Source organism: Narcine bancroftii, chromosome 5 (genome assembly GCF_036971445.1).
Source record: "Narcine bancroftii isolate sNarBan1 chromosome 5, sNarBan1.hap1, whole genome shotgun sequence".
Classification (NCBI taxonomy): Eukaryota; Metazoa; Chordata; class Chondrichthyes; order Torpediniformes; family Narcinidae; genus Narcine; species Narcine bancroftii.
The window spans coordinates 221628289-221699554 of record NC_091473.1 but is presented as its reverse complement, the minus strand read 5'-3'; the positions used below and the strand labels follow the sequence as shown (position 1 = coordinate 221699554).

General features: G+C 45.8%; 2 protein-coding genes, 1 long non-coding RNA gene and 4 other non-coding genes across 8 annotated transcripts; 5 read left to right on the top strand and 2 right to left on the bottom strand.

Moving 5' to 3' along the window:
- Positions 1-11495: 11495 nt before the first annotated feature.
- LOC138764919 (uncharacterized) lies at positions 11496-13766 on the bottom strand. Of its 2 annotated transcripts, none has more exons than XR_011358364.1 (3): positions 13449-13766; positions 12129-12198; positions 11496-12037 (listed from the first exon to the last, which is right to left on the bottom strand). It is a non-coding gene; the product is annotated as an uncharacterized lncRNA (long non-coding RNA). The 2 variants fall into 2 exon arrangements; XR_011358365.1 differs by lacking the exon at positions 13449-13766 and adding an exon at positions 13344-13423.
- On the top strand, positions 13757-24463 carry LOC138764918 (ETS domain-containing transcription factor ERF-like). The gene is made up of 5 exons (XM_069941363.1): positions 13757-13870; positions 13980-14102; positions 17965-18199; positions 21946-22061; positions 22441-24463. Exons 2-5 carry the CDS (start codon positions 14045-14047, stop codon positions 23094-23096), a joined length of 1065 nt encoding a protein of 354 aa, XP_069797464.1. The 5' UTR covers positions 13757-13870; positions 13980-14044; the 3' UTR covers positions 23097-24463.
- A 20955-nt stretch (positions 24464-45418) lies between these two features.
- trnae-cuc (transfer RNA glutamic acid (anticodon CUC)) lies at positions 45419-45490 on the top strand. Its single transcript has one exon. It is a non-coding gene; the product is annotated as a tRNA-Glu (tRNA).
- A 242-nt stretch (positions 45491-45732) lies between these two features.
- Positions 45733-45804, top strand: trnae-cuc (transfer RNA glutamic acid (anticodon CUC)). The gene has a single exon. It is a non-coding gene; the product is annotated as a tRNA-Glu (tRNA).
- Positions 45805-53931: 8127 nt separating this feature from the next.
- On the top strand, positions 53932-54003 carry trnae-uuc (transfer RNA glutamic acid (anticodon UUC)). The gene has a single exon. It is a non-coding gene; the product is annotated as a tRNA-Glu (tRNA).
- Positions 54004-57067: 3064 nt separating this feature from the next.
- trnal-aag (transfer RNA leucine (anticodon AAG)) lies at positions 57068-57149 on the bottom strand. The gene has a single exon. It is a non-coding gene; the product is annotated as a tRNA-Leu (tRNA).
- An 8145-nt stretch (positions 57150-65294) lies between these two features.
- LOC138765536 (probable G-protein coupled receptor 139) lies at positions 65295-67473 on the top strand. The gene is made up of 2 exons (XM_069942566.1): positions 65295-65448; positions 66509-67473. Exons 1-2 carry the CDS (start codon positions 65295-65297, stop codon positions 67471-67473), a joined length of 1119 nt encoding a protein of 372 aa, XP_069798667.1.
- The last annotated feature ends 3793 nt before the right edge of the window (positions 67474-71266 follow it).

The following is a 71266-nucleotide window of genomic DNA, read 5'->3' as shown; positions in this document are numbered from 1 at the left end:
TGTACTGTTCTCCCTCTCCACTTGCCCATTCCCACGGGGGTTGTGGCTAGTAGTTCTGCTCGTGGCTATCCCAGTCGCCTGTAGGTACTGACGCAGCTCCTGACTGATTGCATTCAGCAAAGACCAAGCAGTTGCGGCAAAATTCCCGAAGTGATAAAGCCTTGTGACCCTGGGGTGGCAGGAACTTCAGATGATCCGCTTGTGCGCTGGCATGTGTTCCCTGGGCCAGAAAACTTCCCGGGCCGGTATAGGATCTCATAATTGTACGTGGAGAGTTCGATTCTCCACTGCATGACCTTATCATTTTTTTATTTTACCCTGCCTTTTGTTGTTAAACATAAATGTGACGGCCCTCTGATCCATCAGCAGGGTAAGTGGTCAACCAGCCAAATAATGCCTCCAGTGGTGCACAGCTTCCACTCTAGCCTGGGCCTCTTTCTCAATTGCCGAGTGCCTGAGTTCCGGGCCCTGGAGTGTTCCAGAGAAAAATGCCACTGGCCTGTCTGATTCAGCAGATTCAGAGGTATCACTTTCCACTTGGAATGGGATGGATTCATCAATGGCCTGCATCGCCATCTTGGCAATCTCATCCTTGATGCCCTCGAAGGCTTTACGAGCCTCCGCTGATGGGGGAAAATCCCTTGTCTTCACGAATGGCTGGGCCTTGTCCGCATAATTGGGGACCCATAAGAAAAGAACTCGAGGCACCTTTTCAGGGCTTTCATGTTCTGGGGCAATGGTACTTCCCTAAGTGGGTGCATTCTCTCAGGGTCCAGGGCTACAATCCCTCCCTCCACCACGTACCCTAGTATCACCAGCCATGAAATGCGGAACACGCACTTCTTCTGATTATACATCAGGTTTAGGGTTTTTGCTGTGGCGAGGAATTCCCTTAGATTCGCATCATGGCCACATATGGTGACGCTATCCAAATATGGGAATGTTGCCTTTAGCTTGTGATCATCCACCAGGCAGACTATCTCCGTTTGGAACACTGATACCCCATTCGTCAGGCTGAATGGCACTCTGTGGAACTGATACAGTTAGCCATCGGCTTCAAAAACCTTGTGGGGCCTATCCTCTGAGTGGGTTGGGATCTGATGGTATGCTAACTTAAGGTCTATGGTGGCGATTTGGGGAAGGGGGTAGGCATCCAGTAACATAAATTTATTTACAGTCTGGCTGTAGTCTATTACCATCCTATTCTTCTCCCTCCCCCCTCCTCCCCTTTTACCACCAACACCTGAGCTCGCCAGGGGCTGTGGCTGGGCTCAATGATGCCTTCGGCCAACAGCCTCTGGACTTCGGTTTTAATGAGACGTCTGTCCTCCAGGCTATTTCTCCTGTTTTTGGCAGCTATAGGTCTGCAATTCTCTAATAAGAGCTGAAATAGCGGGGGCGGAGGGACTCGAAGGGTGGACAGCCCACATATATTGCTGAGCTTACTCTCATTGGCTGAGCTGAATTCCTTGTTCTGCACCTGTGATCGGGGGGTGGGGTGCGAACTGCCAAACTGCATCGTTACACTTTCTAGCTGGCACTGGAAGTCTAACTCCAGGATAACCGGCATGCAGAAGTTTGGGTATTATCATGATTTTAAAATCCTTGTAGTCCCACGCCCCACACCCTTAAGTCTACCCAACAGTACCCACACGTCTCTGTGGACTGGGCTTTAGATGCCAGGGATATATGACACTTTTCCGGAGACACCTTGTGCACAGTGCTTTATTAATCTGGGTAGATAAAACTTTTGGTGCTCCTTGTGTCAAGCAAACAACCTATGACATGACCGTTTACCTAATCAAGAACCTGGAAAATTCAATGCTTCTTGTCATTCCTCAAGATTAGGTTGGGCCTGTCCCTGGGAGTGGATGAGGCAGAGTACAGTTATGTATGTATGACAATGGCAGTGAAGAGAATTAAAATGGGAGTTCCAGTCTCAGACCCATAGGGGAGACCACGCGAGGTGCACTGAATGCAGTATATCATGTTGTTCAAGGTGCAATGTGAAGCTCTGATGCAGTTGGAAGGTCTGTTCTTGCCCCTAGATGGAGGTGAGGGGAAGATACGGAGGGGAAACTTTCCATTTGCTGTGGCTGCGGTGATGCAGTGGGTAGTTCCCAAGATGGTGGAAGGGTGGGTGGTGAATTGGGAAGATCATGGAGAGAATGATGACCCCCCCTCCCCCACACCACTGCTCCCCTCAGGAAAAGTAAGTGGGGGGTGGAGAGGGAAAGTGTCTGGTAGTGGAATCACACTGAATCTGGCAGAAATGTCGAATAATTTTGTTGCCTGTTAGAAAACCTCAGTCAAATTCGTGGAGACTCTGGGAGTCGAGTGAAATTTACAAATGTGCTGGAGAAACTCAGCAGGTCACGCAGCATCTATAGAAAGTAAAGGGGGACCCCAAATGTTTCAGGCCTGGGCCCTTAGTCAGTATAAGCAAAAGGAGACAGGCACCTGAATAAAAAGGTGGGTGAAGGAGGAGAAGAGGGTGGAAGAGACCGGAGAGGAGTACAGGCTAACAGGTAAGAAGTGATAGATGGATAGAATAAATTAATGGGACAGGATTTTCTTCTCATGAAGCTATTCTGATTATTCCTGATTTAAACCCTGTCTTTCCAAGTGTAAACTATTCTGTTCCTTGGGATATATTTCCAACATCTTCCCTCTCACTGATGTAAGACAGACTGGCCTGTAATAAGCTGGCTTATCCTTGTTCTCCTTCTTGGCTACAATAATCTCACACCTCACCTGTGGCCAACATTCATTTATAAATCTGTTCAAACCCCAGCAATCACCTTCCTTTGACTCCCATAAAGCAGCCTGGGCTACATCTCATCGGACCTTGGGGGATTTATCAACCTTTAAGCCTGCTTGGAAATCTAATACCGCCTCTTTTTCAGTATAAACAGTGCTCTAGAATTTCAACATCCCCTCCCTGAATTCTCAAGCTACAATGTCTTTCTCCAAAGTGAATACAGATGAGAACTCTGTAATTTGAAACTTAGCCTACATCCTTCGAATCCACCCACAAATCGGTCCCTGGGGCCTTATACCTTCCCTGGTAATTTACTCTCACCCTTTACATGCTCATAACTAGGTTTGGGATTTTCCTTAACTCTGCCCGACACTAGATTTCATGCACTCCCCCCCACCCCATTTTGAAGTACTCCTCTACATTTTCTTTGCACTCCTGAGGGAGCTGAAAGGTCATGGACTGAGAGGGCAGAGGGTTGAGGTGAAATGGGAGAGATTTAAAAGGGATCTGAAGGGGCGACATTTTCCCCACAGAGGCGGTAGGTGAGTGAAACAAGCTGCTAGAGGAATGATGGAGGAAGAGACAATTTACTTAGAAGGCATTTAGTTAGGAACCGGTGGACAGGAAACATTGACAGGGATATGGGCCAAACACAGCCAAATGGGGCTAGCTGAGTTGCATTAAATTGGCTGGTTTCTCTGCCGCAGAACTCAGACCTCCTCTCCCTCTATTCAGTGCTGGAGAAACTCAGCAGCTCACACAGCACAGAAAATAAAGGCTGACCAACATTTCGGGTCTGCTTAACTTCTCTTTGTCTACATCTGCTTTCTTTATTTTTATCCTCCTATCGATATTCCCTGAGATCTGAAGTTCTCTGGGACAATGGGAACACCTTGGTCCTGAATTCTCACAGGGAATTTCACATCTAAGTTGATGTGTGCAACTTGCCTGCAGATACCTGCTTCCAGTAAATAATAAATCCAATAGATGAATGTAGGATGAGAGTTAATGGGTAGTTGATGGTAGACCTGTACCCTAGTTACTGATTTAAACCAAGGAAGCTGACTTGAGGAAGGGAAAACCAGAGATTTACGATCCAGTGACCACTGGGGGATCAGATGGTGAGCAAATTTAAGTTTCAGGGAGCCACTATCTCGGAGGATCTTTCCTGAACCCAACACACTAATGGCACAGTGAAGAAAGCACATTAGCACCTCTACTTCCTCAGGAGTTTGCAGAGAGGTTTTGTACGACATCGGAAACCCTGGAAAATTTCTACAGATCTGTGGTGGAAAGTGTGCTGACCGGTGCTTCACATTCTGCAATGGGGACACCAATGTCACTGAGTGTAAAGACCTCCAAAAGGTAGTGGGCACAGCTCAAGACATCACAGGCAAAGCCCTCCCCACTATTGAGAACATCTACAGGGAATGCTGCCATTGGAGAGCAGCAGCAGTCATTAAAGACCCTCACCATCCAGCTCATGCTCTGTTCTCACTGCTGGAAAGAGGTGTCAGTGCCACAAGACTCGCACCACCAGGTTTAGGAACATCTGCTACCCCTCCACCATCAGACTCCTCAGCGACAAACTCAGAGACTCTTGTACACTTTATTAATTTTTTTCCTCTCTCTGCATTGCACAGTTTGTTTACATTTCTTTATTTGTTTACGTGTGTTTGTTGAGTAGTATTTTTGCACAACCAATAGGTGGTGATTCTGCGTGTAGAATGACTCAAACACTTATTGACTCAAACCAAGGCTTTTATTACCAAAAGACTGGAGCGTAGTACATCGAGGTCAATCTGACTTTAATCTGATGTCTCTTTATGATTCTATGACAGTGTAATTTGCTATTTTGGAATCTTCCTTCCACTGATCCAGGACCTTAATTATCAAACTATATCTCTTTCCAAAACCACCTCGAAACTTCTGAATTATGGGCACTGCTATATCTTCAGGTTATAGAACTGGAGAGCGTGGAAATTGGCTCTTCTGCTCAACTTGTCATGTCTACAAAATTCTTCACCTGACTCACTATATGAGGGCACATACAGAAAAATATTAAGGAGTCAAGGACCAAACAATATGAAACCCAGCAGTTTTCAACCAGTTACACTACAAGAAAAAGTGTTTTTAGACCAGAAACCCCTGTGCCATCGAAAATTAATTTTCTATCAAAATAACTATACAACACTACTGAACAATTTACCTGTTGACATTACAGTAGTTTATGGATTTGCTCATTTCTGCTTCTGCTGCTTTTAAATTTAATTTAAATAAATACAATAAAACTCTTTATAATTCTCATTCAAAAAGCTGTTCAAAATAAAAAGTTGGGTACAAAACAAGAAAAGGAGAAAAGATCAAGAAAGGGACAAGACCGTCTCCAACATTCCTCCACAACTCTCATGGGCCAAGTATCCATCTTATGATGCAATGTGTAAATCTGTAAATAGGCAATTGAAGGTATCAACCAAACACACTTTCCCTTGACTTCTGTGAAAGAGTATTAATTTTCCCACGGTGTCTGAAATTTTCAGCACTCCCTTGCTATTTTCCATCTCTTCAGTCCTGCCATGTTTAATTAACTGAGGTAAACATTTTCATTGATGAGTAAAATTGCAATAGTTAGTCTCGTACAGTGGTTTTCAGACATTTTCTTTCCACTCACATACCACCTTAAGTAATTCCTATTGCCATCAGTGATTAGTAAGGGATTGCTTAAGGTGGGGCAAAAAAGTTGGGGACCACTACTCTAGATCTAATTGATACTGAAATATTTTGCTTGAGAAAAATTGTCATTGGCCCATTTATGTTGGAGTTATGAAACTGTACACATAATGAGTCAATTAAGTACTATTAAAACAGTGGTTTTCAAAATTTTTCTTTCTACTCACATGCCACCTTAAGCAATCCCTTACTAATCACAGAGCACCTATGGCATAGGTACAAGGACTGCCTAAAGAAATCTCTTGGTGCCTGCCACATTGACCACCGCCAGTGGGCTGATATCGCCTCAAACCGTGCATCTTGGCGCCTCACAGTTTGGCGGGCAGCAACCTCCTTTGAAGAAGACCGCAGAGCCCACCTCACTGACAAAAGGCAAAGGAGGAAAAACCCAACACCCAACCCCAACCAACCAATTTTCCCCTGCAGCCGCTGCAACCGTGTCTGCCTGTCCCGCATCGGACTTGTCAGCCACAAACGAGCCTGCAGCTGACGTGGACTTTTACCCCCTCCATAAATCTTCGTCCGCGAAGCCAAGCCAAAGTATGGCATAGGGAATACTTAAGATGGTATGTGAGTGAAAAGAAAAAGTTTGAAAAACCACTGGGTTGTTCAAAATGGCAGTGACATCTAGTGTTGAAACTAAGAAGTGCAATGTACATACAGTGGAATTTATTGGTAGAGACTTTTCTAATGGGCTACATTCCATTTTATTTTAAAAATTTACCCTGGGCCATTTAAAAATGGGCAATGGGCCACAGTTGGCCCAAGGACCATAGTTTGGCCACCCCCGGGCTAGAGGCATTCATATCAGGAGACCTAGCCCTCGACAAGATAACCAAGTACGGGCTCCCCAAGGCATCAGAGAGGAGAGGAGATGGTACCAATGCCAGGAGAATGACACGGTTAGATGCCGATGATGGCAGTACATGTACGGTGTCATGGAGCACACAGCAAAGCTCAGTGGCCCTGAATGCAGCAACGCAACACTTCCCGATGAGTTAAAATGGCCCAGAAGATCATGGGGTGCTCCTTGACCCCTTTGGAGGATTTATTTTGATCTCGCTGCATCAGGAAAGCAGCCAATATCCTTGTGATAGTTTGGGATCCTATCACCAATGTATATATTTGTATATAGTGATAATGATTGGCTGAGAGCCATAGCCACACCTACTGGTCAGGTAATAAAGGGCTGCACCTAACCAGATCCAGGTCAGTCTAAAGTGGTTGACCTTGATGTACTACGCTCCAGTCTTTTGGTAATAAAAGCCTTGGTTTGAGTCAATAAGTCTTTGAGTCATTCTACGCGCTACAATCCTTAAGGATTCTACTCACCCGGGCTATCATTTGTGTGACCTATTGCCCTCAAGTAGATGATACAAGGGAGTCATGTGATGGAGTAGTGGCTGGTCGAGTGGAACCAGCCCTCTCCAGAGAAAAGAAAAAAAAGTGTGAAAACGTAGAGCTCAATAAATATAAAATACAGGAACAGAAAGGTAAAGTTAAAGAGAAGAGACAGAAGATGGCACCCAAAAGAGAAAAAGTAAGAATAACAGAGAAAAAGAAAAATCACTGGAGAAGAAAGAAGAAGGCCTTACCTACACGTCGGAGCAGTGAGCCACTGTGGAGAGGAGCGGCCGATCTCCAATGTTGGTGAGTCCCCAGAGGAGTGGTGTCCTCCCGACCAGCGGACTTCAAAAATGGCTCTCAGAGCCAAGAAGAGGTGCGCAACTGCACATGCACGAAGAGTTGCGCATGCGCAGTACGCAAGTAAAAGAAAAGGTTAACACTGGCAGGAGGGGGACTCAGCTGAGGAGTGGCCAGCTGCGGAGCGGCCAGCTGAGAGACGCCCAGTATCAGGGCGTTCGGCTGGGGGAAGTAAGCAAGAAAGAAGAAAAGAAGAGTGTGGTGGTACACCAGCGGCCTACAGAAGGGGGAAACCTCTGTATCTGCAGGAGTGTAAGGGGACAGGACAACACCTGGCCAGCTGCCAATCAGTCGGCCTGAATGGATCAAGCCCCACCCGGTCGGGTGTCAATCACCTTCCGGGATATAAGCCTGCGCCAGCCTCCCAAGACCTCACACAGAGTTGCTGCAGCCACAGTCAGCCTGGATCTGTGGAAGTCTTTGTGGATTAAAGCCTGTTGTACAGTCTTTACCTTGTGTGTGTCTGATTCTGGCTAACAGTGCACCACAAAGAGTGGTGAGAAAGAGAAGGAAGGGCTGGAAGAGGGTGAGCAGCAACGCGGCGTCCGGCAGGGAGATGACCTGCATCAGGGGGCCCATCGGCGGGTCGACCTGCAGCGGGAGGCCCAACAACGGGTCGACCTGCAGCAGGAGGCCCAACAGCAGGAGACACAGCAGCTGGAGGCCCAGCAAGGATACAGAGGCAGCTCACCAGAGAAGGACGAAGATACACAGATACAAAGAGAAGACGACACAGATACAGACACAGAAGAAGAGGAGGAAGAAGACCAAGAATTTCAAAGGAAAGAAGAAGGTAAAATAGAAGGACAAAGTTTAGATAAAACCTTTTTCGAAGAATAAATGAGGTCATTAAAAGAATGGCTATCATTAGAATTTAGTTAAATCAAAAGAAAAATAAAAAGAGCTGAAGACAGAATGTTTCAGTCATGACTGAAATAGGGAAAATGGGTACGAGGACTCCATGGCCTGAGAATGGGAAGACGAGCAGATCCGGGAACGCTCTTGTCGGTGGCCTGAAGTCCAAGTACATAAGACAGCGGTTGCTGGAGCAAGGCAGCGTGGCGCTGCCTTACAATGTAATGCTGGCCAAGTCGGTGAGATGGCCCAACTGGGAGCTGATAACTCTGAAGGCAGTGGCAGCAATCTCCAGGAGGATCTGGTCCCTGGAGAGGCTCCACACACTGCATCAGCCTTGATGGCAACAGCCTCTGGCGCTAAGGGATGCTTCTTCTGCAGTCAGCAGCAGCACCCAAGAACTCAATGTCCTGCTCAAGAGTCTACCTGCTCCGGTTGTGGTAAGAAGGGGTACTGGGTGAAGCTCTGCAGGGTGAGGGAGAGTGCTGAGAGGTCCAATGTGTGCGCAACCCCCAACAGACCGAATGAAGTGAGCCAAAAACACAAACCCATAGACTCCCAGTCCCAGTGTTGCATGCATGGCCTTCCTGCGGGGCTGCGAGGTGAGAGCTGCGACGCGGGAACCCCCAGCGGCCATCCTGCCATGTTTTGAAACTGGCACCATCTTCATCAGATGAGGAGGGAGGGCAGCCATCTTGATGTACTGCGTGGTGTCTGGCACCTTGCCGGATTTCAAAATTGGCACCATCTACTGCGGAAGAAGAAGGAGGAGGTGGGCGGCCATCTTGCCACTCCTCGTGGTCCCCGCCACCTTACCTGTATGAGGATCTGAAAGGGGGAAACGACTCCAGTAAGGGTCCACCACCCCAAAGGAGTCAGGACCTACTCAGGGTACCCTGGGGATCACCAAGGGGCTCAGGTGAGACGTCTCAGAAAGTGGTTCCAGCCACCTCTCAACCAGAGCCGGATCACCCACGTCCCGAGGTCTCAAAACCATAGGAAGTCCAGAGCTCGCCTACACTACGGAGATCTGCCCGCACCTCCAGACCTCCTGACAGGTTGAATTTATAAATATTGCTTAAACTATTCTATGTTCTCTGTTTCGCCCGCAGGCTTTATTCTGAAGGAAGGGGTGAATGTAGTGAACTGGGAATTCACTACTGGTGTGATGTTCTAAGGACTGGCTCCTCCCCCGACTCCGCCCCCACATATCCCGATATAAATCCTGGATCTCTGCCAAGACCATTCTTACTGAATAAAAGTGTATTGTACTCTCTCTGGTCTTGAGTGCTCTCAGTCGCGCTCCGGTGTGTGAAGTCAGGAAAATTAGATTGTTGTTGGATCAGTGCAACCTAAAGGGCTTCTACTATAATGTTCTATGTTCCATATTCGATGGAATTAAGCTGTGTTTAATATTGGATCGGATGTGATCAAATGGCAGAGTATCCTGAGGTGGGCACACCCTTCTCCCAATTTTATCCCCCAACTTCCATTTGGCCTATCGAGCCTATTCTGACCCTCAAGTGCAACAGATGTAAGGTGATGCACTTTGGAATCTCAAATGACTACAAACAGCTCAGGAGTGTTGATGTTAAGGGGGGATGCAGGTGGATCGGGCCATGAAGAAGGCATTCGGCACACTTCATGGGCCAAGGCACTGAATCTAAGAGCTGGGACATCATGTTGTAGCTGCACAAAAGATTGGTCAGACTGCGCTTGGGGTATTGTGTACAGTTCTGATCGCCATACTGTAGGGTGTGGTCACAACAGATGCGTGTGCGCAGAAGATACTCACCAGGATGCTGGTTGCAATTATGATTAGATCAGCTGGATTTATTCTGACTGAAACACATGAAACTGAGGGGTGATCGCACGGATCTTAAGAAGTTATGATGGGCATGGATTTTTTTCCAAAGATGAAGGAGTCTAGAATGAAAGATCCCAGGTTTAAGTTGAAAAATGATCTGAGGGGCAGGTTTTTCACACAGAGGGCAGAGGTTATATGGAACAAGCTGCCAGAGCATGTGGTGGAATTACAACATTTAAGACATTTGGGCAGGTAGATGGAAGTTTAAAGGAGCAATAGTTTAATGCAGGCAAACAGGATTATTGTTATTAGTTATCACAGTCAGCATAGATACATTGGGCTGAAGGTCTGCTTCTGTGCTGTATACCTTGATGACTCTAACTCAGACCCTTCTGTTGCATTCCCTGCATTCTCCTGCTGGCCCTATGCATCATTCCCCACCAAGGTGTCCAATCTGTTCCCTCTTGAAGGCATTGCTCTCTTCCACAGTGGCTCAGCTGCTAGAACCATTGTCTCACAGAGCCGGAGACCCAAGTTCGATCCTGGTCTTGGGTGCTGTCTATGTGACTATGTGTGTCTCCTCTGATTTTCTCACATATTCCAAAGACATGTGGGCCAGTAGGTTAAATGGCTGCTGTCGTGTGTAGGTGAAGGTGGGGGGGTGGTGGTGGAAGTTGATGAGAATAAAAATGGGGTTAATGTAGAATCAGTGTGAATGAGTGGGTGATGATTTGCAGGGATTCTTTGAGCAGATGGGGAGGTTTCTCTACCTCCCTGTGCTTCCTTCCCCGGCAGACACAACCATTGGGCATTTGAAAGGAAGGATGGCCAATCAGGCCATCTCTCTGTTATCTTCCTTCTGTGCCATCCCACCTTAAATACATCATTGCTGTTGGTCTCAGCTCCTCAGTAGGGTCCACTACTTAGGTGGATGTTTCCCTTGAACTTCCAAAGGATTATCTGATGTCAATGGAGAGAGTGGGGGAAGTTCTCATCTTTGCTCTGAGTTCTAAACTGCAGCACCTCTGCTGATGGCACCACCTTACCTCTGTCTCCTTTCTCTAAATCAGCCCCATCTTGTCCAACATTGACCTCTCTCTCTCTTTCCCCCCTTCTCTGGTCCATACAGAACCACTTCAGCACTTCTTGGGAAGTGTGATATCAACAATATTAGACATCAACGTGGATTTGGCAATTCTCTAGGAACTTTGTGAAGAGCAACCAGTATAATAGGTGGAGGAGAACAAGTGGATTTGGTGAATATGGATTTTTCTTTTCTCTTTCAATATTTTTATTAAGTTTTCAATAATAATAATTTTAATCAAGTAAAAGCCATTAAACGGAGGAAGCACATAAAAAGGTGTAGTAATTATATGTAGAAAAAAACTATTCTATGTAAACAAAGTGCTTTAACATTCAGACTAAAAGAAAGACAAAATAAGCACCTAAACAAATATAAAATGGCTAAGAGAAAAAGACAAAAAAAAATTACTATTCTACAAAATCTATCCCTTCTTTGATGAGGTTGTTGGTAGTTGCATATAATTTACCACTATATAGAGAAAACTAAAACAACAAAACAAGATCTAAATAATCTTATAAATTATGAAAATAGTTGATAAAAGGACCCCATAAATTTTAAAAAAATCAAACCCATTACATTGGAGAACATCTGATTTTTTTTTCCCCAAAGTTAAACATACCATGCAGCGTTTCCTGTAGATGTTCTCAATGGCCCTGCTATTGGCCCATTCCTTCTGTTGGCACATCTTTCTTTTGTTTGCATTTCTTTCTTCTCAATTAAAGTTTACAGTTGCTAGTAGTAAGAAATTCTGCCTGGCCCTTGGTGGCTGGGTTGGGGGGTGGGGGGGAGGTGGCGGAGGTCTCAGTGATGTCTGTGGCATCATGTGTGTACTCTAACAATTAGAACTTTGAAGTGAATCTTGCAGGTTATTACTGCAGCTAGGACAAACATACTTTGGGAAAATAAATATGCAGCCCTCAGAAATTTTTCTGTTGTTGGGGTTTATTGAACATTAGGAGATTTATCCACTTGGTGATTGCATGCAGTAATTTCAGATTTATTGTCGGAGCGCGTGCATGGCGTTGCATACAGTCCCGGGATTCTTTTTCCTGCAGGTGAGGCAGAGTTGCCACTTATTGGTAGTGCAAAAAAAAACCTGTACACAGTAAACAAATAAAGAAATGTAAACAAACTGACTGTGTAATAACAAGAAAGTGCAAAGAGTCCTCAAAAAAAATTAAAGATACCATCATATCGGAGAGCCATTGAGTATGAGTAGGAGGGACAGCATCTTTCCATCTCATCATTATTGAATGCCTAGCAATAAAGGAAGCAAAGGAGATTACATGGGATTAAGAGACTGTTAAATTCAAATCAGTTATCTTAGTTAATACAAATAGGGCAATTAAGGGATTTGGTCTCAAATTTACATTAAGGGCTAAAGATAAGATATGAACAATTTGGATTTTTAGAAGGCTTTGATATGAAATCAATTTGCAAGATGAAAGCACATGATATGGGGAGCCATGGTATGGATTGAATTTAAGTAACAGGATGGTGATTAGTGCGCAGATACAATCATCTTACTTGCTGCAGCCACACAGGTTGATTAGATGCACCAATGACAATAGTATAAATCACCACAATATCTCAAGACAGAAAAAGAGATAAGTATGAAAGGTTAGACAAAGAAATATCTTGCAGTTGGTGCAGCAAAATGTGATAAAATGAGAAAATAAATGGTATCTTTTTGGGTTTAGTAGGTGAACACAGAATGGTAGAGCCTCTGAGTTCCAAGGGCTCAGGTTCGATTCCAGTCTTGGGTGTTCTCTTTGTGGAGTTTGCACGTTCTCCCAGTGTCAGTGTGGATTTCCTGAGTGCTCTGGTTTTTTTCCACATCCCAAAAGTGTGCAGGTTGGCAAGCTGCTCTAAGTTGCCACCAGCATGTAGGTAAGGAGAGAAATTTGGGAAGAGTTTATGGAGATGTGGGGAGAATATAGGATTCATGTAAATGATGGTTGTGGGTCAGAATGGATACAATGGGCAGAAGGGTGTTTACCATTGTCTTATGAGCCTGTGACTGAACAGGCTCCTGATGTGATACATTTGTGTCACTTTTAAATCCAGACAAGCAGTGGTTCTCAACATTTTTCTTTCAATTCACATATCACTTTAAATACTCCCTGTGCTATAGGTGCTCTGTGATTAGCAAGGAATTGCTTAAGGTGATTTGTGAATGGAAATTAAAAAGTTTGAAAACCACTGTTTTAATCATAACTAATTGACTCGTTATGTGCATGGTTTCATAACTCCAAAGGAAATGGCCAATGACAATTATTTTCAAACAAAATATTTCAGTAACCATTGGGTCTAGAGCAGTGATTCTCAACCTTCTCACTCACATCCCACCTTAAGCAATCCCTTACTCATCACAGAGGACCGATGGCACAAGGATTACTTACAGTGGGATGTGGGTGGAAAGAAAAAGGTTGAGAACCACTGATCCAGAGCCATGTGAGTGATTCCCTCTGGTATGTCCGGGACACACAGAGGTCATTGGACTGTACCTTCAAAAAAGTTGGTCGGGTTCCCTTTAAGCGATGACTAGTACGCATGCGTACTGCGCAATCGGACAAACAGCGTGCGAGCTGCCATTTTAGTGAGGGGCAAAAACCAAAGACAAAAGTAAACAAAAATCCCATCTTTTTATTTCTTCAAAATTGCACTGCTACTAAAATCGAACGATCAACATTTTTCTGTCCGCTGATATAATGTTGACTTTCGCCATCGTCGAGGGTGTGGTTAAGGAAGCTGGACGAGCGCAAGACTTCAGCGGGTTCTTGGAGCCGTCCCCCTAACTCCGTCATTTCCGATTCGACGCGAGACTTCCGGTCCCCAGTGAAGAGGGAATCTTCAGCGGTGGGGCGACGGTCGCTCCGGGGCACGATGGGCGCCCCAGAGCAGGGCGGGGTGTTAACTCAATGGGGAGGTCAGCCACTCCACTCGTAGAGGCAGCAGGCCCCACCGCCCGGTATATTTTGCCAACAAAAATAAGGCATATGGTTTTCTCATTTTTAAAACCAATTTATTGCTTTAAGGGTGGGCGAAGTGAAGAAAAGCCGACCCCAGCCCTCCCCGGACCAAAGACCCAAACCCCAGTCGGATGCCGACCATGAAAATTGGCGGGGTGAAGGAAGAGGACGAGGAGGAGAATGGAGGAGGTGAGAGAGGGTGGGATCATGGGGTCGGAGGAGGTGAGGGGGGGGGAGTGGGACCGGGGTATGAGAGGGAGGGTGTGGGACTGGGGACGGAGGAGGTGAGGGGTTATGGGGCTGTGAGATGGATTGGGTGAGGCTGGGGATGAGACCAGGAGAGGTTAGGGGGTAGGGGATGGGGGTCGGGGGACAAAGGAGGTGAGGGGGGATGGGGGTCGGGGCAGAGGAGGTGAGGGGGAAGGGGTCGGGAGACGGAGGAGGTGATGGGGGACAGAGGAGACAAAAGCTCCCTTATTGTCTTGTAATTCGACATTTAGAATGAAACATACATTAAATTCTTTCACTTTGTCTACCATGAGGAAGACAGAGTCGCCACTTTGTCTAGCACCCCTCACAGAAAGGAGGCCCCAGTGAGGAACAAACTTGCGACCCATGGTTTACAAGACCTGTGCTCTAACCTCTGAGCTATCGGACTCATTGGAGTCAGGGAACAGAGGAGGTGAGGGGGATGGGGCTAGCATGGAGATGATGAGTGGGGATTGCGAGTGAAGGAGCTGAGGGGGGTAGATCCAGGGGATGGCAGAGTGAGGGGCTTGTGGATGAAGAAGCCAGTGTGGAGATGGGGGTGCAGGGCGTTAGGGCCAGGGGCGGAAGGAGGCGAGGGGGTAGGGCCAGATGATGAGATAAGCTGGGTTCTGGGGCCAGGAAATGGAGGCAGGGAGGGTGGTTGTGAGTCTGGGAGATGGTGAGAGGTAATATTTAGAATATGGGGATCTGTAGACTATTGGGTAGTTGGTTAAGCAGCACTGCCCCATCTGCCCGCAATGTCGCACTTCCTTGGCACATCTGGGTTATGGTACAGCCTTTCTTGGTGCGTCGCCTTCCTTTGTGCGTTTCCTCGCCACTGCTCGACGTGTGATGCTCCCTCAGCACTACCTGTCCCACGTGTGATACTCACTTGATGCCTCCCATGTTATGCTGTAAAACTCCCTCCTCGCAGAACTCCCTCAGTTTCATGGAGTGTGCGTCTGACCCTCCCAGGTATTTGTAAAATCTCAGGCCTTACCTGAAGATTTTTGTTCCCCCTCCACATTTCAGGCCTGGCCACTGGTGTACATGCCAAATCTCATTACCTTGCCTTGTTTTATACGCACCTGCATTGTGTTTTTTATTTCATCCTCTTTCTCGACTTGACATTTTTCTTGCCCTGTGGCTCCCCTATTTATACTTCTTTCCACTTCATTGTGCTTGGTCAAACCTTAGCCTTTTTTTCCTGGTATGCTACCAATTCTTGCTGTGAAACAGGGGAGTCTGCAGGCAGTTGTGATTGTAGTAAAACGCACTCTTCTTTCACAGCCAAAATCAATTCTCCCATTTCCTCTTGTTTAATTAACACTTTTTGTTTGTTGGTCTGGGCTTCACCCCTCTCATTCTTTCACTTTTCTCTGTCTTTATTGAGATGTCTGCCTGCTTTTTGCATATACCTTGAAGAAGGACTCAGACTCAAAATGTAGGGAATATATCTTTACCTTCTCTGGACACTCCAAGACAGCTGAGATCCTCCAACAATTACTGTGTGTTTTTAATACCAACTACTGCTGTTAGGGCTATTGTCTTGGCATGTCATACTCCTTTCTTTCTGCTCTCAAGAATTCAAGTCTGGACTTCGTCACTTGTATCTGATCCTTCCCTGTTTTGATCCACTTTCTCATGCTTGGTTTCTTGAGCTGCATGTTTAAGGCCTACCTCCCAGCCTGTCCCTGGCCACACCACTTTTGAGGTGTAGAACACAAGAATACAGCTCTGCACAGGGCCTTCAGCCCATAATTTAATTAACTCTTTAAATTTAGAGGTACAGCATGGTCGTAGGCCATTCCGGCTCACAAACCTGCACTGCCCAAATGCTGCAACTAACCTATGAACCCTGAACGTTTTTGGATGGTGGGAGGATTTCCTGGGGAGGAAATCCACACAAGTCACAGGGAGAACGTACAAACTCTTTACCAACAGTGCTGGATTCGAACCTGGGTCGCTGAGGCTGTAATAGTGTTGTCTCAACTGCTCCACTAGTTATGCTGATTAATGTAAACCTACTCTATAAAAATCAAATTTTTATTTACCTCTCATCCATAACCTATCTTTCTTCCATCCATGCACCTATTCAATTATTTTAAATACCCTTATTGTATCAGGCTCCACACCACCCCTGGCAATGAATTCCAGGCACAGACCACTCTGGGGGGGAAAAAAAAACACTTAACTCTGACATCTTCACTAAACTCCTCCGCTCCCCTTAAACAGATGTCCTCTGATGTTTACTATTGTTACCCGAGGTAATAGGTACTGGCTGCGTACCCTATCTTAACTCAGGTGGAGTTAAACCAGAAAGTCTGCAGATGCTGGTGAAGATCAATGCACATGTGACACGTGTGCTGGAGAAACTCAGCAGGACACGCAGTGACCATTGGAAGTAAGGGGCAACCAACAATTTGGGCATGTGCTCTTTATTAAGGTATGAGCAAAAAGCAGGCAGGAGTCTGAATAAATTGGTGAGAGGAAGGGGCAGGGGAGGAGCACATGAGTGGATACTGGTGGGAAGTATTGGCCCCTTCCTTCAGGTCACCCTTCCCTCCGAGAGCTCCCAATGTGAAAGTCCCTGCTTCAAACACGAAACAAATTTCCAGGAACACCGTAAATCAGATCAAACACCTTTATTGCTTTGCAAAGCCTGAGCACCCTGTTTTAACAAGCAGCCAGTGCTGCGCCAAGGGCATCTCTCTTTTCTCCAAAAAAACAGCAGTATTTGTATCTTTAGGGTACGTGACAACCTGTTTATTTTTCGACCCTTGCAATTTATGTTGTCTTGACTTAACACATTTTTTATGCAAAACAATCAATACTCATTATCTGTGAGACTCTCAGGTCCTTAGGGTCTCTGCTGATCACTTTAAATGTTGATAATCTTAAACTGGGCAGACCTGATCTCAAGAAAAGATTTCTCCTGTCTCAAGTAAAACATATCTGTTGATCACTTTTGGTACTAATCACATCAAATGTGCTTCTTGGCCTTACAAAGATCAATCGATAGATAGTCTTCACCAGTAATCCCGGTGGAGCATCTGCTCATTACTCTGAAGCATGTTATTTTTTAACACACTATACTTTGTGTTAATCCCCCGTAATCAGTCATTTCTACTTTATCAGGGAAGTTTAAATTGCTGCTGTATTAGCAGTACAAATAATCACCCAGGCTTTGGTTAAGGGAGAACCCCAAAACAACTGGGACAATAATGTTCAGGGGAAATGGCTGAGAGAAAGAAACCCACATGCACAATAAGAAGTTTTGAAAGAATCACTTCTTGAATCTCACCACAATAAAACATTTGTATTTTTAAAAGGCAATATAATCTTTATGATTTCCCTACTGTTATAATTCTATGATTACACCCCTCCGCCGTCACCTCAACTTTATTCTCTTTTACCCTCATCAGTATTCACCTTATCTGTTAGCCTGGGCTCCTCCCCTGCCCCTTCCTCCTTCTTCTCCTCCCTCTGCCCACCTTTTTGTTCAAGTACCTACCTTTTATTGCTTATACCTTAACAAAGGGCTCAGGCCTGAAACAGAGGTTACTCTTTTTACTTCCTAGAGATGCTGTTTGACATTCTGGGTTTCTTCAGCATGTTTGTGTATTGCACCAAACCCAAATGGGTTGTCCTACTCACTGCATTAGAAGTTTCAGGCCTATCTCCCAGGCTGTCCCATTCCTGCTTGTCCTGATTCTATATTTGAAGCCTCCTGGCCTAGTCCTACCCCTTTGTTCTGGGACCTGTTGATGACACCTGTGTGTTTTGTGCCTACTCTCTGCAGGTGTCGCCTACCCGGACTGGGCCTACAAACCTGACACCAGCCCTGGGAGCCGCCAAGTCCAGCTCTGGCACTTTATCCTGGAGCTGCTGCGGAGGGAGGAGTTCCGGGAGGTGATCGCCTGGCAGGGGGATTTCGGGGAGTTTGTCATCAAGGACCCCGACGAGGTGGCTCGCCTTTGGGGAGCAAGGAAGTGCAAGCCCCAGATGAACTACGATAAACTCAGCAGGGCACTCAGGTTAGACACAGAGTAAAGCATCCTCGACCCAGTCCTGTCTCCTGTCTCCCATCCCCATTACACGGTTACCCCACGCAGAGAGCCCTATAACCCATTCAGTCCATGGCCACTGTTTATCTGAGTTCATTTGTCCCTTATCTTGGTGAACCTTTTCTGTACTGTCTAACTGTCTAATCAACTCGCCCTATATTAACTAGAGGGAGAATAGGTCCCCTTAATGATCCACATTTATTTGTGAGGCGCAGGAAATGGGTGAGATGCTAAATGGGTATTTTTCATCTGTATTTACTGTGGAGGAGGACATGGGGTAAGGGAACTTGGGGAAGGAAAATAATGGCAGAGCTGCTGTAACGGCAGTGCCGGTATGGACCTAGGGGAGCAGAGCCAGAGGGGTGCTCCACAGAGTCTCACCACTCGGTCCTAATGTACAAACTATAAACAGCCTGTTAAAGGAGCCAATAGTTTTTTTTTAAATCCTGCAACCATGGGGGTCTGTGTTCAAGATGATGGCACGTGCTAGGCAGTGTACAACAGTGGGTTGGGGGGTGCTGCAACTCCGGGGGAGTAGTGAACTGGTGCAGGGCACTAGGAGCATGGAGAAAACCTCCCATTGAGAAGAAGCAGAGGACACAACTCAATAGGACGGTGATCCAGCGAGGAGCTCGGCAGCTGAAGGGCCCACACAAGCTGGCTGTGGGTGTCTTGCGGTCAAAGGACCCACACAGGCTGCCGGCATCTTGCAGTTGAAGGTCCCCCACAGGCTGTTGCAGCTGCTGAAGTTCTTGGATGGAATTTACATCTGCTGATGGAAATTGGGCATTGGAACGAGGATTCTTGCTGAGGCCAAGAAGGGCTCCCGCAGTGCATCGGGTGCTGAAGGCTTCCTGATCGTATCAGAGGTTTGAACTGGAGTCTGTATAGCTGCAGGAAAACTGGAGGTGAATCCACGGACGCTCAGTGACTCTGAAGGGACTGTCTTTTGCTTCTCTTCCTCCTTTTGTTAGTGGCACTGGACAATTCTCATGGAGACTCTTTGTCTTACGGCAGACAAATTTTAAAGCATATCATGTATATTACATTTTTAATGTATTATGTGTCAACAAAAGGAACTTTGAAGTAAATAGTGATGTCCCAAAAAGAGTCCATGTTAGAAAAGAAGATGTATTGGAGATCTTAAAATGGCAAAAGTTAGCTGGAGAAGAAATTGCAGACATTAAACAAAAGTCTGCAGATGCTGGGGTTGAGATTCAAAACCCAAATGTATACCTGACGAAGGGCTCAGGACCAAAACGTTGGTTGCCCTTCCTGTGGATGCTACGTGACCTGCTGAGTTTCTCTAGCATATTTGTGTGTATTGGAAGAAAATTACTGGCAGAGACATTTGTATTATTTACAACAAGTGAAGTGCTGGAAGACTGGAGGGTGGCTAATGTCTTTATTTGTAATAAATGGCTGCAAGGACAAGACTTGAAACTTACGGGCTGGTGACCTTAATGCAATTGGTGGATGTTACTGGAGGAGATTCTGAGAGACTGGATCTACTTGCCTTTGGAAAAGGCAAGGACGGATTTGGAATTGTTAGTTTGACTTTGTGTGTGGGAAGTCATTTCATGGATTTTATTGAGTTATTTTTGGAGAGGTGGCCAAAAAGATTGATGAGGCAGCAGGGTGGTAGATATTGCCTACGTGGAACCTTGCAAGACCTTTGACGAGGTCTTGCCTGGTATGCTGGTACAGAAAGTGAGATCCCATGTGATTCAGGTGGCCAATTGGATGGGAGGTGTCAGAGGGTGGTTATGGAGGCTTGTTGCTTAGATTGGAGGCTTGTCACCTGTGGTGTGGCACAGGGATTAATGCTGGGTCCACTCTTTGTCATTTATATTAATGACTCATTTATCAATGTTTAGTTAGCATGCTTAGTAAGTTTGTGGATGACACCAAAATTGGTGGCATAGTAAACAATGAAGAAGAATGAGTATCTAATATCACATTAGGATCTAAATCAAGTGGGAAAGTGGGCTAAAGCAGAGCAGGTGGAATTTAACTTGAATGAGTTTGTGGTGATGCTCTTTGCTAGGTTAAACCTTGGTGAGTGTTATAGAACAGAGAGGTTTGGGGTTTGGTACAGCCAAAGTCCTTAGTTCCATGGAAATGGAAACACACAGAGAGGCCAGATGTTGAAGACAGTCAATTGCTCAGAGTGTTTGAGCACACGAGCCGGCATATCATTTTAACAATTGTACAAGATGTTGGTGAGACAGTGCTTGGAGTATTGTGTGCAGTTATGGTCACACAACTGGAGGAAAAAAGTATCGTTAAGCTGGAAAGGGTGCAGAAAAGGTTCACAAATGTTTTTGGGTAAGCTTGAATTATAAGGAAAAGCTACTTAGGTCCTGGAGTTCAGATGGTCAAGGAGGGACCTAAAGAGGTTTATAAAAATTAAGGGGCAGAAATTAGGACGTCACAGTTTTGTCTTTCTAGGTTAGGAGAGTCTAAAACTGGGCGAGATGGGAAGAACTTAAATGGGTCCTTCTTCACACAGAGGGTGGTGGGTGTATGGAATGAGCTGTTCAAGGAAGTGATGGAGGTGGGGACAACTGTAATATTTTCAATTTGAAGTCTCCATTAGTCATAGTCACATAGCGTGAAAACAGGGTCTTTGGACCAATTTACCTACACTGACCAAAATGTCCCACCAGCCTGCATTTAGCTCATCTCCCTGTAAAATTATCTTTTCCATGGACCGGTCGGTCTATTTTTTCTTAAACATTCCAAATCTACACACCTTGAGCAGCCCATTCCATTCACCTACCACTCACGGTGGGGGTGGGGGGCGGTTACCCCTCAGGTTCGTGTTAAATCTCTATTAATCTATGTTCATACATTGCATGATTTAGAAAAGGTTTAAAGGGATAGGAGCCAAACATTGGCAAATGGGACCAACTCGCTCAACATAGATCATCACATTTTGGGCTGAAAACTTCCATCAGTAATAATGCATACAATATTCTATTTGTGGTTTTATGCAACTGCAATAGGACATTCTCAACTCCTGTATTCAATGGAGGAACACAAAAGTCAAGTTTATTGTCATCTGATTGCACAAATGCAACCCAACAAAACAGTTCTGTGTCCAAAGCATGGAGACACACAACATGTAGATAAACAATACTTATGCAGACAGGGAGCCGTTCCTTTGGTTGTTCAGCATTCTCACTGCCCATGGGAAGAAGCTGTTCCTCAGCCTGGTGGTGCTGGCTCTGATCCTCCTGTATCTCCCGACGGGAGCAGCTGAAAGATACTGTGTGCAGGGTGCAAGGGGGCCTCAATGATTTTGCTTGCCCTCTTCAGTCAACGATACCAGTAGATCACATTGATTGTAATGGAGAAGGAGAGGGGGGAGGAGAAAGACTCCAGTGATCCTCTCTGCCACTCTTGTGGTCCTGTGCATTGACCTCTGATCCATTTCTTTGCAGCAACAATACCACAGTGTGATGCTGCCAGCCAGGACGCTCTAGATAGAGTTCCTGTGGAAGGTTGTAGAAGGTAGCCTTGCCCACCTCAGTCTTCTCAGGAAGTGTAGTCGCTGTCGCGCCTTCCTGACAAGTTAGGAGATGTGTGTCCTCGATTGGTCATTAATTGTGAATTCCAAAAAACTGAAACTGCTGATCTGTCTCACTCTCCCTCTCAACCCTGTTCTCTCTCTCTCTCTCTCTCTCTCTCTCTCTCTCTCTCTCTCCAATTAGGTATTACTACAACAAACGTATCCTGAATAAGACCAAGGGCAAGAGGTTCACCTACAAGTTCAACTTCAGCACACTGGTTATGGTCAGCCACCCCCTCCTGGGCCTTCGAGACAGAGGTGAGCGGTGTAAATGAGGCTGGTGGTAGAGGGTGGGGGTTGATGTAATGACAATAGATCACTAGTTCTGAGATTACAGGCTGAGATCTAATTTAGAGGTTTGGGGGTTTATGCAGAGAAAAACCTCCCCAGGAGCGATTTGCAGACTTGAATCCAATCCAGGGATTGTCAAAAGAAATGCCAGCGAGTGGAAGAGAGGGAGATGTGAGAGGGAGCAATGCAATTGAAAAGAGGAAGGAGAAGGGAAGAATGATGAGAGCACCCAGTCAGTTGTGGGTAAGGGGCTGCTGTGGAATTTTGTATTTCTAATGTTCTCTTCCTCCTCCCTCCTCCACACTGTCCTCCCTTCCCCCTCCCTCTCTCCTCTTCTCCCCCACAGGTGCAACTGCCCCTCATAGTGCTCCCCCTGTCCCATCCCCTTCAGCTTATCCGCTTCTCCGAGCCCTGGGACCACTCTCTCCGGGACATCTGCGCCCGGTTCGTGGCTCTGTCTCAGACAGCAATGTGGAGTTGCCTGATGAACCCCCGGGCCTGGTGGCCTACCCATTCCTCTCTCCACTGCCCCTTCTCTGTCCCGAGTCATCCAGCCCCTTCACCCCCCTGACCCACCCGAGGCTGGGGCCCGGCTCGCCCCCGGCAGGAGGGCTGCACTTCACCTTCAGTCCTGAGGAGACATTCCTCTACCTGCGAGCTGGGGTCCAGCCCTTTCCCCAGGGTTTTCTCCGTCTACCCAGCTCCCCAGGGCCGCTCCCTGCCACCTCTCTCCCAGATGGAGAGCCAGCAGCCAGATTCCGGCTGCAGCCTCCGCCGCTGGGCCGTAGGATCCGAGGGGTGGAGCCGACGGTTGGACAGGGCCAAGTTTTGGGACAGGGATTGCCCCAACCCCCCAGTGATCATCTGGCCAAGGCCTGCTCACCCTGTATGCCCCCCAAACTGCGGTTCAAGAAGCAGAGGACAGAGGGGAAGGGCCCCCCCAGCGCCCCCCTCCCCAGCTGCTGGGCTCCCACCCTGCCTGATGGTGGAGGCTCAAACTGAACTGTACAACCCCTTCAGGCTCTCCTTTCCTCCACCTTTCAGTCTTGCCTGCTCATCTTACCCACCATTATCCCTGACCCAGTCCACTTCCTTTCACTCCATCGCTCCCTTCTTTTGACTTGCAACTCCTCATCCTCCCTAATCTGCCTCTTCCAAATCCTCTTCTCCCCTGGCAACCCCTTCCCATGCGATCCCATCCCCTTTCTTCACCCCACCTTCCTCTAGTTCCTCACTCCCCCTGTCCTCTTCTCTTCCTCCTCTCCCTTGCACCTCTGCCACCCGATCCTGTCTCCCATTCTCGCCCCTCCCTTCCCCATTTTGCCTCTCACCCTTCCCCTCCTCCCATTGCTCCTCTGCCCACCTAGTTCCTCCTTCCCCTCCATCCCCCTGACTCTGCCCCCATACCCTGTCCCTCCACCCCTTCTAGTCCCTCCCTCCCTCCTACCCCGCACTGCTTCTTGTCTCTCCCTCCCATTGCTCCATTGTCTACCTCACTCCTCCTCCCCTCGTCCCTTCCATCACTCTTCTGTACCCTCACTAACCGTCTCTCTCCTCCCCTTCTTCTTTTTCCCCCTCGCTCCTCTGTCCCCATTCCCTCTCCTTTCTTGTCCTTCTGTCCCTTCACTCCCCCTCCTCTATCTCCTCTTTAAAAAAAAATTTAGGTATACAGCATGGTAACAGGCCATTTAGGCCCACTAGACTGTGCTGCCAAATTTGCATCCCATTAACCTATACCCCCGGTACGTTTTGAATGGTGGGAGGAAAACAGCCCCTGGGGAAAACACACGCAGACATGGGGAGAAAGTGCAAACTCCTTACAGACAGCATGGGATTCAAACCCCAGTCCTGTCCTGATTGCTGCGCTGTAAAGGCGTTGCGCTAAACGCTACACCATCCGTACTGCCCTTCTCGCCCTTAAACCTCACTCTCCCCCCCTCCCATTCTTGCCCCTCTCTCTCCTATCATGCTTCTTCCCCCACCCCCCTCACTCCCCTCTTCCTCTATTCCCAGATGACAAACACCAGCTACTCGGGGTCTGTGTTACTGTTCCTGTGCGCCTTGCCTGCAGCTTGTGTTTGGTGTAGAAGGCTGCAGCGTCCTTGCGAGTATTCTGTGCAACCTCCTCCTTGACCCTGAACAAGAACCCTTGATGATTTTACTCCACTGAGGAGTCGATCCTGGTATCTGTTCATGGATAGAGGTTTATTTTATGAATATTAATACCATTTTGTGCCTGCCAGTGTGTTTCTGAATTTGAAATGTAATTTTATGATAAAATAATAACCCTGGAATGTGCTCCTTGTATATATTTTTTGTAGAGATTTATTGTTCAAATAAATAAGACATTAAATTAGATTTTAGCTAAACTTTAGTTGTGTGTCTATTGTTATGACGAGCATAGAAACAGGCTCTTCGGCTCATCACGTTTCTGTCAACCATCAAGCACTGATCCTGTGTGCTCACCTGGTGGTAGTTTCACTGGTTCCCTGTCTCCCTCTATTTCCTTTCCTTTCTGCTTTTGGTGCTCCCTCCAAGTATCCCCCTCCCTTTGATTGTCCTGCCTCTCTTGTTAATTTCTGCCTCTTTTCTCTTTTTGCTCTTTCTGTTGCTCCTCCTTTCTGTCTGACAGCTTCCCTTGCTCACACCTCTTGTCCCCCTTTGTCGCTTGCTTCTTCTCCCTCTCTTTAACTTATTATTTTTGTCTCTCTCCTTGTGGCCCCTTTCTCTTTCTTTCTCCTTCCCTTTGCCTCTCTGTCATTCAGCCCATTTCTTTCTTTCTGTTTTTATTTGTAATTCCTCTTGCCTTGACTGCTTTTCTGCAACTTTCCCTGAAAATCTTTCTCTTTTCCCGAATTCCCCTGCTGCCCTCCCTTTCCCCCCTCACAGCCAGTCACTTACACTTGCTTTTGCACTCACCTTCTCCCTCTTTCACCACCCCTCCCTCTCTTTGATGTACGGTGGTGAGATTCGTCGTCACTTCAGTGAGCATCATTTGCCTTGCTCTGTAATGCCTTGCTCTCAGGAAGGTGAGCACTTCATCGTGGTTGAGTTATCCTGAGAATGGTATGGAGAAATGTGTGGAAAAGAAAAAGTGTATATCATGGCTATTGTGATTTATGGTGTGAAAAATAAAAAATTTAAAAAAAAAGAATGGTATGGAGATGGGTGGGGTGATATGAAGTGATATGATAAGGTGGAGTGGAAAGCAATTGTAAATGGTACAGTCGTGCAGAAAAAAGGGGGAGGAGAGAGATGGAAGGAAAAGCGAAATTAAGACCTGATGAGATATGCTGAGGAGAATAGAAAGGGGCAAAAGAGATGGAGCAAGAGACCGCAAAAAGTATACAGGGGCTTTGAAATATAAGAAACTGCTCCTTTGGGTCACAACTTATCTTTTATCTCAGCACCATTTTTTCCTCCTCTACTGATTCCTTTCACACCCACTAATCAGTTGATTTTTGTCCTGAATCTTTTCAGTGACTAAATCACATTTGTTGGATAGAGTTCCAAGTATTCGCCGACTCTGGGTGAAGAAATATTTCCTCGTCTCTCGCTCTAGAATGGCTGATGTCTTGCTGTGAAACTGCATTCCCGTTCACCCCCGCCCCTCACCTCCCCCCTAACTCCCCATCCTCTCCCCCAATCCTGCATGGGGAACCTGTTGCTCTTTCAGTCCTATGAAGCCCCATAAGGATTCATGCATTTTAATGAGAAGTTTTTTTGTTCTTCTAAATGATTTTAGGCATACTGTTAAAAACTCTCTTGAGCAGGTGGACTATGGCAAAGTATACTTAATGGTTGCATCACAGTCGGGTTTGGAAACTTCAGTGACCTGGACTGCACAACGCAGCAGGAAGTGGCAAACCTGGCCAAGTCCATCATGCTGCTGCCCAGTAACTTTCCGAAATAACTACCAACCAGTGGCATTCACATCCTCAGTGATGGTGTTTTGAGAGGCTGGTGTTGAATCATATCAGCTCCTGTCTGAGCGGTGACATGGATGCATTCCAATTTTCCTACCACAGCCATCTCACTGGCTCTACACAAAGCCCTTAAGCACCTGGACAACAAAGATGCAGACATCAGGATGTTCTTTATTGACTGCAGTTCAGCATTGAATACCGTCATCCCCTCAAAACTGATCAGCAAACGGCAGGACCTGGGCTCAATAGCCTACTGTGTAATTGGATTCTGGATATTCTCACCTCCTCGACCCCAATCAAACTCAATTAGAGACTTATTTAAGGATTCTTGCATGTTATTTATTACTGACAATTTATTTTTTCTGTATTTGCTCAGTCAATTTGTTTATATTTTCTTTGTTTACATTTCTCTCCATTGTAAACATATATTTTTCTTGAGTACAGTTTGCACTACCAATAATTAGACATTCTGCCTGGCCCACAGGTTGTATGTGATGTCATGTTCATACTCTGACAATAAATTTGAATTTTGTCTCAAGAAGGCAGACAGCGTCATATCATAAAGGACCCTATCACTTTGGTCGCAACCTCTTCTCACTACTCTCTGCAAGCAGAAGGTACAGAAGACCAGCACCTCCAGGTTCAAGAACAGTTCTTATCCAACAACCATCATCTCCTAGACCACCCAGACCATAATTCCACATTAATTTCTTGCACTAATTGAATATTTATCAATTCTTTGATATTTATTGTCAATTCTAATGCCTTGGCTTTTATGGGAATTTTAACTTTTTACTCTAATGGTTAGTGCAGCTAGCATATCTGTCTGGACGAAGGAAGTGAATATTTCAGTATGTCTGTATAGTGTATTTAAGTATATGATGATAAATTTTCATTGACATATAGTGCCTTCCATAATATTTGAGACAGACACTTTTTATTTCTTTTATTGCTTCTGTGATCCACAGTTTTAAATTTATAATCAAACAATTCACATGTGATTAAAGTGCACATTCCAGATTTTATTCAGGGTTATTTGTGTACATTTTGGTTTGACCATGTAGAAATTACACCACTTTTTATACATAGTTCCCTCATTTCAGGGCACCATAATATTTGGGACTTATCAATGGTATGTACATTAAAGTAGTCATGTTTAGTACATTGTTGTATATCCTTTGCATGCAACGACTGTTTAAAGTCTGTGATTCATAGACATCACCAGGTGCTGAGTGTCTTCTCTGGTGATGCCCTGCCAGGCCTCTACTGCAGCCACCTTCAGCTCCTGCCTGTTTCAGGGATTGTCCTCTTTAAGTTTTCTCTTCAGCATAGGGAAGACATGCTCAGTTGAATTTAGATTGGGTAACTGACTTGACCATTCAAGAATTTTCCAGTTTCTAGCTTTGAAAAACCCCTTTGTTGCTTTAGCAGAATGTTTGGGAACAATGACTTGCTGCACTGTCAAATGAATTTGGAGGCATGAACTTGAACTTGAGCAGGTATGATGCCTCTATACACTTATCATCCATGAAGATAAGTGCATTAGTACCTGTGGCACCCATGCATATTCAGGCCATAACACCCCACCTCTACATTTACCGATGAGGTGTGTGCTTTGGATCTTGGGGAGTTCCTTTACGCCTTCACTCTTTGCCCTTGCAATCACTTTGATACAGGCTAATCTTTGTCTCATCTGTCCACAAGACTGTTTTCCAGAATTCTGCAGCCTCTTTAAATACTTGGCAAATTGTAAGCTGCCCATCCTGTTTCTGTGGCTAACTAGTGGTTTGCATATTGCAGTGCAGCCTCTGTATTTCTGTTCATGAAGTCTTCTGTGGACAGTAGTTATCGACACATCCACCCCTGCCTCCTGAAGAGAGTTTCAGATGTTTGGGATTTTTCTTCATTATGAGAATTCATCAGCATTGGAGGTTTTCCTTGGCCTGCAAATCCCTTTGCAATCACTGAGCTCACCAGTGTGCTCTTTCTTCTTAATGATGTTCCAAACAGTTGATTTTGGAAATGCAAAAGTTTGGGTGATGTCTCTTGCTGTTTTATTCTTGTCTCTCAGCCTCATAATGGCTTCTGTAGTTGCCATTTTTGAACATGAGGACCAGAGTTTTACCAATGAAAGTCAGACTCCAAAGATGATCAAAAGCTTAGAAGCAAGCTTAGCCCTCTTGTACCTGCAATGAAGCTATTAAACGTACCTGAGTACTCACAAACACCTATGAAGCCAAATGTTCCAAACATCATGATGCCCTGAAATGGGGGAACTATGTATAAAAATTGCTGAAATTCCGACATGGTAAAACCAAAATGTATACAAGTAACCTTGAATAAAATCTGGAATGTGCACTTCAATCACATGTGAATTGTTTGATTATAAATTTAAAACTGCTGAGCTTAGAGGCAAATAAAGAAAAAAAAAGTTCCAAACATGGAGGGAACTGTAAATGGACCAAACACTCCTCTTGGAATAACTCTGCCATCCCAGAACATTCCCTCTAATGCTATGCATATTGACCCTTGGGTAAGATATCCACAATGGTACACCGTTGGGTACCATGCATAATAGGAGCAAGTAATCTTCATTGTACTGAAGCCCTCTTGGAGTAATGGTGTCTGTGGTGTTCACCCTCCCATGTGCTTGCATTTTCTGTGGGTTCACTTTCAGTGATATTGCAGTCTGAGCACCAACATCTCAAGATCTCATCATGGAGAAACTTTCTTTTCCTGTGCAAGTTAATGCCTGCACATCTGTCCAAATTAAATTCTGTCTCCTGTGTTCTTGCCCATTCATGGCCTACCTGTATCCTATCTGCATCATCGTGGCACTCCACACAGTGTCACCTGCAGGATTGCATACATTACGCCTGAAAGTCACATCCAAATTATGTCTGTGAATACCCTGTCAATTGCCCACCACGAAGAACACAAACCAGGACTCTGTCTGTTCCAGTCTCTTTCTGCAGGTTCATTCTTGGGAAGGCTGATCTGACATCTCTGGCAATGACTCTGGGTGTGGAATTATAAATGAAGTGTGTTCCACTGGCTTGCTGGCCAATTGCTTAAAGTGAGTATAGAATACATTGAGTTCAGGAGTGATGCACTGTTGTTTTCTATCTTTCTGGCATTTGTAGCCCATGATGCCCTGGCATGTGCTTGGGACCTGTATCCAAACAGCTACAGATGTACCATTGAGAGCATCGTGTCATGATATCAAAACTGCTCTACCCAGGACCACAAGAAACTACAGAGGGTTGTTATTGTGGCTTAGGCAATCACATGCACACCCCTCCTCTACATTAATTTGATCTATAACTCCCACAGCCTCGGAAAAGCATCCAAGTTATAAGACTTCTCTCTTCCCAATCACACTCTCTTCATACTCCCTCCTTTTAGAAGGAAGATTCATTAGTATGAAATTATGTACCATCAGATTCAAGAAAAGTTTATTTCCTGCTGCTATTAGACTCCTGAATGAACCTCACCCCAGTAAAATGATGTTCCCTTTGCTCCATAGCAACTGATCTCTCCGCCCTCTGCATTTTCGTATTGTCTTTGACATGTTCCATGTATAAGATCAAAGCGTGAAAGTAGGGCCTTTGGCCCAACTTGACCATGCTGATCAAAATGCCCTTGTCTGTGTTTGGTTCATATGCCATTCTATTCAAGTACCTGCCTTAACGACCTCCTCCGGCAGCTTGTTTCAAGCACCCACCATCCACAACCGAACACCCTCTCAAAACTGTGTTCTATTATCCGTTCAGTAACTTCTTAATGAAGGCTTCCTGAAATGCACATTAGCTGTTCATGATCTATTCTGTCAGCCGCAGAAACCAACACTAACTATTTCCCAATAAGATTTCCCTTTCATAAATATACGCCAATTCTGCCCCTGATCTTTGTTCCCCCAAACCCCTTACTTAATAATGGATTTCAGTATTTTCCCTTCTTGATGTGTAGCTAATTGGTCTGCAAGTCACTCTTTAATCTTCAACCCCTCACTCCTGAACAGTGGAGATTATTTATTTTAAAAATAGCACACGCTATTACAATGCCAGAGACCCAAGTTTTAATCTGGCACTATCTGCAAGAAGATTGTATGTGCTCCCCATGATCTGTGTGGGTTTTCTCTGGGAGCTGTGGTTTTCTCCCACCCTCCAAAACGTATGGGGTTCATAGGTTAATTGGGTGTAATTGAGTGGGACAGGTTACATGGACTTGAGGGTGTTCTAATTGTTTTTTAAAAACAATTACTGTTGTCCATGCGGACATTGGTAAGGTCTTTGACAAGGTCCTGCAAAGTGCAGGTGATACTATGATTGGAGGCATCATGGACAATGCTTGCAGAGGAATCTGGAGCAGATGGAAAGAGAGTTTTTGGCACATTGGCCTTCATAAATCGAAGTATTGAGTCTCACAGATGTGATATTACGGTGAAGTTGTGAGAATGTGAGTGAAAAAAGTGGAAAAGCTGAGAACATTCCATTTCAGAAGTTATTGATTCACCAAGGTTAAACCTGATTGTGAAGAACAACAGCTTCATATTTGACAAAGGCAGTAAAAGACTTTTAAACATTGAGTAAGGGACATGACCCGGAATAAGAGATCCTAAGAAATAAGATATTTGTACTTATATGGAAAAGTGTGTTCAAATGTTCTGGAAAATTATACTGTCTGTATAAATATGCAACTTGGGTACCACGCAGCAGACTCCCTTGTGGTGAGATTAGCGGCTTGTTGCAGTGGCTCTTGGTGTAATGGAGCTCTCAGCTTTGCAAAGCAAAAATAAGGCACTTGGCAGCTGTATTTGTGTTTGTGAAGTAACCACAGGTCCAATTTAACATTTGGTGTGGTCAGCAGGATCCCAAGACAAGAATTGCAGAGCAAGTTCGGTCTGAATAAATGACTGGGCCCGTGTCGGAGAAACAGAGGGAGATGAGGCCCCCAAGGTAATTTACCTTGATCTCCCTCTGTCGATTCCCTGGTGGCATGATCCCTCGCCCGAGGTTGACTGAATTGCCTTGATAGGATCTGAACTGACCTGCAGGAAGGAATACGGATTGGACGGAGGTTAGTGAATACTTAACATTTTAATTGGGTAGTGAACTGAACAAAGCCTATTAGGGATAATTGGTCAGCGAGTTCAGGTGTGAACTCAGTCTATTTGGGATTGGGATAATTTTTAAAAAATATTTTATTTTTGGTTTTCAAAGACTCATATAGATTCAGACAACAATACACTTTCTTTCAACACATGAATAACATAGAGTCCATTTTTACCCTTCCTATTCCCTCCCCCCTCCCTCCCCCGCCCCGATACAACTGAGAATAAAGTTATATAAATTATACAAATACAAAAAAACACAAATACCATTGAGGTCAATGACCTTTGCGAAAAACAGAAAAAGCCCCAGGTACTTAAATAAAAAGGGATAAAGGACCAAAAAAAATGAGTATGCTGTCTGCACCATGTCCCACTTCTTTGATCCCAATCGTTTCCCTGCTGGGACTGGTTACTTAATTTCCTTTATTCTGAAGGGGTGAAATTATATCTGTGAACCTATGTGTTTCAGTAAGGTTCAGAAGATCACAAGATAAAGGAACAGAAAGAGGTAAAGAACAAGGAGAAAAGTTGGAGAAACTCCAACTCCATGTCTGGCTCACTGATGTTGTTTGAAGCGATTGCACACAAACTGACAATGATTGACTGACCCCCCCCCCCCCCCCCCACTGTATCCACCATTACCCCTTGGACCCAATGCACCTCCATATCCTGTTACCCCTCTGCACCCTCTATCTTCTGTACTATCTGTACCTTCCCAACGTAGTTAATACCCCTCCACAATGAAATAATGAGGAACTTCCTCTATGCACCGCTCCCATCTTTCAGTCGGATGACACAGATGCAAGATGAACCAAGGCTCACCACACATAAGATGGCTAAGAAGTAGATTCTAGTGTGGGACAATGACCCCACAGGTTGTGGATTTGATCTAACCGAGTACTTCATCCCTTTCACACCTCCAGTGTCTGTGTCTGTTATCTACCACAGTAGTTCTCTAGTTCCACCTACTGGCCATTTTGCATTGCCTTGTATATTGTTCTCTGCCCCACATTTAAGATTACTGCTGGCTGGTCTATCCCGTGCTGCAAATGACTCAGACACTTAATTTCTGCTGAATTTTCTCTATTCTTTGAGCTACATTATCCCTCCTTATAAAGTAAAGCGGGGTCTAGAGGAAGTAAAATTCCTTGGCACCATACTTAGTGCAACAGACACGAAGCTGATGGAGGACAGGATCACTCCATTTGTACATGCTCCTGTGCCACACACGCCAAAGCAGATGCGAGCTTTCCTGAGCTTAACTTTTGCAGACAATAGATCCCCAATATTCTACCTACACTAAGTTATTATCGCTGTATGCCTCCTCTAAGTATGAAACAGAGTTTGTGGCAAGCACCACCTTTAGGGCACCCACTTTATGATTGCCCCTTCCTACTTTATGTTACAATTCTGGGCAGCTGCACCTCCACTGTCCTCACACAGACCCATGGGGAACAAAGATGACCAGTGGCTTAGTATTCAACTAAATTAGACCTTGTCACCTTGGGAATGCCTTCCTGCACTCAGATTCTGTCCATGGTATATATATGTACCCTTATTACTGCTGCAGCCAATATTATGATATCAACCTCTTCAGATTTATACCCAGCATTCCATTGTGAGCCTTTTTACCTCCCAGCAGACTCAGCATTTACTTTAGCCTTACTAAACTACCCTCTGCTTACCTTCCACTATTGTACAACTCTTAACCCCTCTACATTTCTACAATCACCATCCACCAAATTACCTCCTGTTCCTTTTTAATATTTTTATTGATTTTCTATAGGTAACATACATGCACAAAATATTTATGGAATGCACAATAATGATGACAAATTACATAATAAAATATAAAGAACACGTATTGCATCCATAATACAAAGGGACAGCGTGACTCTAAACCCCATCCCCAAACCAACGTTATATGATTAAAGAAAAATTGTACTTAATTCCTGAAGTACTGAAATTCAGGATTAATATTATGCCAAGAGGCTATGGAGATAATTCAGGAATGGTCCCCACAGCATTTAAAACGTCTCTTTCTCTTCCCTCAGTTTCTCCCCATCTTCTGGAGACTCCTTGCTTCTCCCCAACATCTTTCATCCTCTGTACCATCCTGCTCTTTCTCATTCCAGCCCCAATCTCTCTCTCACGCCCCTTCACATTTTTCTCCTCATTTTCTCTGACCACTCCCCTTCCTCCACTCTCTGCCACATCTTCATTTCTTGCCCTCATCATCCCTTTCTCTTTTCGTCAACTCTCTCCAGCTGTCTCTTTCTCCTTCCCCTCTTCTCACATATAACTATATAACCACTTACAGCACAGAACAGGCCAGTTCAGCCCTACTAGTCCATGCCGTAACAAATCCCCACCCTCCTAGTCCCACTGACCAGCACCTGGTCCATACCCATCCAGTCCTCTCCTCTCATGTAACTTTCCAGTCTTTCCTTAAATGTAACCAACAATCCCGCCTCAACCACGTGTGCCGGAAGCTCATTCCACATCCCTACCACCCTTTACGTAAAGAAATTTCCCCTCATGTTCCCCTTATAATTTTCCCCCCTTCAATCTTCTAGTTTGAATATTCTAGTTTGAATATCCCCCACTCTTAATTGAAAAAGCCTATCCACATTTACTCTGTCTGTCCCTTTTAAAATCTTAAACACCTCTATCAAGTCCCCCCTCAATCTTCTACGCTCCAGAGAAAAAAGCCCTAGTCTGCACAACCTTTCCCTGTAACTCAAACCTTGAAATCCTGTCAACATTCTCGTGAACCTTCTCTGCACTCTCTCTATTTTGTTTATATCTTTCCTATAATTTGGTGACCAAAACTGTACACAGAACTCCAAATTTGGCCTCACCAATGCCTTGTACAATTTCATCATAACCTCCCTACTCTTGAATTCAATACTCCGATTTATGAAGGCCAACATTCCAAATGCCTTCTTCACCACACCATCTGCCTGAGTATCAGCCTTGAGGGTACTATTTACCATAACTCCTAAATCCCTTTGTTGCTCTGCACATCTCAATAGCCTGCCATTTAATGCATATGATCTATTTAGATTTGCCTTTCCAAAATGTAACACCTCACACTTATCTGTATTAAATTCCATCAGCCATTTCTCAGCCCACACCTCCAGCCTTCCTAAATCACCTTTTAATCCACGGTAATCTTCCACACTGTCCACAACACCACCAATCTTTGTAACATCCACAAACTTGCTTATCCAATTCTCCACCCCTACTTCCAGATCGTTAATATATATAACAAACAATAGTGGACCCAGGACCGATCCCTGAGGAACTACACTAGTCACTGGCCTCCAATTGGATAAACAATTTTCCACCACTACTCTCTGACACCTCCCATCCAACCATTGCTGAATCCATTTCACTACCTCCTTATTTATACCTAATGCCTCCACCTTTTTTCCTAACCTCCTGTGGGGAACTTTGTCAAAAGCTTTACTAAAGTCTAAATAGACAACACCCACAGCTTTCCCTTCATCAACCTTTTTTGTAACCCCCCCTTGAAAAACTCAATCAAGTTTGTCAAGCATGATCTACCCCTGACAAAACCATGCTGATTACTCCCTATCAATCCCTGTACCTCCAAATATTTGTAAATACCATCCCTCAGAACACTTTCCATCAACTTACCCACCACAGACGTCAGACTCACGGGCCTATAATTCCCAGGTTTACATTTGGACCCCTTCTTAAACAGTGGAACCACATGCGCCACCCTCCAATCCTTTGGCACTACCCCCGTGGCCAGTGACATCCTAAATATCTCTGTTAATGGCCCCACTAACTGTCCACTAGCCTCCCTGAGTGTCTTTGGGAATATTTTGTCCGGTCCCGGAGATTTATCCACCTTTATCTTTTTCAACACAGTCATCACTACCTCCTCAGTTATCCTTATATGCTTCATGACCTCCGCACTATTTTTCTTTATTTCAACTGGTTCAATATTTTTTTTCCCTAGTGAATACCGAGGCAAAGAAATCATTCAAAATTTCCCCCATTTCCTCTGACTTCTCACTCAGCCTACCCTCGCTATCTACAAGGGGTCCAATTTTATCCATCACTAATATTTTACTTTTAATGTACCTATAGAAACCCTTTTTACTCCCTATCAATCCCTGTACCTCCAAATATTTTTACTCTGTCTGCCAAAGCCTCTTCGTGCCTTTTTTTGGCTTTTCTAATTTATTTCTTAAGATTCCTTCTACCCTCCTTGTAGTCCTCCTTCAAATTCTCAGCTCCCTGCTCTTTATATCTCTTGTACACCTCCCTTTTTCTCCTAACCAAATTTCCAATATTCCTTGAAAACCAAGCCTCCCTATGACTTTCCTTTGATCCTCACTGGGACATATCTACTCTGGACCCTCAAAATTTCTTTTTTGAATATCCTCCATTTTTCATTTACATCCTTACCTGAAAATATCCTGTCCCACTCAATACTCCCCAAATCCCTTCTTATTCCTTCAAAATTTGCTCTTCTCCAATCCAGAACCTCAATTTTAGGCCCCTCCTTGCTCTTCCCTAAAACTACCCTAAAACTAACAGAGTTACGATCACTCGACCCAATTTGTTCTCCAACATTAATGTCAATACCTGACCTAGCTCGTTCCCTAACAGGAGATCCAGTATTACACCGTCCCGAGTCGGTTCTTCTACTAAATGATTTAGAAAACAATCTTGAACACATTTAACGAACTCTAGCCCATCCACCCCTCTAACTGTATGGGTATCCCAATCAATGTGAGGGAAGTTAAAATCTCCCATGATCACTACCTTATGATTCTCACACATATATGTTATCTCCCTACAAATTTGTTCCTCTAATTTTCTTGGCCCATTTGGTGGTCTATAATACACCCCTATTAGCACCCTCTGCTCTCCCTGTCTCACACCCCTACCCCTCTCTGCTCTTTCCCCTTTGCCTAACACCCTCCCTCTACCTCCTTGTCTCCCCTCTTTCCCACATACCTCCTGTTGCCCTCTGCCCCCTCATGCTGATTCCCCCACGTCCTCTCTTTCATGCTTCTCCCCTTAGTCACCGACATTCCTAAAAAAACTGTTTCACTTTCATTTCTCTTTCTCTGCCTTTTCCCTCCACCTGTCTCCCCAATCGACTCTCTCCTTTCTCTTCACCATCCCACCTCACTCTCCACTGTACATCTCCCATCTCTCCCCTCCCTATATTCCCTTCTCCACCCTCCTCCTTCTCCCCCAATCCAATCTTGTTTCTCTCCCATTCTTTCTCTCTCACCCTCTGTCTCCTCCCTCATGCCCTCCCATCTTTCACCAACCCTTTCTCTCTCTCTCACTCCCTCTACACACATTTTTCTCTATTCTCCACTCTCTTTCCATTTTCTGCATGTAACCAGCCCTCCGAGCGTGAGATTTGACCCTGCCCCTCTCTCCCCAGGTAGTACTACAATAAGCATATCCTAAATAAGACCAAAGGGAAGATGTTCACCTACAAATTCAACTTTAAAATACCTGATGATGATCAAGTGGCCTTTGCAGCCATCTCAACCGCTCCTGGAAACTCCTTGGGAGATCCCACAGGTGCTGGGACTTCATGTTCTCCAGTCCCAGGTTAGTCTTTGTGGAGGGGATGTGACGGGAGGAAAGAGGAATGAAGGGGAGGGAAGAGAGGGAAACTGGACTGCAGAAAAGAACAGGGGAGAGAAATGGAGGGAAGGTGAAGGAAAATAATCGTAGAAGTGAATATAAATCAAATAGATGCAGTATAGATTATTTCCGGAAGAACTCAAGAAATAGGAACAAGAATCGGTCATCTGTCTCATCTATCCTGCTCCGCCATTCAATAAGGTCATCACTGATCTGGACTCACATCCATCTCCCTGCTTTTCCCCATAACCCTTATTTCCTCTTCCTTTCAAATATCTATCTAATGGTGTCTTAAAAATATTTAACAAATCAGCCTTTACTGCTTTATTGGGCAGAGAATTCCACATATTCACCACTCTCTGGGAAAAGCAGTTCCTCCTTGACTCTGTCTTAAATCTACTTCACCGAATATTGAGACTCTGTTCCCCAGGTCTGGTTTCAGCTCAAGGTTCAAGATTTATTTTATCATCACATAAGAATACATAAACGTTTATCCATAAGGCAAACAAAAAGTCGCTGAGTATTGCCCGGTGCCCCTGACAATAAGAGAAAGAGAAGCAAAAGATAGTCCCTTCAGAGACATTGAGTGTCTGTGGATTAGCCTCCAGTGATCCTGCAGCCTCTTCAGCCATACAGACTCCAGTTTAAACCATTGGCAACCTGAACTCCAGGTCCGAATCTCTGATATGATAACCTACCAGTAGAAACAACTTCTTGTCTCTATCTTACATATCCCTGTCATAATGTTATATGCTTCTGCAATATTTCCTCTATGATCCTGAATTCTAGAGAGTACAGTCGCAGGTGACTCCATAGGCCTACTCTGGTATCAACCTGGTTAATCTCGCTGCACTGCTGCCAAAACTAATGTATCTTTTCTCAAGTCAGAAGACCAGAATTGCACTCAGTACTCCAGGTACGACCTCACCAGTAGTCCTACAGGGGCATCAGAAGGAGGAAAGTAATCGAGAGGAGGGGTTGTTAGAGGGCAAGAAAGGAGATGAAAGGGGAACAGAGGTGAGGGTAGAGGGAATATGAGGACAGAGCGAGTCAGACAAGCTATCCCACCATCACAGCCCTGATCATCATCCAACCTTACTCAGGCTCTGCAAGACTTCTGGCACAGTTGGAATCAAATGCAGCTAGTGGAGAGGCCAGGCGTGGATGAGTTTTATTCAAAGGTCACAGCATGGGGCAGTTCCAGGGAAATGGGCCACAGGCAGTAGCCATGCCTCAGCAGTAAATGCCCTTTACCGGAGGAACATCTCTGGACAGCAATGTGGGAGAGAATGAATTTCGGTGGGCTACTAGAGAAGATTCAGTAGGTGGGGAGATTGTTATTGGGCTACGGTGGGATACTCAACAGGAGAGGACTTTCGATGATGAGGTAAACTTTAAATGGACTGTGGGATGGGGGGAAGAGTGTGGGCTGTGAGGGAGGATTCAGTTGGTGGGGAGAGTGTCCATGGGCTGTTGGAGGAGATTCAGTGGGTGGAGAAAGTCGGAGATGGGGTAGTGTCCGTGGGTTGAGAGGGGATTCAGTGGGTGACAAGAGTCGGTGATAGGAAAGTGTCTGAGGGTTGTAGGAGATTCATTGGGTTGGAGATGGGGAGAGTGTCCGTGGGCTGTGGGAAGAGATTCAATGGGTGGGGAAAGATGGTGATGGGGGAGAATGTCTATGGGTGTTAAAGTGATGTGTGGTTGTTATAGGACAGTGATTTTTATTGTTTTATTGTTTTTTTCCCAGAATTGAGAAGTGAACCTTTCTGCAAAACCCCAACAGGATGTTTATGTCTTGTTTCCATGGTTGATCAGGAAGGACTAAGATGTCCTGAAGAGGCTGTGGAAGAGACGTATGAGGATGAGGAGTTTCAACTTCAAGGTCAGGTCAGAGGTGCTGGGGTGATTTCCTTTGGCCCTATGGAACAAAGACATGGAGAAGGGCATCGTTGAAGGATGCAAGAGATAGGTGATGTTGGAGAGGGTGGGGTGGTTAGATCAGCCGAACAATTCAAGGAATAGGAGGGGGCTGGGGTTTAAACTTCTGGCCTGAAGCTTGATGTGAGGATAAAGATCGGATGGAGGGTGTCTCACCTCATGTGAGAGGAGAGAGTTGGTCAGAAGGGAAGGGGGACAGAAAGGGGTAACGCAGGGAGCTGTGGATTATGCGACTGATAGGGACTGGTGTACTGGCTGAGTCCAGGGCCGAATGGTCCAATGGAACGTTAGTTGTGGTGAAGGATGAGAGCCGGTGTTTCCCTCACCAGATTTTGGACCACACCTCTGCCAGCTTGTTCTTGTTCAACTCTGTCCGGCTATGACCCCTGGAACACAGGTCATCACCATTTGGCTTCCCAAACCCGAGACCCGGGCTTCTCGTTCCGTCCTCTATGCACCCCCTAGTCCCCGTTCTGCTCCCACCCTGGAGAGCTGTGCTGCTGCCGACATGGGGTTAGAGGCCAGCAACATTCATGATGTTTTGCTGTTGTGTGTGGCCATGGGGAAGATGCTCCCATTATGTGGTGAATAAACTCTGCTCCACCATCAACTCCTTCATCTTTGTTCTCTTTTCTTCCTCCTTCACCCCTTCTCCTTTCCCCTTTGCCATTCTCTCTTCTTTGTCTTCTCCTTGTTCCCACTCCCCCCTTCATCCCTTGTGTGTCTCCACCTCTCATCGTTCCTCTCCATCCTCCCATTTCCCATCCAACCTTCACCTCCCCTTCACCCGTTCCTCTCACCCCTACCCCCATATCCATTTACCACCACCCATCTTCCCTGCTGTTCCCGCAACCTCCACCCTCAGCCACCTACTTCTCCATCCTATTCACCTTGTTCTTCTCTGCACCCCATTCCTTCGTCTCCAATATTCCACCCCCCACCCTTCTATCAGTACACCCCTTCCTCCCCGGTTTGCCCTCTCCACCACTTTGACATTACGAGGTGGTAGTCGTGATGCTGGATAAAACCCATCACCTAAACATTAGTGCTTTCTGAGCTCTGTAAGTGGGCTGCATTAGAGGGTGAGATGCTGGTCGTCCAGGCTTTCTTTGGAGTAGTGTGTGAGGCCAAAGCAGAGAGGTCAGAGAAAGGATGGAGTGGATCTTCTGTTTTCTAGTACAAGTAAGGGACCTCAGCGAAATTACATAGAGATTTGCTGAGATATAATTTGGAGCATTCTACAATGCTTTGCGCCCAATAGTTCAGGAATGCCTGGGCTTAATCATTCTGGTGTGAATTCAGCAAGTCTTGCAGCATCCAGAGGATGTAAAGGTTTATTACCAACCTTTCAGACCTGAGGCTTTCCACAATGCATGAGGAAAGATATTGAATTCGAGGCTGGAGAAAGAATGGGGGGTGGGGGGGGGTGTGGGTGGAGTCCAGACCAACAGACAAACAGTGTTCATTGGATGTGATAAGAGCAAAGGTGAGTTTTGGCTCTGTGAAAGGTGACAGAGGGTAAAAGGGAGAGGGGGGGGTGCAAAAAGGAAGGAGAGATGCAAGAGGGATGGAGAGAGATGAGCACGATGGAGAGAGGTGAGGGGAGAGAAAGAAGGAGCTAGAGGAAAGGGAGATGGGTAAGAAGGTGGGAGTGAGGTCAATGGAAATCGTAGGTTGATGTTAGTGCCATCTGGTTGGAGGGTGCCCAAACGGAAGATGAAGTATTGTTCTTCCAAGTTGTGGGTGGTCTCAGTCTGGCAGTGCATGAGACCATGGACAGATATGTTAGCAAGGGAAAAGGCTGGGGAATTGAAATGGGTGGCCACTGGGAGATCCACACTATTGCGGTGGACAGAGCCAAGGTGCTCAACGAAGCAATCTCCCAGACAGAGTCCAATCTTTCCGATGTAGTGCAGACCACAGCCTGTTGGTTCCTTAGAAGGGCTGTTTGGACCCCGAATTGTGGTGAGCGAGGAGGTGTGGGCGTTCTCTCTCTCCCTCTCTCCCCCTCCCCCACCCCCCCCCCCCTCCACCCAGTGCGTGCTGGTTGGTTTGCAATGAGCACCCTAGGTTAAAGAAAATTTTGTTCGCCTATCGTCCGCTCCTCAGTACCGACGCAGAAAATGTCATTAAGCTGGATTTAAGATTATGTTCTCAGGAGCGCAAGAGCTGAAGGGCACCTGAAAGATGCATTTGTAACCAAGAGGGGTATAGATTGGGTAACGAGTCTTTTTTTTCTAGGGTAAGGGAGTCTAAAACTAGAGGGCACAAATTTATGAGGGCAGAGATTAAAAGGCAGACCTTTTCCACAAAGGGTGGTGAGTGTATGGAATAATCTGACACAGTAAGTAGTAGAGGTGGGTTCAATCACAACGTTTAAAATACATTTGATCAGCTACATTCGGAGAGGAAAATATGCCAAGTTAGGTCGACAACTTGGTCGGCATGGGCAAATTGGGCCGAGGTCTATCCGAAATGGACGACCTCACATTTGTATTTCGTGATCTTTGCTCCAAGATTCGCCAACAAAAGTAAAATTCCTCGCTACGCTCACCCTGTCAAGAAACGTGAACCTAGCTATTTGAACTGATTGTCTCTCACTCTTCTAAGTGCGATAGATAAAAGTCAAATCTTCAACCATTCGACGTATTCTGGCTGTTAATTCAGTAAATCTTATCTGAGGGGTTCCAGCATTTTAAAGGGTTTTCTGAAAAGGAGCAAAACCTTTTGCTTCTGAGTGGAACAACTCAGCGGGATAAAAAGAGCCCTATTCTACACACTGCACCCCACAGGACGTACAACAGATAGAAGGGAATGCAGTAAGGGAGAATCCAATGTGTAGCCATGACTGGAGAATTATTCGGACAACTGGGGTCACACAGGGGAACTCCATCGCTTCCAGTCCTATTCCAAGACTGGTAAATGTTGATATCCAAAAGGAATTTGTAATTTTTGTAATCCAGTCACAGATGCGAACACATAAGGAGTGTAGAAAACGGACGATGTATTCTTCTTCATTTCTTGAGGGTTTGAAGTTTCTCAAACCTGAAAGAAGGGACGTACCCCTCTGCTGTAGGGACCAGGCTTGTTCTTGAAGGCGCTGCTCCAGGTGCGGAATTTGCTTGTTTCTGCTTCATCCGTATGTGGCACATTTGCGTCACGTGAGCTTGATGAAATGGATTCTGAAGGAAAAAGGCTGATCCTTTGAGGATCATTGAGGGTTTGATGAAAGATGATACGAGGGTTTCGAAATTCTCGCAGCCCCTTTCTCCATCTCTGCCGTACTTCAGCACAAGTCAGTTCTGTCATCATCCTGTTCCATGCGCTTCCTTCATCGAAATGCTTCATTGAAATCCACTGTCTGCTTATCGGTAACTGGATCAGCTTCCTAAGGAGAAATTGTGATTCAGAATCTTGAATTAGCTGATCTCGTTTACTCCTCCCCCGGTTATTGGAAAATAATGAAGTTGCCTGTCAGCGTAGGCGACCGTGGTCAAATCGGAAAGGCGGTAAAGGTACAGAGAGGGAATTTGCTCTTTGTTGATGCAAAGTACGCAGAAAAACGAAACCTGAAATTGGGCCCGGGTCTCTCCCGTGGGAGGCGAGAATGCTCCGTTGCCACTACCATTAGGTTTCGTATTTTTAGTCACAGGACATACATGGCATCACATACAACCTTGAGATTCTTTGTCCTGAGGGCAAGGCAAAATTAGTGTACCACTTATTGGTAGTGCAAGAAAAGGTACACCATATAGACATGTAAACAAATAAAGAAATATAAACAAACTGACTGTGCAATACAAAGAGAGAAAACAATAAGGTGTAAAAGTAGGAGTCTAAATGAGTCCCAGATTGAGTTTGTTGTTAAGGAGTCTGATGGTGGAGGGGGAGCGGCTGTTCCTGAACCTGGTGGTGCGAGTCTTGTGGCACCGACATCTCTTTCCTAATAGAAGCAGCGAGAACACAGCAAGTGGTGGGCGGTGTTGATCTTTGATGATTGCTGCTGCTCTCCGACGGCAACGTTCCCTGAGGCTGTTCTTGACGGTGGGGAGGGTTTTGCCGGTCTACCATCACGTTGAAATTAATATGCTCCTCGTCTGCAAAATTGCAAGGAAATACCACCCAATATTTCACTGGCTGACTTCGGAGCAGCTCGTTGCGCATCCTCTAGTGATGGCGCTCAATATGTCCAAAAGGCGGCTGAAGGAAGTAACCATCATCATCGAAAAAAGGAGTTGAAATGACTTTGTTTCATTATGGGAATTCCAATATTTCCTTCTGCTTATTCATTGTTCACGACGCTACTTTGGAGAACTATGCAATCGGCATATTGACAGCCAATTCACGGAATACCCAGAAAACTAGCAAAGGAAGCGCAACCTTATTGCACGACATCAAACGAAACCATAATAGGGAGAAGCGAAACGGGAAGCAAGCAGCCTCCAAGAAGCACGAGGGAGACAGATGCCGTTGGAAAGAGCTGTCTGAAGGTGGCAGCAACAACACAATTTCCTACCTCTCACATCACGCAGCATCAGAAGTCAGCGTGGGATATCAATTCAGCACGGCTTGCTAAAACCTGAAGGGCCACCCCCCTCTCTGGTGTCGAGTCCGCGCTCGTTCTGCACGTACACCCTGTGCCCGCCAGTGTTTCACCATAGGAAGATCGTTCTGTGAATTGGACTCTGTACATTGTCCCCGTGTGGATGGGTGTGAACAAAATGCTGATCCATTGCGGGGAGTTCATTTGCAGACTAACGAAACATGGCGTGAGGGGTTTGGGACACGCTGTGGGCTATTTTCCACCCGTGCTGTGATTCACCTTGTTGCGATCTCCTCCCATCTGTTTCTTTCATTGTCATGCTGCGTTGTAACTCTGAATGTTTGCTTCCCGATGGGCTTAGCAGAATTTTAAACGCGGAATTGCGCTAAAATAATCCAGCATTGTATTATTTTTCTCTCTGTCTTCGTCCCTCTGTCTCCCCGTTGGTTGTAACAGATGAGACCTCGACGTTCGAACCTGACGTTGCCTGTCAGTGAAGAAGAGCCGGATTTTAAAGGTTGCAAAAGTGAAGATGGAACAGGGAAGAGACGAGATTGCAAACTAAGTATTTATTGCATTAGTCTGAAGTTGATCCCGGGTCACCCGCGAGGCTGGTGAGAATTCTGCCCCTAAACCACCAACGCTGCCTGCCATCGTCGTTGTCAGCATCACATTCTGCTATTTTTCATGGGATCCTATACTATTTAACCCTTTGGCCTTGGTGTACCTGTTTTCAGGGGGTACCAACAAGCGCATCTACTCCGTGTTTTTCCGTATTCCGGGACTGGTTTATATCCAAGCACCAGCTGGTTCATACTGGTGTTCGTCGTGTAGTTTACCCAAGGACCCAGTCCGGAGTAAAGGTGAAAAATGACCAAAGGGGAAACCTTTCAAAGCAGCCAATCATGTGAACTTTTTTTGAATGCCTTAAATACATATACACAAAGTCTACAGCTCGGGCTCGTCAAAATTCTGATCACATCTTCGAAAGATTGAATCAGGTGTGTGAGACACGACATGCTGACTGTCCCAAATTCATCCAAGAGTCATGTCAATCTTCTCCCTCGCTTGTATCAATAACGGCTCAACTGCGGGCAACTGAAATTTCTTCTTTTGCTTCCCACAGTGACCTCCCGTATACAAGATTAGGGCCGGGGAATGCGTCCACCTTCTTGTCTCCAAGGCTTTCCATTTGTATCCTTCATTGTAGTACACCTTGTAACCCATAATGTTTGTTTGGCGATTGTTTTGGGCGCATTCGTCGCCACAGAATTCTGCTCCGGCGTCCAGTGTTTGCTCTTATCACTGTCGTCATTTGTCGGGAGCAATAGAAGAGACTGCACGTGTGGGTGTCTCACGAACTTGACAGAACTTTTTGAAAAGCAGCAACGAGCGTAGACGAGGCAAAGCCAATTGCTGGCATTTGTATGGATTTTAGTAAAGCATTTCATAAGGCCGCATAATGTTGGTTGGCATGGAAGATTGAAGCAGATGGGGTAGGAGGCCAACTGGATAAAACAACAGCTTAAGGCACAGGGAGTCAGAGTGGTTGTAGAAGGTAGTCTTTCAGACCAATGGACTTTTGTCAGGCCTTTGGGACGATCGTATTCATGGTGAGGCAGTGAACTGGATTCGACGTTGGCTTTATGGGAGAAGCCAGAGCTTGGTGGTGACTAGTGCCTGGGTCACTTCTTGTTCTCCACCTGGATCAAAGTGGGTCGAATAGCCTGGGTTCTGATCTGGGATGTTCTGCATTTCTGTGGTTCTCTGGATTCTCAAAAAGGCCATTGCTGTTTGCAAGATGTGTGATTGATTTGGCAACGTGAGTAAGTTTGCGGATAACACGTGCGACGATGGGTCGTGTCGAAGAAGGTGACCCGGGTTTTGCAACGGGATGCAAATCAGAGGAAGGGCTGCGCCGAGAAAAGCGAGGTGCTGCATTAAAGGCCATGAATGTGGAGCAGAGGGATCGAGGGGCGCAGGAGCGTCGATCTTTAAAGAAGGCAGAGCCAGGGCATTGAAAATAAATGGGGACAGGTCATTTTGAAGTGATGCAAGACGTTCGTAAGAAGGGGAAAAACAAAATGATACTTCAAAAGTCAACAGCAGCCCGGAGATGAAAGTAAAGGGATCGCCTGCGCGATTTAGCTCGTGTTCCCTGGTGGTCTAGTGGTTAGGATTCGGCGCTCTCACCGCCGCGGCCCGGGTTCGATTCCCGGTCAGGGAAGTCTCTTTTGCGAGCTGCAAGTTTACTTTTGTCCGGCCAGCTGCAGGTCCAGCAACGCATTTGCCCTTTGTGGGGCGCGCTTCGTTTTCGTGAGCAAGCTGCCACATGATAATGGAGGACACGTAATGGAGAGAAATAAGCTGAGTAAACGCATTTATTTATTTGCCTACCACATCCCTACTAGTTACCCTCAGCGGGGGAAGAACGGCAATAATTATTGAGATGGCGCGTTTTACGGCAGTTCCCTGGTGGTCTAGTGGTTAGGATTCGGCGCTCTCACCGCCGCGGCCCGGGTTCGATTCCCGGTCAGGGAAGTTTCTTTTGTCAGTCAAAAGCTTCCATTTCACTTTTGTTCAACTACCTGTAGGTCCGTCAACGCATTTACTCTTGGGGGAATTTGAGCGGGCCACAGTTCGATTTAAGAGCAAGCTATGTGAGGATATGTAATCGTGGTAAAATAAACTGAAGAAACCCATCTATCGTATTTGCCTACCACAACCCCTTCAGTTTTTCCAGACACGATCCTCATTTCACAGAAACTATACATCGTATTCGCGACCAGGAGTGAAATCGGAGTGTGCACATATGGTCGGTTGCGTGTGAGCAAAGGCAGGAGAGGGAGAGAGCGTGAAAAATGCACAGTGGGGGTCGCAGAGAGAGCTTTTGCCTCTAGCACGGGGATGGATGGACCACTAGCACTCAATAGTAATGGGCAACAAATGGCATTGGAATCCGTGGGCCGCCTCTTTAACACATTTCGATAGTCATTACGGCACACGACACATTAGCAAGATGTCCGGGTGATCAAATGTAAGGAGGCAGACAAGGCATGAGCTTGTTCGTTGGATCCTATTGGTGGGTTCCAGTTCTGTCTGCCTTTTTGTGGGCTTTGTGGAGCAGTGTGGATCCTTGATGTTTGTTGGTGCTGCAAGGTAGTGTGGGGGTGGGGGGGGGGTGGTTTGTCTGTGATGATCAGCACAGATTTTTAATACTCGCCCAGGTACTCTATCCAGGCCAGATGGTTTTCTTGGATTCATTCATTCATCTGAAGGCAGCACGCATGCCATCCTCAGATAAATGCAGGTCGGGATCGTCAGGGGACGTGGCGGTGTGGAGGGGTGGTTCTTCACAGTTACTAGGGTAGAAGGCATGGAGTTCCTCTGGGAGTGATACTTCACCGCCTTTGGTTTTGTAGCAGGTTATGACATTTAGGCCTTGCCACAGCCGACAGGTGTCCCTTGTTGTTTTCATTTTCATCAGGAATCTCCACTTCGCTCAGGAGATAGTTTTTCACAAGTCATACCTACTCCTTTTGTATTGATCTAAATCTCCAGTCTAAAATGCACAGTTTGACCTGCTGAGGTTCTCCAGCACCGTGATTTTACTTCAATGATGGTGTCTGCTGCCTTTCCTGTTTTCCTTGTGGCATCCTATGATTGTCAAGTGTGAATACAAAGGAATCGACCTTCCTGCAACATGACGTGCATGGATACTGAATGCTTGCGACAATGATGGTGCAATGTTCTCTCGATTTAGAGGAGCAATAAAATTTTGTGAGAAGGGGAATATTAATGAGGGTTATCATCATCAGGTTTGCAGGAGTATTGAAAAATAGTGCATTGCGTGAATGTGAGAGTCATCTGTTCATCGAATTGCGTATCATTCTTGGCGTGTTTTGCTAACACAATGACGATGTTGTCTCTGAAAATACACTGGAGCAGTGTTATGAAATTCATCAATGGCCCAGAGATGAAAGGAAGACAATTATTGTTGAGCTTGCGTGATGGTATTGGCTTCCTTCATGATCTCCTGGTGAGGATTCGGCACTTTCACCACCGCAGCCCGGGTTCGATTCCCTGTCAGGGAAGCGTGTTCAGGGAGTTGGTTGGAAAATAGATGGAGCCTTTTGCTAAATGGGCAAGCGAGATACGGACAAAAGGCAGAATATCGTGCTACCCGTCAAAGGGGAGACCCGGTCCACAAGTGTCCACAAGTCCACGTGTTCATCGACGCAAACGTGGTGCTGCGCAGGACAATTCACTTGGAAACAATGCACAAGACCGGATCGTTGAGTCAATGGATTCAAAGCACCGTTGCTTTTCAAACAGGAAAGCAGAACTCGAAAATTTCACCAATTCAGCTCCCATAATGGAGCACGATTGATCCTCTGAGGTTTGGCCGCTGGTCAACCTTGGCGACCCAGCTCATCGGGCGAAGGAAGGAAATGCGAGAGGAAGACCAAGAGAAGCATTGCTGAATGTTTCCCGGCCTGTGGGAAGGCGGCATGTTTCGTGGGGAAGGATTGCGAAACAACCGAAATGAAAAAACCAAAATCGCCAAAAACCGAAATCGGCAAATGAAACAACCGAATAGAGTCCATTAATGGGGGATTCAGCACACACAGTTGGTGACATCGACAATAAATTCCTTAGCTGGTGTCCAGATTGAGCAAAAATGTGGCAGTTATGGTTCCCTGGGGGTCTTGTCGTTTACCACTGCGGTTGGGGTCGATTCCCACTTAGTAAAGCGCGTTTTGGGAGCTGCAACCAAGCCTTCAAGTTTACTTCTGCTGGACAAAATGCAGACCCAGCAACGCATTTGCTCTTGCGGCAATTTGGAGAAAGAGACACATGAAATTAGTGAGACGGCCAACGCAGAGTTATTGACGATCCGTCTCTGATTTGCCTGCCGCATTCTCGTCAGTCGCCTTCATATTGCTTGTGACACTTGTCATGATAATGAATATGCATGATATGTATTAACCTGACCGGAAGTCAGATGGTATGCACTGGAGGTGGAAGGTGCAGGATGATGAAATAAGGGGAAGCAGGAAAATAAAGACACTGAGATGTTCAACTGGTAAAGCATGTGGTGATGGTGTTATTGATGTCACATTTTGGGCCACAAATGTGACATTGGCGACGAGGATAAACATTTTGGATTTTGAATCGGTGGCTATGAGCTGGAAGGTTTTCTTCATGGCAGTCACAGGAGCTGAATTTCTAACACTTCGAGGTGTTCCTCATTCTGACCCGACGGGTGATGCAAGCACGGTGAGTGTGAAGTGGAAGGCATGGCTGGAAGAATTTGAAGCCTACGCCGACAGTCATGGCCTATTTCTCGATAGCAGTACGGCGGAACAGAAAGCACAGCGGAGGGCGTTACTTCTCTTCACTGCAGGACCCGCAGTTCGGAAAACTTTTAAGATGCTTTTGAATACTGGAAGGAAGGAGGAATACCAGAAAGCCGTAGATGCATTGAATGCACACTATGTGGTGACACCGAATGCTACATTTCAATGCCATTTGTTTTGCAAAACAAAACAAGAAGATGGAGAAACGGTTGCCCAGTACATGACGAGATTGTGACAACTGGCTGTGGGATGCAATTACGTGGTAGCTGATTTGGACAATTAGTTATTGGATCAAGTGCAGCACTGCAGATCAGACAAATTCAGAAGGGGACTGCTGGAAAAAGGGGGTGAGTTGAAACTTACCAATGCTTTAACAATGGCTGCTGCATTAGAGGCTGTTGAGGGGCAATTTCATACCATGAAACTGAAAGACAACTCAAGCCAGCCCAGTAAAGACAAAGTTGGTCAACAAGTAAATAGGCTCTCGCATAGCCATAGCCAGCCAAGAAATATGCCGACACATGACTTGGAGTGTTACAGATGTGGAAACAGAGGTCATTTTGGAAAAGACCCATGCTGCCCAGCGAAAGGCAAAGTTTGTAGAAAGTGTGGAGGTAAGGTCCACTTTGCAAAGAAGTGCAAAAGCAAGTCAAATGCAAACCAGAATGGGAAGAGTACAGCTTCTAAGGGCAAAGCTTGGGGGAAAGGAAAGTATCCTGGAAAGAAAGGCACTATTCGCCATATAGAAGGTGACCCAGAAAGTGACGATGATGATGACAACCAGGATGGGCAGAAATACCATCAGTTTACATTGAATGATGTACATCATGAGAAGGTCCCAGTGATAATTGGAAGTGTGACAGTTCCGGTCATTGTAGACTCAGGCAGTGACAGTAATGTAATTGACCGACATTTATGGGAGAAATTGAAAAGAAAAAAGATCATTTGTACATCAAAGAAGTGTTCAAAGAAACTGTATCCATACACAGCAACCAAGCCATTGCAGACCATTGGATGTTTCACTGCGACTGTTGAAGCTGGTGACAAGTACACCGAAGCAGAGTTTGTTGTCATAGACGAGAGGGGAGAACCATTGCTGAGTAGACGCACGCTGCAAGACCTGGCAATACTTCATATTGGAGCTCGTGTCAATTCAGTTCAGTCATATGAGGATATGAAACAAGAATTCCCCGCAGTTTTCCAGGGAGTAGGAAAGCTGAAAGGTCGACAACTAAAGCTAGCAGTTATCAGAACGGTCAAACCCAAGGCGCAACCAGTGCGCAGAACTCCATTTGGACTTCGTGGGAAAGTCGAGGCCAAAATCAAAGAGTTGATTGAGCAAGACATTATTGAACCTGTAGAACATTCAACACAATGGGTCAGCCCAGTAGTGATTGTGCCCAAACCAAATGGTGACATAAGACTGTGTGTTGATATGAGGATGGCCAAGGAAGCTATAATTCGAGAACGACACCCCATACCAACAGTGGAGGAAGTACTTCAGGAGTTAACTACCAGTCAGGTGTTCTCAAAAATTGATTTAAAATGGGGCTATCATCAATTAGAGCTGGACCCAGAATCCAGGGACGTGACAACATTTATGACTCACTGTGGATTGTACCGGTACAAGAGACTATCGTTCGGCATCAGTGCAGCTCCTGAGATCTACCAGTACGAAATCCATCGAGTGATTCAAGGCATTCCTGGAGTTGCCAACATTTCTGATGACATCATAGTCCATGCGGCTACAAAGGAAGAGCATGACAGATGGTTGAGGAGTGTGCTATCCAGACTACAGGGGGAAGGCCTTACTGTGAATGGAGACAATTACCAGTTTGGTGTCTCAGAGATGGACTTCATGGGACACAGGCTTACACAGGAAGGACTGAACCCAGCTGATGCCAAGGTGAAAGCTGTTGCAGATGCACGTGAAGCCCAGAATGCAACGGAGATGAGGAGCTTCTTGGGATTGGTTAATTATTGCGCAAAGTTCATCCCTAACTTTGCTACACTGGCAGAACCATTGAGGAAGCTAACCAGGAAAGGTGTACCATTCCATTTTGGCTCTGAGCGGAAGGAAGTATTCACAGCTCTGAAACAAAGTCTGACGAATGCTGATACTCTTGGGTATTATGATCCGGCTGCACCAACCAAAGTCATAGCGGATGCTAGTCCTGTTGGCTTAGGAGCCGTGTTGGTCCAGATGCATGATGTGGGACCAAGAATCATTGCCTATGCCAGCAGATCATTGACAGATTTGGAAAGGAGATATTCTCAGACAGAGAAAGAAGCACTCGGACTTGTATGGACCTGTGAGAGATTCCATGCATATTTGTATGGCATTGAATTTTAACTCATCACGGAGCATAAACCATTGGAGGTGATCTATGCCACCAGGTCCAAACCGTGTGCCAGGATAGAACGATGGGTGCTCAGACTCCAACCGTACAAGTACAGAGTAGTTCACATTGCCGGGAAGGCAAACATTGCTGATCCGCTGTCCAGATTGTTGAAAGATGGATGCCCACAATCCAAGTCAGAATTGGGGACAGAAGCAGAGAGCTTTGTACGCTTCGTAGGTATTCAGTCGAACTTTGTTGCATCGGGCAGTGTGTGTTGAGGGGGTGTAGATTGGTGATACCACAGAGGCTGAGACCGAAGATCATGTCATTAGCTCATGAAGGACACCTAGGTATTGTTGGTACCAAGCAAAACCTCAGGAGTAAAGTATGGTGGCCAGGTTGTGATAAAGACGCAGAGAAATTCATCAAAACCTGCCATGGGTGTCAACTCACAAGTAGGAGTAATCCTCCAGAGCCGATCCGGAGTACACAACTCCCAACAGGACTGTGGATCGATGTAGCTGTTGATTTTCTCGGACCTTTACCAACTGGTGAGACAATCATGGTAGTGGTGGACTACTACAGCAGATACTATGAGTACTCTGTGATGAGGTCAACGACCACTGAAAAAACAATACAAGCATTGGCAGAGATCTTCGCGAGATATGGATTGCCTGTTACGCTATACTCTGACAATGGTCCACAGTTCATTTCAGAGACATTTGCTGAATACATGAGGACCACAGGTATTCACCAAGGAAGAGAAATGATAATGGGAACATTTGGACAGTGATTTGATCAATACATCATAAAGTAACTCCTAAATGGCCGCAAGTCAATGGGGAAGTTGAGAGACAAAATCAGTCCATCGAAAAACGATTACGGATTGTTCATGCAGAAGGACAGAACTGGAGAGAAGCATTGCTATCCTATGTAGCTGTCTATCGGGCAACGCCTCATGCAACCACAGGAAAAAGTCCAGCAGAAGTACTTTCTGGGAGGAAAATCCGCACAAAAATGCCCGAAATAAAGGAAATCAGGGACGACCAGGAGATGAGGGACCACGATGCTGAAAAGAAGGGAGCAGCAAAGCTGTATGCAGACTCGAGGTGTGGGGCCAGGTACTCAGACATCATGCCTGGAGATAATGTTCTTGTGAGGCAAGAGAGTGGTGGTAAGCTAGACACACCTTATTACCATCAACCTTACATTGTTGTATCCAGAAGCGGCAGTATGGTGACAGTCAGGTCTCCAGCTGGAGTCCTGTACAAAAGAAACGTGTCTGGTGTCAAAAAGTACCAATCTAGAGCGACACCGAGTGAAGTGGTTGGAAGTCCAATACGAGATGCTCAATCTGAGGGACCAGATGATGTTCTAGTGGTAGTTACCAGCTTTCCCGATGAAGTGGCCAGAGTACCAGAAACACCAGAGGTCGCAGCGAGCAGTGTTTCCGGGGCTGAGGGTGAACAACCAAGTTGCGACAGTAGCATTGCAGGAAGGCCGAGACGGGACAGGAAACCACCTAAGCGATATGAAGATTTTGTGCCATATTTCTAATCGTGCCCGCATTATCACGAAAGTGAAAGTTTGTGATAGTTGGAATGAGTTTCAATGAAGCGCAGTAATGTTACTCACCAAGAAAGAGAAATGATAATGGGAACATTTGGACAGTGATTTGATCAATACATCATAAAGTTCATGTATGAGTGCTGTATGAATTGCATTTTGTTTAGTCGACTATTTGGTATTAAAATGAAAAAAAACCCAAAAGAATTGGAATTTAAACATGTGTGGTGTATAAATTTAAATGTTTACATTTTGCATATGAGGTGAGCATTGTATTAGTATAATTACAGAAGAACAGTTGAGCTATTATGTTACATTTGGTTATAACATGTTTATGTTACATTTTGTGAAGAGGGAATTTGAAGTTGTTTTGTTGGTTCAGAAGGCAGGAAAATGCTATTGATAGTGTTAAAGTGTTTACATTTAAACATAAAGATATAAAGTTTATTTCTGGTGAAAGGAGGGATGTCATGATAATGAATATGCATGATATGTATTAACTTGACCGGAAGTCAGATGGTATGCACTGGAGGTGGAAGGTGCAGGATGATGAAATAAGGGGAAGCAGGAAAATAAAGACACGGAGATGTTCAACTGGTAAAGCATGTGGTGATGGTGTTATTAATGTCACATTTTGGGCCACAAATGTGACAACACTCACGCCGTATCCTGCACACGATCATCATGTTATATAAAGTATGCATCGTAGTCACCACATGGAATGAACTCGGTGCATGCACGGCTGGTGGGCTGCCCATGACCAAAGGCAGCAGAGAGAGAGAGAGACGGGCAGGCAGATGGCTTGGCAAATGGAGAGAGGGAGTCGTAGAGGAAAGATCCGCCTCTGGCTCAGTGAAGGATGGAGGAAGCATTGCCACCCATGGGCGTTAAATAATAATGGGCAACAAATGGCATTGATCACCTTCCGGCAAATGAGACATGAGGCCTATGCTCCTGTCATCCAATGTAAGGAAGCAGATATGGGACCATGTGCGGAATCCTTGGGAGCTTGTTCTTGGCATCCTTTGATGGGCAAAGGCGAATACATGGGAATTGGCCCGCTTGCAGTGTGAAGGATCTGCATGGGGCTCTTTCCTGCATAGACACTCATTGCGCGCGGCAGAGATGGCCACAGTGGTGCTCGATTTAGAAGAGCAATGGAATCTGTGCGAAGGGGAAGCTGGCACTTCAATTTTAATTGTGCATCATCGTCGAGTAGGCTGTTTCTTGCCTTTGAATTGAAAATATTGCTCATTCCTTGCTACTTGTGGGCCTGTTAGGTCGGAAGGCAGCTGGGGCTTCGAACACAGAAGGTCGAGAACCCCTGATTAATTCAGGCATCACTTCGCACCGGGCTTGTGCGTCTGGCAATTTATGTGTCATCGACCTCGCCTTTCGATTCCCTGGTGGTCTAGTGGTTAGGATTCGGCGCTTTCACCGCCGCGGCCCGGGTTCGATTCCCGGTCAGGGAAGAAGGTTTTGTCAGCTCGTTTGGAAAACCAACAGGACCTTTGCAAAAGGCAAAAGAAATGGTTTCTTTTCGGAAGTGAATGAGAGGAAATTACGTTCATCTTGGCAAACGCGGCCATGTACTGGTCAATCTATTTGGATTAGGGCCAGGAAATTTGTCTCCCTTCTTCTTTTCGTCATGTCGCTTCATTGTTTATCGATCGGTGTACCAGATTCGCAGCCGCAGAATTGTGCTCCAGGGCCCAATACTTGCTCTTAGGACACGTCTTTTTGAAGAGAGAGCGAGGAAAAGGCAGTTGATGTTATTTCTATTGCAAGACAAGTTCGTTTTCATCCGATTGCACAAGTACAACCCGTCAAAACCCAGTTCCTCGATCCTCCGTGCAAAACACACAAACGGACAACCGTCATATTACACAAAAACAAGGCACACATGTGTGCAAAATAAGTGAATAAATCAATCAGTACTGTTTCGTGAATATAACCGTGTCGGATGGTTAATGTGGGCAATTCTCACTTGTAGGAAGAAGCTATTCCTCAGCCTGGTGGCGCCGGCGATGATACTCCTGCATTTCCTCCCTGAAGGGACGCTGTGTGCGGTGGAAGGGGCCCTCGATGATTTTGCGCGTCCTCTTCAGACAACGATCCAGGTAGATCACGTCGATGGTGAGGGTGGTTGTGGTTGGTGGGTGGGGGGAGGGAGGAGAAAGGAGACTCCAGTGATCCTCTCTTCTGCTCTCAAATGCTCATGTGGATTGACCTCCGACCAATTTCCCTGCAACAACCGTACGCTGGCGATGCCACCGGCCAGGATGCTCTCGATAGAGCTCATGTAAAGGTTTGCATAATGTTGGCCCGTAGCTTTGCCGCTTCATTCTTTACAGGAAGCGCAGTCGCTGTTGCGCCTTCCTGATAAGTGAGGAAATGTGCAAAAGAATAGAAAGGGAGACCTTCGATGGAGTGAAGACTGATGCCCATGTTGGCGCTGGCTGAGTTCACAAATCTCTGGAGTGTTTTCCTGTTCTGTACATTGACGCCTTCATAGCAGTCAAAGTACTCTCCTGGTAGACCTGTAGAAATGTTCAAGAGTCTTTGGCGACACACTAAATCTGCTCAAGCCCTTCATGAATTATAGCTGCTGGCAACTATACCTCTTTCTTGATGGCAACAGTGAGAATAGAGCATGTCCTGGGTGGTATGGATGCTTTGATGATAACTTCTGCTCTCGATATTCAGTGTTCCATGTAGAGATTCTCCATGGTGGGGAGAGTTTTGCCTGTGATGTACTGGGCTGTGTCAATTACCTTTTTCAAGGCTTCCTCCTCTGAGGTATTGGTGCCACCATACCAGGACATAATGCAGCTGGTCAGCACACTTTCCACTAGACATGTGTTTGCCAAAGTTGTTGATGTCATACCAAAGGAATGAGACGAAATGCTCATTAGAGTAAATCAAGGATCCAGTTCAAGAGGGAGGTGCAGAAACCCAGGTTTTTGAAACTTTCTGACCAGTACCGAGGGTATGAATGTGTTTAAAGCTGAACTGTTGTCGATGAAATGTGCATGTGTTGCTGTTGTCTTGGTGACCCAGGGCCAATGAGATTACATCTGCTCTGGAGTGTATTTTGCTCAGCTTGGGAGTCTTTTGTTTCATTCCTTTGGGACCAGTTGTTGGGATTTTACGTCGGCAGCCAAGAGTTCCATTCCTGGTCGGGTAAGTGATTGATGTAATTTCAGATTCCGCATGCGTTTGAAATCAACATTTCCAGCAAATGATTGTAACGGCATTTTTTTTTTGTATTCCTGGGAAAGCTCCTATACAGGCAACGGTGACCAATAAGGAAATGCCCTTTCTCGTTGTGCTGTTTGGCCACGGATCATTTTAAGTGGTCGCACGTCTGAGTTTCACGAGTCTGTGATGGGACACAAAAAAATTCGTTCACAAGTTCACCGAGGCTCGCAATTGATAAGAATGAAGGGAACAAATGGCTATAGTTTTTCGCAATTGGATGCTGAGCGTTTCAGCACTGCGTCCGATATTATGTTAATAGTTTTGAACCCAGGGAAGAAGTGTATCGCGCTATCATCGCTCTTCCTGCAGTGCCATCTCTTTGCCCAGAGCATGGATGATCGTCTGGCAGGTTTTGATCTCGGTATTTTATCCTCCCATTGCTATATGCATGAAAAATTACCCCATTCGGGGTAATTTTCAAAATCTCTTTCAAAAGACTGACTGGTCAGAATCCCATCGGGATCCAGCGGAACTGCGGGACATTCCAGCAGTGTGGAAATGCCAGACATGGATTTGTTCCGGCATGGACTAGTAGGGCTAAACTGGCCTGTTCTGTGCTGTATATGGTTATATGGTTATTGTATAGTGGTCCAGACCAAGTAGAAGAGCAAAGGTTCATCATCTAGGTGATTTTTGTTTTTCCAACACATCACTCTACAACTGTGCAGGCTGATTCTCCTTCTTCAGTCCGCATCTTTCTGTGACAAGCAGTACCTCTGTCATCAATGGTCTGGAAAGATTTGCGACTACAGCCACAGTAATGTTTCCCATTCCACGTATCGTTTATCTGTTGTGCAATAAAGTAATATCGTCCTGATGGTATTTTGTGCCGTCCAGATATGATGGCAAAGGTAGGCAAAAGGGTGGAGAGTCGAGCGCTGAACGGAGGGAAAACACACTATTATTTTTAAATCAGGGCATGGAAGAATATCAATGCTGTCCCAAACAGCGATTCCATGAAACAGCGCGTGCTGTAAAGAAAGGAGGGTAATAAAAAAAAGTTAACCAGGCAGAGAAAACAATGTGAAATCCCAATATCTATCGTAAATATGGTGATAAAGCACAAATTTTGGTAAGTGGTAGAAAGGTTTCCTGAGGGACAAAACAAATTACGTAAAAGGATATCGAATTCAGTGGTTCAATCCTTGCACGGTTTACAGACAGCACTTGCGCAAAATATAAAGTTCTGTGAACTTCGGATTCTTTAGCCAATGGGTCAAAGTTCTTGTGACATCCTTCAGCTGAAATAATTATTCGAGTTAAAATGGAACAGCCTGGCAGTGGTGGGATTCGAACCCACGCCCCCGAAGAGACTGGAGCCTTAATCCAGCGCCTTAGACCGCTCGGCCACACTACCATAATATTTAGTTTAGACAGCAAGAGTAATGAGGAAAGGCAGCCGTAGAGTACATTTGTGTGATGGAATCAGGGAGTCTCAGATTCACATGGCAAGAAACCAGGCCCTTCGGCCAATTGTTTCAATGTAATCTATCAGAGTAATTCCACTTTGCAGCGCTCGGTCGAACAAGCACAATACGGGCCCTGACGGACGAGCTCATTCATACGTCGTCCAATCCCATTAGTGCACACCCCTCTACATCAGCCCTATCCAGATCCCTGCTCGAATATCCTTTCAATATTGTATCGTTTTCTAGCAGTTCGTACTGAAGCATTTCGTTTGAAAAACTTTCCTTCCATTTACCCCTCTCATCTCAGACCTACGCTACCATGGACTCCCGGGCCATGGGAAGAAAGGATTCAGGGGACCTATCTTCTCCAAGCCAACCACAGTTATGTCAACCTGTATCAGGCCTCCGATCTGCTTCCCATGTTCCAGTGGGAAGAAACACAATCTTTCCTTGTGGCTGCAGCCCTCATTTCAAAGCAGGCTCCTAATGAATCTCTTCAGCACGACCACTTCCTTTATGTCGCATGGCCAACTGAATTGGAGTGGGGTCGAAGCGTTTTTTTTCGTTTACAACTGCAGTCTGACGCCGCAACTATTACACTCAATGTGAATGTAAGCATACTCGTTGTCTTTTCCACTTCCCCGTCTAATTGCATCCCTATTTGCAGGAGTCACGGACGTAAGCCAAGTTCTCTCCACACCAAGTTCCTGCCATTTACCGCTTTGTCCAGTCTGACGTTCATTCCCAAAGTTTCTTGGCCCTCGGAATTCCTGTCAGACCTTCCACATGTGGAACTAATCTATAGTAATACAGACTAGGGTATGATTATTCGATTTTCTCGTGATACATTACTGGAGACCACGAAGATTTTGGTTTCTGAACACCTTTGAGTGCAGTTTATAAATTTTGGGCTGCTGATCACGAATATCACCTCATAATTTTCCTATCACGTACCGTTTTGTCGATATAACCTAGTTTGTGATTTCCTGTCCTATTTTAAGTCTACAGGAATATTGTCCACAAAACAACATGTTTTGGTCAGTCCAAGCATGCATGGCAAGCGCTAAGTGCAGGTGTTATGCAAATGTTGTCTGAGGCCTGAGCATACTAAGTCAGGAGAGATGCAGACAGGCTATAAAAGCAGCTCACATACACAGATGTTGTGCATTACATTGATTATAGATTGAATGCACGTGTATGCACATGTTCTTCAGGCAATAGCATAAGTGAGTGCAGTTAACGATACAAGTTATTGTCTTCCGGAAGATTCAATACAGCTACAATACATTCTGTTACCATTGTGGCGAGTATATGCTTTATGCTAAATCCAATAAAAGTTAATGTTGTGGCGGCAGGCGAACCAGCCCCGCATATCACGCACGTGGGGGGGCAGCCGGCCAAAATGGTGCCATCAGGGGTTTAATTCCCGATCTCGCTACCAGGCTTAGAAGCCTGCGCTCTGTGGCCCTGACGACGTCCGGACCCACGGCGCGGTTCTCAGACAGGCCCGGGCTGGGAGAATAAGAACAGCCAGGCAGACCTCAATAAATAATTTTTGCTCACTGAACTCAACCCTTTTGGTTGTGGAGTTATTCAGTAAGCAGAGTAGCCCTCGCTACATTGGTGACCCTGACAGGTTCAAATGCCTTTGAACCCTATATGAACGACTCTTCAATCAATGCTACAGCCATCAAGCTTCTTGACTTCTGGGTACAGGAGGCTGAGAACTGGTTCAGCCACACAGAGGCTAACTTTCACCTCCACCAGATTTCATCAGACACAACCAAGTTTTATTATGTGGTCGCCGTCCTGGACCCGGCCACCACCAAACTAGTGCTGCAACTTGTCCAGCACCCTCCCACGGAAGACAAGTACGGGACCATCAAGCAGGTGCTCACCAGCTCACTTGGTCTCTCCAGGTGTCAGCGTGCCGCTCAGATGCTTCACCTCGACACCTTGGGAGACAGAACTCCAATCATGTTGATGGATGAGATACTCGCACTCATGGGCGATCACATTGCCTGCCCACTCTTCGAGCACATCTTCCTCAACCCTATGCCGAAGATATCCGGCCGTTACTGTGCCAGGAGAGCTTTGATGATCCCAGGAAGGTCACTCAAAAAGCTCAGGAGCTACGGCTTGAACGATTCCCGGAGGGCTCAGCAGTCCAACTGGTTACAAACCCCGGGCATGACCATGCCAAGTCTTCTTCTAGTGCTGCAGAGGAACACTTGGCCCCTGCAGGCCTCAAAGAGCATAGCCAGAAGCAAGCCATCCACTTAAGACCTCTGCTTCTTCCACCAGCGCTGGGGAGCCAAGGCTCGGAAGTGTCGTCAGCCCTGTTCCAGGGAAACGACCAGGCCAGCCGCTGCTACCTCTGAGATGCAATCCATTCATCTTAATGCCCTCCACACAAAGCAGCCACAGTCAGCGCACCCAAGGACGGTGTTCCAGTGCATCTTGGATGAGTTCCCATCCCACTTCAAGCCACATTTCTCCATTGCATGGGGTGTTTCATCATATCCCCACCCAAGGCCCGGCAGTCTATGCCAAGGCACGCTGGTTCCCGCTGGATAAGCTCCAGATAGCGAAAGAGGAGTTCTCGCATCTGCAGGAGCTAGGGATCATTCGATGCTCCGACAGTCCTTGGGCCTTGCCGCTCCACTTGGTCACAAAAGCTTCTGGTGGCTGGTGACCCTGCGGAGATTATCGATGGCTTAACGACGCGAAGGTACCTGACCGTTACCTGATCCCTCACATTCAGGACTTTACGGCCTACCTGCATGGTGCATGGTGTTTTTCCAAGGTTGACCGGGTGCGCGGATATCATCAAATCCCAAGGACTTCTGCAAAATGGCCATCATAGCCCCACTCGGCATGTTTGAAATTCTACAAATGCCTTTCGGGCTCAAGAACGCAGCCCAGACCTTCTAGCACCACATGGATATGGTGAGCAGAGATTTGAACTTTGTGTTCATTTATCTGGATGATATTCTTGTTGCCAGCAGAGACCGGGCACAACACAAGTCTCACCTGCTGTCCTGGGTAAACATGTACCTCTCACTTTGTTCGTTTTAGATTGGTCACTGTGTTTGAGCTACCGAAAGAAAATAGACACCCACACCGAGAGCAGTTCAGTTTATACAAATGTTTATTACAAATTCAAAAGCTGATTTCAAACTACAATATGAAAGCCCTTCCCAACTATACTTATCAATGCCTGGACTGGTTCCAACTGCCAAAGTGAGGCAACGACTGCACACTTGTAGTTGGTTGTTGGGGCGCCGGTAGCAGCTTCTCCACCTCCCTTGACAGGGACGTTAGCTGGACTCTAGAAGTTCTTCTTCTTGCTGAGAGATGTTGCCACCTCTTGGAGAGTCTCAAACTTCAGCAGCAGGACCATGGCTTATATTACCCAAAAACTGCTTACCCAAGCACCTATTCCCAGCACAGTAAGAAAGATAAGTGAGCAAGCTAGCATCCCTAGTCTTTTATCGAATAACATAATGTTCAGCTTATCACTTTGAATACAATGGTTTATTTTGCATCAAGGCTAGGCCTCTGACAGTCTGTGACCAAAACAAGCAGGAAGATTAAATGTTCTTGGTACACAGATGTCCTTTCGTCAGATAATTGCATCTCTTGCCCCTCAGTGGAATTTAGCTTATGTCTGCTGATTCTAAAAAACAAGCAGGTTCTCAGCCTTGCAGAAGCAAAGGCTGCAAAAGTTAAAAAAAACACAGTTTAAATCTTCCATTACACCTGCTCACTCTCTTCTCCAAACAGGCCAACTTTGGCCTAACGATCAACCTAACCAAATGCCGGTTTGGGAAAGAGTCCATGCAGTTCCTTGGCCATACCATCACAGCCGAAGGAGCTACACCAGCTGCTATGAAGGTCGCCACAATCAGGGAGTTCCTGTTCCTCAACAGCCTCAAGGGGCTACAAGAGTTCGCGAGTATGGTCAACTTATACGATCGATTTATTCCAGGTACTGCATGCATCATGCAGCCGCTCTTTACCTTCAATGCGATCAAGGACAAGATGCTCACCTGCACTCCAGAGGCCAGCAGGGCCACGAAAGATGCCTTTGCGAAGGCTACCCTGCTCTCCACCTGTGTACCGACCTTCATACGGCACTCTCCATCGATGCCTCCGCCACCGCCATCAGTGTTGTCCTGGAGCAGCAGGTTAACAGACAGTAGAAACCACTGGCATTCTTCAGCCGACTTCTTCATCCGCCAGAGCACAAGTATAGCGCTTTCGACCGTGAGTTGCTGGGCAAGTACCTCACTGTGCGTCATTTTCACTATTTCTTGGAGGGGAGGCCTTTCACCATTTTTACCGACCACAAACCCCTCACTCAGGTGCTTGCTATGGCTAGAGATCCCTGGTTGGCCAGCCAACAGTGTCACCTGTCCTTTGTGTCAGAGTTCACCACCGACATCAGGTGGGGAAAGACAACATGGTCACTGACGTGCTCTCTCGACCAGCCATTTGCTTGCTGACACCCAGGTTAGTCTACAGCCAGCTTGCCCGGGACAAGAAGTCTGACAAAGAGATGCAGACCTTCATGACAGCCATCACAGGCCTGCAGTTCCAGGACCTACCAACTCCTCTCAGTGACAATACCATCCTGTGTGATATCTTTATGGGCACCCCACGACCAGTGGTTCCCTAGCAGTGGTGCAGGCAAATCTTCCACCATATCCATGACCTTTCCCACCCTTCCATCAGGTCCACGGATCACATGGTGGGAGAATGCTTCATCTGGCATGGGCTTCAAAAGCAGATTCCAGACTGGGCCAGGACCTGCACCCATTGCTAGCTTTCCAATGTACACAAGCACACCAGAGTGCCCGTGCAGGACTTCGAACATGTCTGAGAATGGTTCAGCCATGTAGATGTGGACATTGTCAGCCCCTTACCCATTTCCAGAGGTAACCGCTATCTTTTCACAGTGGTAGACCACACCACTCACTGGCCAGAGGCGATTCCGATGCCAGATGCCTCCGTGGACTCCTGCTCCCAAGCACGTTTGACCAGTTGGGTTGCCCGGTTTGGTGTCCCGACCCACCTCTCCAGCAACCAAGGCGTGCAGTTCACCTCCGTGCTCTGGGCACACCTTGCCAACAGACTGGGAATTGAGCTGCATCACACAATGGCCTATCACCCACAGGCCAATGGACTGGTCAAGCGATTGCACTGCCACCTTAAGTCGGCCCTTATAGCTCACCTCACTGGCCTCAACTGGGTGGATGATCTGCCTTGGGTACTTCTGGGCATCCACTCAACACCCAAAGAAGACCTGTAGGCATCATCGGCAGAGCTGGTCTACGGTGCACCACTAGGCCTGCCCGGAGAGTTTATCAATGCACCCACTGCACAGTTTACTTCCCTGCCTCCAGGCCCAGGTGGACTACCTCACACCCCCACCACCGCCCAGACATGGCACAAGGGCCTCCTACATCCCCAGCTAGCTGTATTCTGCAGAATATGTCTTTGGCAGGCCTTCACAGCACCCCTTCAAAGACGTAAGAAGGGCGTATAGTGTCATCCAGTGTTCAGGATCCACCTTCACATTGGATATCGGTGGTAAGAGGGAACTATTTATTGTGGACAGATTAAAGCCAGCACACCTCGACCCCAACAAACCAGTGGTTGCGCCCAGCCCAAGAAGAGTGGCCGCCTGGCAAAGAAGGACATTGGTGCCGGTTCTGGGGGAGGGGGGGGATTGTGTGGCGGCAGGCCATTAGGCAGGTGAACTGGCCCCGCATGGCACGACAGCCAGCCAAAATGGCCCTGTTGGGATTTCTCCTCCTCAGCACCAGGCTTAGAAGCCAGCGCTCTGCGGCCCGCGTGACGCCCTGACGATGGCCGGACCCACGGCGCGGTTCTCAGCCAGGTCCGGGCTGGGAGAATAAGAACAGCCAGGCAGACCTCAATAAATTAGTTTTGCTCACTGAACTCAACCCGTTTGGTTGTGGAGTTATTCAGTTAGCAGAGTAGCCGTCGCTACAATGTAATGTTTCTCTAGAAACATTTATTTCCTTCTGGAAATAAAATGTTGTCCAGTGTAATTTGTATTAGCGGGGTTTGAACATTTTCTGCCCAGGTGACAGCAAATCCTTCTCCAAAACTTGCCAAAGCATCTATAGTCTCTTGTATGTCCAATTTCCAGGCTCAGGCTGATAGGTGACGAAAGAAAAAAAAAAGCCAAGCAATGATGACATCAGTCTTTCTGTTCTCTTCGCTGAAACTTTAGAGTTCGAACGACACCCTATCAAATGCTGGATTTCAGGTATGGCAAACGTTCGGGAATTCAACCGCATCCGTCCCTTTGTCAACATTCTGCAATACTAGCTTCAGTGTATTCGGTGCATGGTTATTTTGGACTTTGATTAAAAATTGTTTAACCTTTCTCCTGAATTAACCGGAGACTCCGGCCAGTGCTGATTTCAGCACTTTGACTTCTTTGCAGCTTTGCAGTGCCGGCTTGAGATTCGTTCCTTATGACAGCAAAGGGCAATAATCTCAAGACCACAAACCCACTCTGCCCCCCCCCCCCTCTCTCTGTTTCTTTTCTGCGGACAGAATTTGTCACAAAAAAATGTGCTGCGCCATGAGACCGTTAACCAGATGCTGATGGATTTGCAATTTCTTTCCAGTTTCTGTGCTCTATTGAGATGGGTTGAAATGTTTAGAACCTTTTAATCTCTGGGCTGTTTTCCCAGCTGCAGTACAGGCAGGTTATGCACTTTGCTGAATATCTTTCTTGGGGACACCCTTGGATCATCAGAAAAAGAAGACGCGACGTTACTAATTCTTCCCAGTGAAACACGGTGCGATATCAACACGTACGATTCAATTATTCTAATGCAACAGTGCACTAAAAAATCTTGTGTTTCCGTCCTATTTCTCTTGCCAATTCTATTTTGTGTGGTAACGTGGCCGTGCGGTCCAATGCTGGATTTAGATTCTACTCTCCATGGAGTCATGCCCATCCCTACCCATACGATTAGTTTCGTCTCCAAGAAAAATATTCAACAGAGGACAATATCTGTGTGTGGAGCGGCCCAGTACATTTGCAAAAGATTTCAGGGATTCAAAGGTTCTACACCTTTCAACCCATCTCAGGACAGCACAGAAGCTGGAAATAAACTGCAAATCCACCACCATTTTCAGACAGCAAAATATTAAACCATTGGCGACCAGGTCGGAGTGAAACACAAAAGGGCGCAGAAGCTGCGATTGGGGTTAAAGGACAAAAATGCGCGAGGAACTCAGCAGATCTCGTTGAGGAGGTAAAGATACAAAAGCAACGTTTTGGACCTGATCCCTTCTACAAGTATGAGCAAAAAAAGTACTTTCAATAATATGATCTTCTGACTATTTCATCCAGTTAATATTGGCACCTTCTTCCTAAAAGCCATTGCTTCTGATACATGTCTACGACACGAAATATAACCTATTCCATCCCTCTCGATAAAAATCTAGTTCCTCAAAAATCGTCACTTTCCCTTTTTTTTCCATTCTATGTGATAAATGCGATGTTGTTCTCCTTCTCCGTCCTTGTTTTTCAACAATTTAGACTCAACGCCCGATTCCAAAAAAACATATAGGTCGCTATCAGAGCTAAGCGTCTTCACACGGATGATTATTTCTTGCCCTTGCTCTTCCTGACAATGGCAGGTCGATTGCAGGCCTTCTTTCCGATTTTCTAACTAGGTTGAGAAGAAATTACGGTCCAAAGTTAAAATTTAAATTTTGTTTATCATTTTGCTTATCACTTATCCCCTTTTCTCCAAGGTTCAGAAATCTTCCTCACTCATCTACTCTTTCATCCAAAGCGACTACAATGTTTAGAAAACACTGAATTGGAAATATTGAAGGGAATCCATTTGTTCAGAGAGCGCAAATAATTTCAGTCCCTCATGAGCTGATTGGATCATTCTGAGTTTTCCTCTAATATATATAATCTAAGGGATTCACTGAAATGAGTTACAGTATGAAGACGTACATATTTGAGAGCAAAGGGTAACGAAGATTGAAACTGGGACAAAGAGAGAGAGAGAGAGAGAGTACAATGAACGATGGACCTGGGCAATAAATCAGTGTGGAGGACAGTGTTCCCATATTTTAACTACATTACTTCAAAAGACTCGTCATTAGAATGGCGAATGTTTTTTGCACTCAGGACCATCCAGCCAGTTTACTATCCAATTCTTGCAATTTTTGCAGTACCTGGTAAGTTGGACGATCAGCTATTTATTAAATAAATCGTCTATGAATGATTTTCCCTGTATTTCTCTCGCATTTTTTGTTGTTATTTGTATAGAATCGATTCGCAGAATTAGAAGAACATTAAACGATAGTAGTTGCTGGTAGAGTTATGTCATGGCTTCAGCGCTTTGGTCTTGGAATCTGTGGGAAGTCTCAAAGAGCAACTATTTGAAAGGAAAACTGTAATTGTTCAATTGAGTTAATATCATTTGAAGACAGGTGTAAAAATGGCATGTTCCCCTTTGGTAACCAGGAGGGCAAAATTAGCAATTACACCACAGGCAACATTCTCTGCACACAGCAATATGAACAAAAACGCTCTTGCTATTAAGAAAGACAGAAAAGTTATCTCAGGGTTGACTAATAGTCAGAAGCGGGACCTTAACCCATCCTTTGTCGATCATATTTAAGTGCAAGTAATTGAGCGGATTCCCCCAGACTTGACAAACGAATTGCGTGCATTCCTGACGGCATGCTTTTCTCTAATAACATTTCAGATATCCATGGAGCAAAATCTTGGGATTCTGCTTTTTAAGTATCGAGAGTAAATTAGTTAATGATAGCAGAGCAAAGAACCTTTCTGGTCTCCCTGTTCTTTGTGGCAACTTACTGGCTTATTTTGAAACAGGACTGATGATTATCAATTAATTCGGACTAGTTTGAAATTGTACATGAAAAGATAAAATAGGAGGAAAATCTGGGCAGGTCAGTCTGCACTTGTGGAGGGAGAAATACAGAACATTTGGAAGGACACATTGCCTTTTGTAGTTTTTGTTTAATCTGGAATCTGCAAGTAATTTAAAATTCATCCTTTGTGAACTAATTCTCGGAGGCATGTGTTATTTCAGCCCAGATACTTTAACTTCCATTTTCTGCTTGATGTATGAGAAACTCTGCCGCCCGGAGATTATTTTCAATACTGTTTGAGAGAGGAGTGATTTTTTAAATCTTATTTTGAACAGTTATTTTAAGAACTTTACGATAAACCCGACGTGTAACTCCCCAATTATTGTCTTCCTCACAGTGAACTCACTGACACTCGTGGTTCTGTCTCGGAGAAAGTGTGGTCTCTCCAAAGGTATCACTTGTTACCTGGTGGCCATGACAACAGCGGATCTCCTGGTTGTTTTCCTCGACCTAATATCGAGGCATATTGTGATTGTCTTTCGCAATGTTTTCCTATTCTTGTCGTACATGCCCGCTTGTAATATTCACGCCATTCTACTTTATGCAGCCACTGACTGTTCTGTCTGGTTCACCGTCGGCTTCACCTTTGATCGATTTGTGGGCATTTGTTGCCAAAAGCTGCAAAATAAATATTGCACCGAGAGAACAGCGGTTTCAGTTGTGGGGACTGTAATTGTATTCAGCTGTTTAAAGAATATTTTCTGGTATTTTATGATGACAGGTGATTACACTTTCAATAATAATCCACACTTTTGTGAAGAAAGAGACACAGTTTTGGGTTCTCGTGAATGGGCAACAGTCCAGTTTCTTCATTATATAATCACGCCTTTTCTTCCATTTGTTCTTGTGCTGCTGTTCAATGGTTTGACTGTTCGATATGTTTTGGCGTCTAGTCGAGCCCGCAAGAGATTCCGTCGTGTTTGCCGTGGAGATAGTCCCACAGACCCAGAAGTGAAAAGCCGGAGGAAATCCCTAATTTTACTGCTGGTTATCTCGGGGAACTTTATCTTATTTTGGGCTGTGTTAACGGCGTATTTTATATGGTTCCGTATTTATTGGGCGTGGTTTCGACACGTTGATAATGCATATCCACCGTTTTTTGTGAAAGAATTGGGTTTTATGCTCCAAGTCCTGAATTACAGCACAAACTCTGCCCTTTACACTGGAGTCCAGACCAAGTTCAGGGAACAGTTGGAAGAAGTCATGAAATATCCTTTCATTTTAATTATAAAATTTATTCAACGTCGACAGCACTTAAGAATTAAGTTGAGCCCTTTTGCTTCTAAAATAATCTGCTGGTAAAACTCAGTGGGGTCAAGCAGGATCAATGGGAGAAAAGGAATTGTTGGCGTTTCGGGCCGAAACCATTTATCGAGATAGGAATATGGAGAGGAGAAGCTATGGCAAAGAACAAAGAGTGAGACCGGGCCCCATGTATGATTGGTAAATCAGGATGAGATGAAACATGACTGAGAGAGGCATTAGATCGGCAGCTGCTAGACAAAATGAAAGAGGCAAGGGATAGGCGAAGGAAGATGAGTCAATAGAGGTTGGAATGGGTGATTAGAAGACAAAGGCTGCTAGTTAGAGAATCTGTTCAGAAGGGAAGGTGACAGTGCCGGTCTATAGAAAGAGTAAATAGAAGGGGGAGCGGGAGGAAAAACCAGAAGAATCCATTGCGGAGATTGTTATATAGAGAATTTAGGTTAAAATGACTTAAGTTAAAATGTGATGATTAATTATAAAAAGGGAAGCCAGAACGGACAGGGAGCTTACTAGCAGCCAAGGACAAAAGGTTCAGCTGAATATGTTTTTTTAAAAACCTATCTTTTCATGGTCATAGTGAGAGACATGCAGGAGATTGAGGGGATTGATAAGAAGGGTGAGAAACAGAATTTAGTGTATGTAGAGTTCACAGCGTACGTAACGAACGTGATAATTAAAAATGCAGTTATACTTAGAATGCTTTTGTAATACTAACCAATTAAAACAGTATTAATAAGAAGGGGAAGGGCAAACAATAAGGGTATAAAAATCAATGCACTGTATGTATCGGGGCTTAACTGGTGAAAAGCCAGTTAAGTCCAACTCTGCAGACTTGTAAATAAAGCTTGTCGTGTCATCAGTTTTAAAGAGACTCATGTGTGAGAAGTTTTATTTCTGACAAATGGGGGCTCGTCCGGGATCTACACTCCGGCCGTGAGGGGAGGCGAGAAGAGGGACATCGGAGGTGGTGCACCCCGCTGAGTTCAGCGGCTCCTAGTCCCTTGCTCGTCGCTTCGGGCGGCTTGAGTGAGTGGTATCCGGACAAGGTGACACGACAAGACGGAGATGAGAAGGGTGACGGTTCAATCCCCGGGAAGACACCGGTAAGTGACGACTTACGATTGTGGTGTGGGGATTGGGTAACAGGTGTAACGGGATACACCTGTTTGGATAAAAAAACCTAACATAATAGATCAGGTATAGAGCTTTTGTCGTGGCGTGAGGACCCTGTCGTGGGACTCTAGGATAGACCCCAGGGAAACCTCGGCGGTAACCGAAGGAGGGACAGCACCTCCGACGAAGTGCCGAGAAGAGAGGGGTCAACCCCAGGGAAACCTCAGCGGTAACCGAAGGAGGGACAGTACCTCCGACGAGGCGTCTGAGAAGAAGGGAGTAGGGTCCAGAACGAGAGGGTCCTCAGCAACGATAAACAGATCTAGGTGGGAAAATGGGAGGATCAAAATTTAAGGGCTCGTCTGAAAATTCAGGACAATTCCTGGGAGTTCCCCTTGACAGCCCTTTGGGGAGAATGTTTGAAAATTGGGATAGTAAAAGATATCGAGACAAAAACAAGAAAAAGATGGTCCAATATTGTCTCCTTTGGTCGAAACAACCTATTAAAGGTTCCTCGGTCTGGTGGCCGAAATTTGGATCTGATGAGGATTGGGTTAGACAAGCATTAAACATATATGTAAATTCGAGACCAAAGGTGAATCAAGAAGAGTCAGCATATGCATTTTGTTGGGTTCCCTGGCCAGGATCCTTAACAAAATGTTTTAAATTGAGGGTAGCGGGAGAAAAGAAGTGGGAACCTCTGGACAACCTTCCCCCTCCTTATATTCCCCCGGTGCCTACTGCGCCCGAGGAAAGCTCATTACCGGAGGGGAAAGGTGATGAATCTGATTGCCCCGAAAGGGGCCTGGGAAAAAAGGATGAATTAAGGGAGTCAGACCCTAAACTTCCACTGGTAAACCGACCCTGGACAAGATCCCAGACTGGTCCAGGACCATCAAAGTTTTCAATAAGCCTAAATCCCCTGAGGGAAGTTCCTATGGGAGGACCGGGAGGGGGAACGGGATATGTGAATGTTCCCCTAACTAGTACAGAGGTGCAGGGATTTAAGAAAGAAATGAAAAAGTTTTTGGAAGATCCTATAGGACTGGCTGAACAGCTCGACCAATTCCTGGGACCAAACACATATACGTGGGAAGAGATGCAGGCAATAATGGGAACATTATTCTCACCCCAGGAGAGGCAGATGATTCGACGGGCTGCCCTCCTCATGTGGGAATATGAACAACCTGGGGACCCCAGACCCCATGAACAAAAATATCCCTTAAAAGAACCCAGGTGGGACAAACGAACACCCGAGGGATTGGAAAGTATGAGACAATATAGAGAGTGGACAATTAAAGGGATACGGGAGGCTGTGCCAAAGGGTCACAATTTTACCAAGGCATTTGGGAACCACCAGGGGAAAGACGAGTCCCCTACTGATTTTTTGGAGAGGGTGAGAAAGAATGTCCAACAGTATGCTGGCGTGGACCCTAGTACACCAATGGGTGAACAGCTTATTCGAATTGAATTTGTTTCCAAATCATGGCAGGACATTAGAAAGAAACTAGAAAAGGAGGAGGACTGGAGCGAAAAACCCCTAAGCGACCTGTTTAAAAAAGGCGCAAAAAGTGTATGTGCAGAGAGAAGAAGAAGATCAAAAGAGGGCGACAAAGGTTATGGTACAGACTATCCGACAGATGAATGCCGAATCCAGAGGGGAAAGAAAACAAAACCTTCCTCTAAACAATCCAAGATATCCAAGAGAGGGAAGACCCCGGAGGTTCGTTAAGTGCTATTACTGCAATGAGGAAGGACACTTTAAGAGGGAATGCCCCCGATACAAGAGGGAATTGCGTGCCCTCGAACTTATGGAAGAAGATTAGGGGGGTCAGGGGTTCCAAATGTTAGGGACCAAGTATAAGAGGGAACCCCTGGTAAAACTAAAAATTGGTCCCAAGGGAGAAGAGGTGGTGTTCATGGTGGACACAGGAGCGGAACGAAGTAGTGTAATAACTGTGCCAATCGGAACTGAGCCTGTAAAAAGTAATTTGACAATTTCTGGGATAGAAGGGGCTCCCAGAATGGTATCAATAATTCCCCAAGTAACAGTGAAACTGGAAGAAAGAGAAGGGGTACAAGACCTCTTGTTGTTACCGTCGGCTGCATTTAACCTCCTAGGAAGGGACTTACAGGCTCTCCTAGGTTTGGGTGCTCTCCCTGTGGACGGAGAAGTGCGAGTCCACCTCTGTGCTCTAAAGGAAGAGGATGAACGGCAGATTGACGAGAGAGTCTGGTATAAGGAGGGAAATCGAGGAGGTCTGGACATCCCACCTTTACATGTCACATTAATACCAGGTCATCAGCCGGTAAGGAAACGTCAGTATCCTATTTCTTTGGAAGGGAGAAAAGGGCTACAGCCGGTAATTGAGACTCTAATACGAGACGGACTATTAGAAGAATGCATGTCACCTTATAACACCCCTATACTCCCAGTGAAAAAGTCAGATGGATCCTATCGCCTAGTTCAGGATCTAAGAAGTTTGAATGCTATTGTTCAGACCCGCCACCCAGTGGTGCCTAATCCCTATACTATTATGAGTCGGATTCCCCCAGACCATGAGTGGTTTAGTGTTATCGACTTGAAGGATGCCTTCTGGACGTGTCCATTAGAAGAGGAAAGTAGAGATATGTTTGCGTTTGAATGGGAAAATCCATGGACAGGTAGATGGAGACAGCTTCGGTGGACTGTATTGCCCCAAGGGTTCACTGAATC

Coding starts and splice junctions, on each gene's coding strand:
- LOC138765536 (XM_069942566.1), top strand. CDS start 65,295: ATGGACCTGGGCAATAAATCAGTGTGGAGGACAGTGTTCCCATATTTT. Junction 65,449..66,508: donor TGCAATTTTTGCAGTACCTG/GTAAGTTGGACG, acceptor TCTTCCTCACAG/TGAACTCACTGACACTCGTG.
- LOC138764918 (XM_069941363.1), top strand. CDS start 14,045: ATGCCGACCATGAAAATTGGCGGGGTGAAGGAAGAGGACGAGGAGGAG. Junction 14,103..17,964: donor CGAGGAGGAGAATGGAGGAG/GTGAGAGAGGGT, acceptor TACTCTCTGCAG/GTGTCGCCTACCCGGACTGG. Junction 18,200..21,945: donor AAACTCAGCAGGGCACTCAG/GTTAGACACAGA, acceptor CTCTCCAATTAG/GTATTACTACAACAAACGTA.